General features: G+C 43.2%; 2 protein-coding genes across 3 annotated transcripts; both read right to left on the bottom strand.

The window, feature by feature from the left end:
• Positions 1 to 2,495: 2,495 nt before the first annotated feature.
• LOC138743950 (pancreatic secretory granule membrane major glycoprotein GP2-like) lies at positions 2,496 to 13,059 on the bottom strand. The gene is made up of 9 exons (XM_069899510.1): positions 12,903 to 13,059; positions 12,250 to 12,310; positions 10,140 to 10,241; positions 8,821 to 9,026; positions 8,162 to 8,316; positions 5,447 to 5,686; positions 4,295 to 4,454; positions 4,060 to 4,186; positions 2,496 to 2,649 (listed from the first exon to the last, which is right to left on the bottom strand). Exons 1-9 carry the CDS (start codon positions 12,981 to 12,983, stop codon positions 2,540 to 2,542), a joined length of 1,242 nt encoding a protein of 413 aa, XP_069755611.1. The 5' UTR covers positions 12,984 to 13,059; the 3' UTR covers positions 2,496 to 2,539.
• Positions 13,060 to 20,448: 7,389 nt separating this feature from the next.
• On the bottom strand, positions 20,449 to 25,484 carry LOC138744677 (putative nuclease HARBI1). Of its 2 annotated transcripts, none has more exons than XR_011345696.1 (2): positions 24,960 to 25,050; positions 20,449 to 20,811 (listed from the first exon to the last, which is right to left on the bottom strand). XR_011345696.1 is itself a non-coding variant. In XM_069901213.1 (2 exons), the coding sequence occupies exon 1, from the start codon at positions 25,079 to 25,081 to the stop codon at positions 23,924 to 23,926; it is 1,158 nt and encodes a 385-aa protein (XP_069757314.1). In that variant the 5' UTR covers positions 25,082 to 25,484; the 3' UTR covers positions 20,449 to 20,811; positions 23,344 to 23,923. The 2 variants fall into 2 exon arrangements, 1 of the variants encoding a protein (XP_069757314.1); XM_069901213.1 differs by having other exon boundaries at positions 23,344 to 25,484.
• Positions 25,485 to 72,089: the final 46,605 nt, after the last annotated feature.

Consider the following 72,089-nt stretch of genomic DNA (forward strand, 5'->3'; position numbering starts at 1 on the left):
AGTCTTTGGGAAGAAGAACTGCAAAATGTAAAATAATATCCAATTTGTATGCAGGAAAATGCCTTAAAGATTGTACCCTGTGTCTGTCTTAGTGAGGTGACCTCATCTACCCTCCACTACAGACTGCTCATTCCTGCTAGCATTATTAAAATTGTACTGTGTGACTTGGTTGTACTTTTTGCACCTCAACAGGAGCTTGACCTTAACATTGATGTAGTCCGCAATCTCTCACTGGGCAGATCACCACGTACGACCATGAGGACATCGGGTGGAGCAGTGCACCTTCGGGACCTTTGAGCCCAAACTCCTTCACTGACCCAGGGTAACATTGTGGTCCCTAATAAGAGGTTGACCTGGTTCCCTGCCAAGAGAAAAAGAACCATTCAAAGGACCTGGATGACTTGATCAACGGGGTGCTAGAAGTGCAGTTTTCACTCCACACAGACCTGGCAAGACCTGGTCATTTCAATGATGTCTTCCATGGAGTAGGGCAGATTGTGTGCCTTGACCAAATGAGCCACACAGGTAGCCCCTGGATTGCAGAGCTCATTATGCAGAGACCGCAGTTGGCTGGTGTGTGCAGAGGCACAGCTTCCTCTGGATAAGGCATCTGGAGGGTCATTAAGGGCTCATGGCCAATAGGCAATGCCATAATTGTAGGTGGAGAGCTCGATCCTCCACCTCGCAATCTTGTCATTCTTGATTTTGTCCCTCGACATTATTGAGCATGAATGCGCCCAAACACTAAAGGAGTGTAAATTTCCTACCAGCCAGTAATGTCTCCAGTGCCTCAAATCTTCTACAATGGCTTGAGCCTCCTTTTCCACAGATGGGTTCCAGAGCTCATGGCCCTACAATGTCCAAGAAAAAAAATGCAACTGGTCTGCCCGCCTAGTTGAGGGTAGCAGCCAGGGCTACGTCTGAAGCGTCACTTTTCACCTGGAAAATTACATTCTCATCAACTACAACTTTAGCAATGTTGTTTCAGTCGTAGGGAAAAAGTAGTGGCATATGGAGAGATCCACTGGGTGTAATGAGAAAAATCCCAGGCATCTCCTCAAAGCCTTCATGATCCTGGGAACAGGGAACTCTAACAGGGGGTTTATCATATCGGAGTTGGGGCCAATAACACCATTCTCTACAACGTAGCCAAGGATAACCAGGTGTTTAGTCCTGAACATGCACATAGATTTATAAGTGAGATTCAGGGCTTTCACTGCGTGGAGAAAACTCTGAAGGTTGGCATCATTATCCTCAAAGGTATGGCCATAGATGGTGATGTTATCAAGGTAGGGGAAGGTAGTCTTCAACCTGTACTCGTCCACCATTCTGTCTGTCTCTGGAAGATAGAAACCCCATCAGTAATACTGAAAAGGACCCTCCAGAATTGATAGACAATTGTTTGCCTCAAATGTCATATAGAGACGGACCTTGGAACAGATTGGCAGCTGGTGATAAGCAGCTTTCAGGTCAATGGTCGAATTGACCCGATACTACACAACATCATTCACCATGTCCAAGATTTGAGGAAGGGGGTACGTTCTTTAGCTGTAGTGAAGATCAGTTTCTGGGCCAATGAACTAAGGATTTAGTGACTAGCTCTTTATCCACCAAGAAGCACCTGATGCTTACTTCCATGTCAGACAATAGTCATGTAGTAAATACTACTAGATGGTGGAAGTTAGCCTGACAAATCATTTTGTTAGATTTCATCTTTTAGCAAAGACACCAATCAGAGCTGTTCTCCTCTCAGTCAAATAATTGAATGCTAAAAGTGAGGAATTCTAGGCACTAGAATTCCATTCAGTAAGTTTCCTACCCCTCGCACATGGTGAGGGATTCCCTGCAGTAACACTAAAGTCAATGCTACCCTGCAAATGCATTGCCAACAACATTTCCAGAGGCCCCAATTATTCCCACATTGCATGTGGACACCAGGCTCAATCTAGGAGTCTACACCAAGATCCAGAGCAACAAGTTGGCAGTGGATAAAAATCAATGATGTCCCTTAAAAATTAAACATCCCCAGAGTCAGTGGGATCCAAGACATAGATGGGCCAGTGCACGCAGAAGGGACAGCACAGTTGGCATAGCAGTTAGCACAGTGCTTTTACAGCGCCAGCAATTGGGCCTGAGGTTCAAATCCTGTGCTGTCCACAAGGAGTTTGCATGTTCTCCCCATGTCTGTGTGGACTTTCCCCAGGGGCTCTAGTTTCTGCCCACTGCTTGAAACATTCCAGGGTGTAGGTTAATTTGGCCAACACGGACTTGTGGGCTGAAATGGACTATTACTGTGCTTCTGGTCTAAATTTATTAATTTTAAATTTAAACATTTCTTTCCCAACTGCAGGAGGCAATTCTAAATGTACACCATCAATATCACATCTTCAATTATTGATGTGTCAAAACTGGGAAATGTTACCAACTTAACTCAAATCCCAACAGAAGTGAAAAAAAATGCAATTAAGGACCCAAATACCAACAGAATACGCTTTCTCCAATACATTGATGCCTTTATTTGGTTGGTTCTTACATTTTGCTAGCCAAACAAGATTGACTTCTTCAGTACTTTAGCTGCAGTGATTGCAAGCAGAAGGAATACCACTGAAGATATCAGCATTACACCAGGAATGGTAGCAAACACATGATCTGCAAAAGATTGAAAGGAATTAAGCTGCAGTTGCAATGAGCTTGAACAGTTGGCACATGGAAATTCATCCACTTCCCAGAAAGCCATTTGCTTTCAAATCGCAGGTTAGTCAAATTGAGCCTATTAGCACTCCAAATTTCAGTTTCCTTAGTAAAGTCATTGTAAATAAACCTACAGATGAAGCAACCAAACATCCAATAGGAAGAAAAATATCAGTTCCTAAATACACGGTCATTATTAAATGCAACCAACTTCAATGAAGGCCTTATTGGACAACAGTCATGGGCCTTTCTGTTGAAAATCACTAGCAATTTAAATAGAAAAGTGGACAAGCGATAATGTTGTTGAATAGCGGTTGGCCCATTATGCTCCAAGCTTCTTCTAGGCTTTAGTTAAATCTCAAAATCTAAAGCTTAGATTTGGCATGTTAGAACCATAGAAAACAGCACAGAACACAGGCCATTTGACTATTCTAGTCTGTGCTGACCATTATTCCGCTAGTCCCATTGACCTGCTCCCAAGCCATAACTCTCCAGACCTCTCATCCATGTATCTATTAAATTTATCCTTAAGATTGAGCCTGCATTCACTACGTCGGATGGCAGCTCATTCCACACTCCCACTGCTGAGTGAAGAACTTTCCCCTAATGCTCCCCTTTCAGCTTAAAATTATGGAACTCTCTTATCTCCCTCGATCCAAGTAGAAAAGGCCTACTCACATCCACTGTCTATACCTCTCAATCTTATAAACCACTATCAAATCTCCCCTCATTCTTCTTAGCTCCAAGGAAGACCTGGCAACATCCTAAGGAAATCTTCTCTGCACTCTCAACCTTATTGATATCCTTCCTATAGTTAGATAGCCAGAACTGCTCAATACTCCAAATTTGGCCTCACCAATATCTTAAAACTTCAACATAACATCCCAACTCCTGTACTCAATATTTTGATTTATAAAGGCCAAGATCCCAAAACCTCATTTTTTTGAAGAATTTATTTAAGAAACTCTTCTTTACAACCCTGTCCACGTGCAACACCACCTTCAGAGAACAATGTATCTGTATTCCCAAATCTTTGCTCCTCTGCACTCAGTGCCCTACCATTTACTGGTCATGTCCTACCTTGGCTTGCCCTTCCAAAACGCAACACCTCACATTTGTCTGCATTAAACTCCATCTGCTGGCCCATTCTCCCAATTGGCCCAGATCCCTCTGGAAGCTTTTGAAAATCCTGCTCACTGTCCACAATGCTCATCTTTGTGTCATCTGCAAACTTGCTGATCCAATTTACCACATCATCCAGATCATTAATTATAGACGACAAACTACATGGTCCAAACACAGATCCCCGAGGAAAGCCACTAATCAGAGGCCTCCAATGTTCAGATAAAAAAATTGGAATAAACTTACTAGGTTTTGGAACTTCAGGCACATGCATCTTAGGGTAGATCCATCGAATTGGTCCATAGGTCAGTAACCCTTCATAATTTGTGTTGATTTCCCTTTTGGTTTTCGGAGATGATTTGCCAAGACACTCCTAAAGAATTTTACATTGGGAAGCAAAATGTAAAGATTTTAAATATTTGAATAGGAAGGTTAAAGAGCAAGTGCCCGAATTCTATACTGTTGTTAGAGCTAAACTTACAAGCATACAAGGCTCTGGATTCCCAGGAATGCAAATTTCAGTTCTGCAATGCAAGAACACTACAGGATGCTTGGTAAATCGAAACATTTGTACACTGAAGTTGGCAGACGTTTCATTTCCAATTTGATTGTGAATTTTCACAGTCTCGTCAGTAGGACATCTAACAAGCAAATTGCATTTGTACATGAAAAAGCTGATTTTAAAAATTGCAGCAAGTGCCCAAGTTAAATTGAAGTCATAACACATTCTGCACAAAATTACCGATGAACAGATTTATCTACTTAGTGCAACACTTTTACAGTGCCAGCTGTCAGGACTGGACTTAGGAGCCCTGGACCATCTGCAAGGAGTTTGTACATTCTCCCAGAGTCTGTGGGAATTTTCTCCAGGGGCTCCGGTTTCCTCCCACCATTCAATACGTGCCAGGGATGTGGGTAGATGGGGTGTAAATTTGGCAGCACCAACTCATGGGCCGAAGAAAGTACACATTTTTAAATTTAGAATTAAAAAAAGATGATCACCACATTCTAGACTTTTCAAATTCAATTTTATTTGACCATCTTCTACACAAGAGTGTAGAAGATGGTGGGGGGGGGGGGGGAAGAGCATCAATAGAGGTGGGGGAAACCAGAATTAGAGGACAAGGGTGGAAGGTGAAATGTTTAAGGGGGAGCTTCATTCAGAGTGTAAAGGGTGTGTGGAATGAGCTGTCACCAGAGATGATGGATGAGTGTTTGATTGGAAGGGGGGATGGTCTGGATGCAGGTCAATGGGAAGAGGCAGAATTAGAAAATAGCCATATTGGGGTTTGAGCCACTTTACAGGAATGTTAAATTGATTCATGGAGTGTAAACAATCCACTAGCTTTTTTTTTTAAAAAAAATACCTCTCCAGGCCACAAATCTGTGCTGCATATTACACCCAATTAAGCAATGACCCCCCTTTTTTTTTTGAAAGGGAGGAGGAAACATGAATACCAGAGGAAAACCCATGCAAACACGGGGAGAGTGCACAAACAGCGCTGTATTCGAAATCTGGTCACTGTAACAGTGTTGCGCTGTGTCACTCATCAGATGAAAGACTTAGAAATTTTTAATCAATGTTAGTGAGGTACAGGGTTAATGGTGGTAAAGAGGCAGAAATAAATCTTACCCCTTCTTTAAGAGGTAATACTGAGGCAAGTCATCTGGGTTTTTTGTCGGTGTAGCCCAACAATCGTTTATAGTCAAGACAAAAAAGTTCTTCACACCGGGTTCAATCTTCAAACTGATGTATAATCTCTCCAACCAAGACACAACTGGCAACTCCACATAAGCAGTCTGGTAATTAAGAGTTTTATAGAGAGCCATTGACACAACGACAACTCCTTCCTGCACATGTAGCACTGCAATTCTGAAGCAAACAGATTATTTTGGCCTCAGATTTTGGAAAAACTCAAATCACAAGCACATTCATCATTCAACTACAAACCTGTGCAAGACGTGTTGAATGAAAAGGTCATTTGAGAATGTAACAATACACGTTGGGAAATCAAAACAGGCAAATAACTCTTTTACTTTGGCTTATGGAAACTATTTCCCCAATTTTGAATATCACACTTATTTCAAATTAAGGCAAGGTAAAGTTTCCATTATTGACACATAATACTATTACATTTAGAATGCAACATACTTGAAATTCTTTTATCTACCTCAAGGAAGATAGTTGCCACTTTGTCCAGCACCCTGCCCAGAAATGAGGCCCTAGTGAGGATCGAACTAGTGGCCCCTGGTTTACAAGGCCAGTGCTCCAACCGCTGAGCTGTCAAAAATGTGTGCAAGTATTGTAGGACTGAAGTTAGTTTTTTTTAAAAAGCATATGCAATGTTATTTAACTGTAATGGACAGGCACCATCCACCACCAGGTGGCGCTACTGCGCTCCCGATCGGAGAACACAACCTGCCAATCAAGGTCAAAGATTCACCCCAAGTCATAAAAGTGACCCTTGCGATTGACCCACCTAAATCACCAGGTGCTGCAGTCCAGGTAGCCAGCCCAGACCTTCACCCAAATTGGCCCAGGCGAATCACCTCGTCTGACCCCTGCATTTGGCTTCGAACCATTGGCCACAGCAGTCAACGGGACCTGGTCTGCCCTGAGTGATTGCCGCCCCCCCATACTGCCTGCAGAACTATAAAGGACCATGTGCCCCTTTGTTCTGTCTCTTTGGACTCCTCGTGGCACACAAGTAGCACCTTTCACACTGGGTTGGGGTGAGTCTTGAGGTCAGGTAGCAAGAGCCATGTCCATACTGGTCAAGGGGTGGGGGGGCATGTAGTATTACCTTGATCCTGACTGTTGAATGTGCATGTTCATGCAATTTTCCCCAGACTCTGTCAGTTCCTCCCTTGTTATCAGAAGTGTACATTTGCCCCCTTGCGTATCGTGTATGTGCAGAGGTTTGCCTAACATACTGACCCGGTTGTCCTGTTTGCATCCCTGAAATAAACGTGTGCTTTGTACCTCAACTTTGGTCTGGTTCTTAACCTGTGGGACCCACAAGAACCCAAACAACATTAACCAAAGCTCGACTATTTTTAATTTTATTTAGAGATACAGCACAATAACAGGCCTTCTGATCCAAAAGTCCATAACCACCCATGTGATCAATTAACCTAATCCCCAAGTCTTGGGATGAGAGACAGAAGCACTGAGGAAACTTGCAGACACTGAGAATGTACAAACTCCTTAGACAGCAGATTTAACCCAAGGTCACTTGTGCTGCGGTAATTGCTGTGTAAACATACCACCCTGTTTTAAGAGAATATTTTAAGAGAATATTTTCTACACTGAAGTAGACCCAAACTCCTTTCTAAAAGGAATCAGCACAAGACCTACAAAGATGGTTTTCCTTTTGTTCAAACTGTTGGCATATTCTTTAGATCAGGAGATTGTACAGAGAGATCATCCTTGTGTTGTCAGTGACTCTCTGGCATTTGTACTCCAGTTAGATTTCTTTTTGAGTTTTGTCAACCAGTTTACCCATCTCAGCTGCACCATTTCATCGGATGCAAGGATCGACAACGAGATAGACAACAGACTCGCCAAGGCAAATAGCGCCTTTGGAAGACTACACAAAAGAGTCTAGAAAAACAACCAACTGAAAAACCTCACAAAGATTAGCGTATACAGAGCCGTTGTCATACCCACACTCCTGTTCAGCTCCGAATCATGGGTCCTCTACCGGCATCACCTACGGCTCCTAGAACGCTTCCACCAGCGTTGTCTCCGCTCCATCCTCAACATTCATTGGAGCGACTTCATCTCCAACATCGAAGTACTCGAGATGGCAGAGGCCGACAGCATCGAATCCACGCTGCTGAAGATCCAACTGCGCTGGGTAGGTCACGTCTCCAGAATGGAGGACCATCGCCTTCCCAAGATTGTGTTATATGGCGAGCTCTCCACTGGCCACCGTGACAGAGGTGCAGCAAAGAAGAGGTACAAGGACTGCCTAAAGAAATCTCTTGGTGCCTGCCCCATTGACCACCACCAGTGGGCTGATATCGCCTCAAACCGTGCATCTTGGCGACTCACAGTTCGGCGGGCAGCAACCTCCTTTGAAGAAGACCGCAGAGCCCACCTCACTGACAAAAGACAAAGAAGGAAAAACCCAACACCCAGCCAATCAATTTTCCCTTGCAACCGCTGCAACCTTGTCTGGCTATCCCGCATCGGACTTGTCAGCCACAAACGAGCCTGCAGCTGACGTGGACATTACCCCTCCGTAAATCTTCGTCCGCGAAGCCAAGCCAAAGAAGAGATTTATTTTTAATTAACACTACTAAGTGCAAAAATTCAATCTGTCCTGGGAAAAACTGAACTTACGCAGTCTTTGGCTGTATTGGAAATGCAAGTTGGACTATCCTTTCACGCTGGTACGCACAAGTGAAGTCAATTGACTCTGAAGGAAGCCGGGTGATGATGCCCGTTGTATGTTGAGTCTCCACTCCATTCATATACAAAATGTGTGTAGCATTACTCTAAAATGAAAGTCATTAGAAGTAGATCAGTATGTGAGAATAGGTTGGTTGTCTGGACTTATGAAGCTACTTCTAAGTGAGCTGTTTATTAATGTGCACAAAAGGCTCACTTTCCTCGAAAGCTTCTGCAAGCCACATGGGTGTACAATACGGAATTCCTGCATCATTGAACTGATCCAATCCTGTCAACATTTCAGTAGGCATAAATCAGCTTGAAGTGCAGGCAACTTGTGTAGAAAGAGAATTCACCCTGCAGGCAACCACCTATTGACATCGTTGGTTACATTATGGCAAGAATTGTCACTCGATTTAATATTCTGAGGCACCGTCCCTTCCCAAACCAATTTCCTAGAAAGGCTCCAAGGCCAAAGGCCATTGCAAGAATATCTGGCTACTGTACCCAAAAACACTTTTTGCCTGCTCATTTCTGCAGCTGATTGGCAGCCCACAAGGCAAATTTGAAAATGCACTTGCAACCATATGTGGAACAAAATGAAATCTTACCAGAACAACGGTACCACAATGTGAATAATTACTATGGTGAATAGTGATGGTGTAGTATTCTTCTCCATTTATAACTTCGCTTGCAGCTTTGCACCCATCCTCACCCAATTGTACAGAGTCCATGCTCACATTTTTCCAGTCAAAGTAATCCTTGATAATTAATACTTTGATATAGGTGTGCTCACACTCGACCTCCATTTTTATATCTGCAGGGAAGAAAAATCTAATTTAATGACCTTCCCTCCTAGGCTCTCAATTTTATTTAGGATTGCAGCAGCAATGCAAAGTTTGATTCATCGATAAAGCACAGGCCAACATTTGGCCGTCCCTAAATACCCCTCCCCAATTTAGAAGGGCCATTAAGCAATCCAAGTTAACTGACTGGCAAAGAGATACTTTCTTACAATTAAATGGGCCATTTTATAATTCGCACTGCAGGTGCAAACAAACCAGCTCGAACTACAAAGGCTGTTCTACAGGCTTTAATTAGCTTAAAGTGCGCACAAGCTTCAGTATCCCTTCTGGCTCCATGGGCTCTACTGTCTACACAAGGGCCGGCATGAGCCTTTATGTGGGGCGAGTGATTGGCGGGGAGTAGGTGGAGCCAGCCATGACAGTCCAGTGGTTGCATCACCACACACTGACAATGGATTTACTTTAAATTCAGATTCTCAACTTCTAGGAGAGTTTTAAAAACTTTTTTGGATAAATATTCTAGGCTTTTGAACATAGCTCTATAATTTAATCATCATGTTACTATTTTATTACAAGCACAAAACAAATTACTTAAGGGTTAAAAATGTTGGGGTTCTACCAATGAGGGATGAGGGATCCTTTAAGAATGCTCTTTGGGCTTGTCAGCACCAAGCCATCAGCCTTCTCTTCCCTCACATCCCAGACCAAAGGCAGCAGCGTGTCAAAATGGAAGGCATCTTAAAGGCAGCCCTAAGGAAATTGGAAAGAGCCACAAAACTACCATTGGGCAAAAATATCATGGAAGGATAATCCATTTTAAATGCTTAGGGGTTGCATTCAGAACAAAAGATTTTTTTTTTAAATCAAGGAAATCCTGGAAATGTAGACAACCAAGATATTGTTTCAAAGACACCTGTGCTAAATGAGAAAATCACTATTAAGAAACCATTACAGAATGGAAAACAATGGATTTGAGGACCATTTAGAGACAATGCAAAGCAGTATTTTCATTTTGAGTTTAATTATACATTTGGATGATCCAAATTCAAACACAGTATAAAGGTGCCAGGTGGTTAATAGTTTACAGGGTGCACTTTGAAGCCAAACTACTACATATAGTTTACCTTCACAAGTCTCTCCTCTGAGCCCATGGAGACAATTGCATTGATCAATCCCATCGACAACGACACAGGTCCCCTCATTCTTACAAGGATTGGGAAGACAGTCTATTGGAAACAATTAGTACAAAAAAATTAGGATACCAACAGCCACAATTCACTTATACTGTAGTTGGGTCTAATGAAGTACTATTAAAATAACAGTCAAATTGTTCTGACAAAAGGCTTCCGATCCCAAGTAACTCTTCCACAAATGCTGCCTGACCTGTGCAGCCTCTATTTCAGATTTTGAGCATTGAAATTTTAATTTACGCTCCAAATATTTTGCCAAACAGTAGCCATTTATTTTTGTCCAACTCCATTATCAAGCAATGAAGTAGCAATACCCACTTGAGGTTTGTTTGGTATCAAGCAAATGCAGGCTGCATTAGACTTGGAAAAATTCCTCCACAATAGATACCATCATGTACAAAATACACTGCAGTTATTCATCCATTATTCCAACATTCAAAACCCAGGACATCCACTGCTAACCGGCACAAACAACCCACAGGAACCGCACCGCCACCACAGGTACATCAAGTCACATCACCCTGGCTTGAAAGTGCATCATTAGTTATTCAATGTCTTTGACAGCCAAAGCTCTATCTGCCCAGCAGCCCTGTCAGGGAGGGCACTTTCACAAGACTGCTAGTGTCTTTCCCCTCTCCCAAACCTACAAGTGCACCATTAAATGCACATTTGCTGGACGCATCATGCAATGAGAATTGTTCAGAACAATCCCCAATGCCACATTTTCCACTTCACTAAATGAATTCAACACAAATCTTCCAAGCTTTCATTTCTAAAACATATTAGCTTTAGTTTAAAGTATTGCATACACAATATAAAAGATGCCTCTTCAATGTCAGTGACTCTGACTATCTTCACCTTCTTCTCCTCAAGACAGCCAACATACTGAAGGATCCATCACACCCCAGACACTTCTGCCCTAGTTAGGGAGAAGGCACAAAAGTGCACTCCAACAGGCTGAAAGACAGTTTTTCTCGCTGTAGCCAGACACCTGAAAACGAGTTGTCAATGCACTGTCCTGATTTAGGACCAATAGGCTTGTCATTACAATCCTTTACTACAAGTTATGCTCTTTGAACAACGTACGTCACAGAAAACCTGTTAATCCGCTCACATAAGATTTAGTCCACGCTGAGGTGCGGTGGAAAGTGTACTGACCAACCGCATCACAGTCTGGCATGGGGACGCCCCTGAGCACAAAGCCCTCCAAAGGTTAGTGGATAGAGCCCAGGACATCACAGGGAAAAACCCTCCCCACCATCAAGAACATTGCTATCAGAGAGCAGCAGCAATCATCGCCAAGGCTCCACGCGGTTCTCACTGCTGTCACAAGATTCACACCACCAGTTTCAGGAACGGCTGCTACCCCTCCACCATCAGACTCAACAAGCCCAGAGACTCATTTAAGGGCTCTTACTAGTGCACTTTGTTGATTATATTCTCTCTGTATTGCAGTTCACACTCATTATCTGTTTACATAATCACAAATGGTAGTTCTGCCTCCCCACAGGGGAATAAAAAAATCTCAGGCGATGTCATGCATGTGCTCCAACAATAAATCGGATTTTTTTTGGTAAATAAACTTCACCACTTTCTCACAAGTGAAAGAAATTTTGTCCAAAATAAATCCATTTCACCCCTGCATTGAGTGGTCGTCCTCGGGTAGCTTACTTTAAATGAACATACCCAATTTAATGTTTTTTTTAAAACATCACTGGTCTAATGGTTTTACAATTGTATAAAAGTGGCCTTATTTCAAGTGGGTATGGCCGGAGTGGGACAAAAATGAAGTGGCTAGAGTTTGGCGAAAATATTTGGAGAGCGAATCAACATTTTTTTAAAATGCACAATTGCTACATATTCTTGTTCCGTTTCAGAGAGTAATTGGAAGAGAAGAGTAGTTGGTCAACTTGCTGCAATACAAGTTGAGAACGGGCAAGCCTTAAACCAGAGGGTTTTGGGGGAGTGAGAAAACAGAAGTACCAACACTTCACAGAATATCGCAACGACAGGCAAATCGGGTCTCGTTTATTCCACCACTTACCAGCGCAGGACACGGGCACGAACCCCCCGCACCACAACAGCACCGATAACTGGAACAGCACCTGTAAGGACACACGAGACATTGTGAGTGGTTCCAGCGCCCCGTTCTGCCGAGCCACCCATCCACCGTCACTCCTCCCAAACGACCCCCCACTCACCGTCACTCCTCCCAAACGACCCCCCACTCACCGTCACTCCTCCCAAACGACCCCGCACTCACCGTCACTCCTCCCAAACGACCCCGCACTCACCGTCACTCCTCCCAAACGACCCCGCACTCACCGTCACTCCTCCCAAACGACCCCGCACTCACCGTCACTCCTCCCAAACGACCCCGCACTCACCGTCACTCCTCCCAAACGACCCCGCACTCACCGTCACTCCTCCCAAACGACCCCACACTCACCGTCACTCCTCCCAAACGACCCCGCACTCACCGTCACTCCTCCCAAACGACCCCGCACTCACCACCTCTCCTCCCAAACGACCCCGCACTCACCACCTCTCCTCCCAAACGACCCCGCACTCACCACCTCTCCTCCCAAACGACCCCGCACTCACCGTCACTCCTCCCAAACGACCCCGCACTCACCACCTCTCCTCCCAAACGACCCCGCACTCACCACCTCTCCTCCCAAACGACCCCGCACTCACCATCACTCCTCCCAAACGACCCCGCACTCCCAGCCAATGGGCTTTTAAACTCTTGTGGCCAGGTCGCAAACGAGTGTTCATTCCAGCTGCGGCGCCCTTCCCTTCAAGTTTTAATGAGAACCGGTGACTTGGGGCAAAGTGAAAGTTGGGTGAAGTCGGTCGAGGTGAACGTTTGAAAGAGCATGAATGAAATTCTTGCTGGGTCGTGATTCCTTATCGATTCTGGCATGAAGTCATGGCGCGTTTGAGATGCACCAGCCGTTTGTCACGGGGCCAGCGAGAACCACTGGGTCTGCCATTCGGAGATTGTTTTTGTGTGTGTGATTGAACCCTTTTCACACCCAATAAGTAAACGACCTCCGTGTTTTCCCCTCTCGTGTAAAATTCCGAATGTAATATTTATCCCAAACTTTTAAAAAACAAACTTGTTCTGGAAAGACTGCATGGGAGGGCGTGGAGGGAATAAATTACCAGGTGTACTGGATATGTACTGGTATGTCCGCTTTAGCTTTGTCTACGCGGTAATTCCGAGAAGAACCCACAATCAGCAGAGATAATGACCACATATTGTGTCTTGGTGGCGATGGTTTGTGCATAAATAGTGGACAATATACACTACTGAACTCGCGCTCTCTCTCTCTCTCTCTCTGTCTGAAGAACATAGTTGGAGTTTTAATAAGAGTTGAATGCAGTTTTAATAAGAGTTCAACATCTCACCCGGGATAGGTCACTGTCTGTTCTCGTTCAAAACGCCCTCGCTCCTGACTGGGTTTTGACCTGATTGGTGAGACCACTGTGGGATCTCCCATCTGTGCAGGAGGTGTTCGGCAGGTCGCTCTCAGTCATGTACTCCTTCCACCAATTATGCCAGGTTCCTGTGAGTTCTTGGTTCTCAATTCCAACCCGGCCCCTACTGGGTGGAGGTAATGATTCCCATGAATTAAGTGTTGAAGATGCACTTTTTCAAGGAGGCAGTGAGAACATTCCTAAACCTAGTGGGGGATTAACCATTAGGCCGAGTAGGCTGAAGCCCAGGGGTCCTGAAGGAAAGGAGGCCCGTCAGACAACAAGAGATACAACCATAGAAATGTTACTTCAATTCTATCAAAGGGAATTAAGCCACAATGTTAAAATTATTTTAAAAATGCAACAACTTCAATGCTCCTGTTGATTGGCTTTCACCTATTCACTGAAATCAAAAAAACAGGCCCGCTCAGAGTAGTGACAGTGGGTCAATGTGGGATCAATGGCCTTCCCATATCCCCCTGCAGCTGGACCCACTCTGCCTGTGCCAGGGAAACGCGCATGCCTGTTGTCGCCTGCCTTCTCTCCATAACTATGTACCCAATTGTTGTTCTAACATTAATTCCAACTATTGTAAGCATAATGCAGGGAATTTTATTTTCTATTCAAATATAGTTGCACAGGGTGGGACGTGGGAGTACTGGAAAACTAATATTAATAAAATTGTTTGATCTGATTTGGCCTTCATGTATCATGCTTCTTGAAATAAATATAAGATAAAAATCCACTCTTTATACACGAGCCAAGGACTCGAACATGTCCTGGCTCCTCTCTGCACATTCAAATGAAAGTGCCATGCAAATGTTTTCTCTGAAATGGGCAGTGGATTATCGATGTGGTGTTTGCTCCCTGTTGATCTCCTCAGAAGTTAAATTAACTTCATTAACTTCATGGCTGAAAAACAAAGCAATCCTTGACAGTCGCAAAGCACCCACTGATCGAATTCGAATGTCGGGACCAAAAACATCTAAACTGGTAGTATTCATAAAATTAGTCTATATCCAGTGGACTTTTAATAAAACATGTCATTTTCACCTAATTATTTGTGCATTTTAATTTGAAGTTCATAAATGAAGTAAGAATGGGTCGGAGAGGGCCAAGTTTTTTGCTTTCATAATTGTTGAGTGAACATTTAATCTAACCATAGGTGATAACCTCCATGGAGATCTGCATTATTGTATTGAAATAAAAACACCTTTTGTTCAAGATGTAATTGCCAATTCTGACAAAAAAAAAATTCTTGTCATCATATGAAGGTAGCAAAATCACCTGCTAAAATTAACGTTGAGCTGGATTATCAGATTGAACAGAGGCTGCACGTTATACAAGCCCAAGGTAAATGTCTCGATTCCAATCAGCGTGTGAACAGAAGTCGCTGCTTACCAGCGTGATCGGTTACTTCTTGGCCCCGTGATACAGGTTATAATATTGTGGAGCTACAAAGAAAAATGAAATAATATCACAAAACAAGCACGTAATGTTTCTAAATTTTAATCTGGTTTTGCAAAACGCTTTGTGGTTGAATAATGATGAAGTAATTTGAACTTCAAACATCACTTTCATTGATGGAGACATTAAACTTGAGACAGGAATCGAAAACATAATGTGTAGTTGCTTCGGTGACACTAGTGCTGTGGGTGGGTGGGCATGGCCCACGAATGCCTCACTAAAGCTCAGCCGAGGGGCCTGGGTGGTAATTAATCCGTCACTGCCTGAACCATTTCTTCTCTTTTCCAAGTAATCTTTTGATGTGATGTTGTTTGGAGGAAAATGCTTATTTCAGGATCTGGCAATGAGCATATGGACAATGTGTTTGGTCATTGGATGCCACAATCCAGTTTGAGGGTTTATGTTACCTCAAAAGGTCACTAACATTGGTTTGTATATCCTGCCAATGGTTTTTGGTGCCTAGGTGGTCTGATCTCAGAAACTAAGCAGGCTCAGGAGGTCAGTCCATGGAAGGGAGACCACCTGAGAACACCAGGCGCTGTGAGTTTCTATGAGGGGCGCTGGACAAAGTAGCCACTTTCAATTGGCCAGAATACCTGACTGTAAAGCCGCCTATTTGGGTGGCCCCCTGAAAGTGGAGAACCTGGCCCCGAGGAGCACTTAACTAACCCTCCTTGGGAAGGTATATTCTCCGGCTTGGAACATCCCCCGTTGCACCTGAACACAGCATCATGAATGCAGCCCAAGACACAATCCTTCTAAGATATTTAATATAAGATTGAAATCCTATTAAATATTGTTTCTCTTGCCATCAGGTAGGTAACAATTTAACCACAGCCCCTTACGTTTAGTTAGTGACTTTAACATTGCAAAGCATTTATTCGTTTTTTATTTAAAAAAAACTACTTTGGGGCATTAGAACTCAGTAAAAAAAATAGTACATTGCTTCCAAAACTCAGATTCTTGACAGCTGAAGGCAGGGCTGCCAAACAATTAAATACTGACATAAATAAGTGGTCAAAATTAAAGGTCTGAAAATTGTTATTCCCAGGATAAACTGGGAAACAGACTGAGATTACCAGAAGGAATCAGCTTTGAATATGTGATTACAGACACAATGATAATTAAAAGATTTATAACGAACATGTACATTAAGCTCCAAGATAAGGAAAATGATGAAATAAGCTATAAACCCAAACAAAAGTGGGAAAAGGATTAATCATAAATCATTAATCATAAAGATAAAAAATGAAACATGGGAAAAGTTATGTTCTGGAACTATAAAGAATATAATAAACACAAGGTTACGCATGATACAGTATAATTGGTTACACAGGTTATATATCATGCCCCAAAAGTTTTTTTAAAAAATGGGATCCACCATTATCAGACAGATGTTTTCGCTGTAAGAAGAAATGGGAACAACAGTACATGCAATTTGGGCATGTGAGAAAGTGGAAAAGTTTTGGGAAGATCTAAACCAGGTATTAAATAAAATCACAAAAAGCAACATACCAAAAAATCCAGAGATCTTTCTTCTAAGTAATATAAGAAGTAAGAAATTAGACCTCAAATTGGATAAAGTGCAAAATAGATTTATTATGATAGCCTTAGCTGTAACAAAAAAATGTCAACTTGGAAAATGGAAGAGACCCTGAGAATACAGCAATGATACATGGAAATGAATAAATGTATTCCATTGGAAAAAATAACATATAATTAAAAAAAATAAAGTTACATTATTTGAACAAATTTGGGAACTGTACATGGAACATAACAGAGTGGGCTTGCCTCGGACCTCCACCCCTAAATTGATAAGAAGACAAAACGACTTGATCCAGTGTGATGACATTTTTCTTGTTTATTTTTCATTGTGTGATGACATTGTTTCATGGTTTAATTGTATTGTATATGTTGAATATTTATTGGTTTTGGAGGGGGGTGGGAAGGGGGGAGGGAAGGTAGGGGGGGAAAAAAGGGAGAAAATGCCAGTGTATATTTAATGAGAAACCTTTGTATATATTTTGGTTGATATGGTTCACAGTGTGAAAAATAAAAAAAATTATTTAAAAAAATTAAAAGTCTGAAGATATCTCAAAAGAGATGCAGGACTTGGAGAGGGGAAGGGAATGCTGCAGTGACTACGGCCGCAGTCCACAGGAGCTGGCGTTCACTCGTATGTGGCTCTCCTTCAGCCGGCATGTACAGGTGACAGAAAGGCATCTTCTCCGCAGCCACCTGAATGTCCCAGCTGCACTCCACCAGCCGTGTCTGCCAGCGCATTATCTGCGTTCGAGCACCTGAAAGCAGCTAGTGACAACTCTATCTGCCTTACGGTAGACAAAATTAGAGAATTTCATGTCTGCAGTATTACATGACAATAATTGAACCTTTACCCTTATATTGCCTTCCCCATCTGATGAAGCCAAGACCAGATTTAGAAAAAGCTGGAAAAATTATTCAAGAGATTCTGGGGAGATGTTTTCAGGGGTTTAGGTAGGAAGGTTCTTGTTCAAAAAAAATCTTTAATTCATTCTCAAAAATGCACAGAAGGGTGATGCCTGTCAGATCATAAGGTTTGCACTAAGTTTGAGCTCTTGCTCTTGTTCTGAAGTGACTCCCAAGATACCAGAAATAGTTCACGTGTTCCATTTTCAATAGAGTGTCCCAATTCCAAACTTTGACTGACCATTTCTCTCCATGTCTGCTCGCTGGCCTGCTGAGTCCCTCCAGTCCCCTCAATTCCAGTATCTGCAGCTTTTGTGATTCTCTAGTAACTTGATGTGTAAGAAGACATTGATATGCAGCAGGAACTGGTTGGTAGAGGACCATTCTTTTGGATAATGTGTACTATAAGATTCAATCACTGGACCCATTCACAGAAACATATGACAACTTGGTTCTCAGCCTTTAAACATGCACATATCAGCTCAAAGCCTGAGATTGTCATCAGAATGCACAAATACAACCCGATGAAATAGCGTTCTCCAGTCCTTGGAGCATAACACACAGACAAACAACTGGACATATGCAGGACAAGTATTTCATCTATACAAATAAATAAATAAATAGATAGATAGATCGATCTTGTGTCATGAATATGAGAGTCATGATGGTTAGTGTGAGCAGCTCCTTTGTTCCTTTGGTAATGGGCAGCTTAGAGGTGCTGGCCCCAATTCTCCTCTATCTCTTTTCTGACAGCAGCCGTATGATGAAGCTGTGTTCAGGGTGGTTGTGGAATAGGAACTCCTTTCCTCTATAGGTTTGCTGTCTCTTCAGCAGGAAGCTTATTGATGGTGAGGTGCGTTATTTCAGTGAGGAAGATTGAGAAGTGTGTTGGTGCCACAACTTTGCTTCAGTTAATTTTGTGATGAGGTCCAGAGTCAAGCAGCAAAGAAACAGGCTCTTCAGCCCATCACAGCCACACTGGACCATTGAGTCCATACTAACTAACCAAGCAACCATATACACTACTCCTTCATGATCCCATTTCATTTGTTCCATGTTTTCATCAATTCCTATCCAGATTTTATCATCCATCCACATAACATGGGGAATTTACAGTGGCTAATTAACCTGCCACCCAATATGTCCATGCTGACAGCATTTGAGGATTGAGCTCTTTTGATTTGGGGTGTTTTGGCAGTGGAGAACTAATGGGCAATGCATGCTAATATTCCATAAACAGGAGATATCTACAAATGCTTTCAAGATGGGCAAATAGCAGGCGGTAAAAGCACGCTGCAATACTCATACATCATTGTTTTTGAGAGGAGTTTTGAAGGTGTTGTCTGAAATGGGTATTCTAATTGTATACACTGCAGAGTGAATGTTGGAGGTGTTGGATGAGACATCAGTCAGGTTCTTTGTTAATGGTGCAGATGTTTGAGTTATGTTAAATCACACCCATCCAGGCAAGTATAGTCCTTGTTACAGTTGATTTGCTCTCTCCAGAGCTGTGTGTACTTGCAAGATATTGAATTTTCCCCCCCAGCAAATATATCCATATTCAGAGGAATATGTATAAGTCGGGTGATCAGTTTCCTAACGACTTGTGTCTTGGTTTCCCATTGTGGGCTGTTTTAATTAGTGGTCCTTGTTTACACAGCTGCACCTTGTGATTCCAGAATGATTGCTGTCTGCAGGTACTTTTGGAGTAGACATCTTTTCCTTTCAGGTCTTTAAAAGCTTTGAAGCTGTGGTTCTCAATCCTTTTTTTCCACTCACATACCACCTTGAGTAATCACTTACTAACCAGAGAGCACCTATGGCAGAGGTGCTTTGTGGTCAGTGATTACTTAAGGAGGCATGTGAGTGGAAAGGAAAAGGTTGAGAAACCACTGCTTTAGAATATTATGGGTAATCCCTCTCTTTAGCTGGGGGTGCAGTGGGTACACAAGAGAGAACCAACTTGACACATTTTATTTTGCCACCTGCAGGACTTCCCTGCCCATCGCCCTTCAGAGTAATGAGGACCACGTGCAGTCCATTGCATTCATGATGCTGCTTGGTATCAAACTTTGGAGTCAATAAGTAAGCCACATCTAATCAATATCTTGCAAGTACACACAGGTACGTTGAAGCTCAATGCTTGAGTTCATTGAAAACATGATCAGTTTTGGGATTTTGACAAGAGGTTAAGGAAGGAGCATTGTGCTGAAGTAGATTAACCACGATCATATTGAATAGTAAAGTGGCCTCAGGAGTTGAATGGCCTCCTTCGGCTCTTGTTTCATGTTTTTAAGCCTACCTGATGAAATGTTTTTGAAATCCAGGAAGCCATGTTGCTTTCAGATTAGCCCCCTCTTGTTAGGATATAGTCAGTTGTTAGTAGTTTTTTTATTACATTGGGATGAAGGAGTACAGGGAACATGGAAAACCTTGCTGGGTACACAATTAATGATGGCAATGGCAAACAATTACGCATTAGGGTTAATGAGTGGAGGACAAGGAAAATGGCATTTCAAAGAAGAGTTAATGCAAGAGAAAGTTGCAGGGATTGGGGGGGGGGGGGAAAGAGATGCACAGAACTCATGCATTTGCTTCCCTTGGACCTGATTGACCAGTTGGCCTCCTCCTTTGTAGTTATACTAATAAATACATCTCCACCTGTGCTTCATTTTGGAATTCCTTCTATAAACTTTTGGTTCAAAGAAAATGGACACAAGCAGCAATTCTGTGCTGCAGCAAGCAATGATACAGAAGTTCTCCTGGAGATGAGAACATTCTCTAAAGGCCGCGTGCATTTAGGGGTGAAAATATACAGGAATGGACAGGAAGTACACGCACACAATTATAACAAGCATAAAGTTCAACAGCAAAACTGTTGAACAAATAATCTAGATTTATCTATTATTGTCACATGAACTGATACAGTGAAAAGGTTTCTTCTCCCTGTTTAAAAGCAAGCAGTTGCCACACTCTAGTCCTATCCAGTACAAAATAAAGTCCCTTCAGAGACGTCGAGTGGTCGAGGATCCATCACCACCTCCGCTGTTCCTGTATCCATCATGATAGCCACTCTTCCCACATGCTGTCCTGCACGGGGTAAACACCACAGTTCAAGCCCCTGTATCCAGTGATCCATCACACTTCCTTCACTCTTGGTCCTGAATCCCGGATGCCATCAGTACCTGTGGCCTGGAGCAAGGCCTTTCTATGGGAAGAAATAGAAGGTAAAAGAACTGCGGAATGGGGAATAGTGGGGCTCACAAACAGATAAAATCAAGATACTGTCAATGATGTAAACAATATGTGTTGGAAAGACTCAGCAGGTCAGGCAGCATCCGTAGAGAGAACAATGTCATTTCAGCTTTGTGTACGCTCATCGGAATTCCAGGCCTGCTGAGCATTTCCAATACATTCTGTCTTGGTTTCAGATTTTTTTTAAATGACCTAGTTCAAATCTAGTCAGTGATGTTAATGGATAAACGTCAGGGTATTCAGGGGGCAGGATAGACTGTATAAGACAGAATGCAGAGAAGTCAAAATTGAGAATGGGCAGGGATTTATGGAGAAAGCCACAGAAAACAGGCACGTCTCCAGTAGCAAGTGAACCTGCCTTGCAGCTGATTTGTAACTTAGTGAATTATTGTCTTTCCCTGAAGAAGCGTTTCACACCACCAGTGGAGGTGATGCACAACCGTTGTGTGGTAAGATGCAAAAAAATCTGTTAATTTCAATAGGCTATCTACAGATTTGCACCTAATCACTAAGAGGGAATAGTCCTCTTTGCAGCGGAACAGGAAACAGCATCAGAATCCAAGCCAAAAAAAAATCACACAGATTCAAAAGAGATAGTCAATTGCCCCAACCTTTTGAAGATGTACTGAGTTCAAAGGTAAGAGCCTCCATAAGGGAGAATGAAAATAAAATCAAAGAATGAAAATTCTTAACAACAGAAAATAATTCAAAGCAAGTTGATCAGATTTTGGAAAGAAATGATTTGATGAAAACTTAAAACCATCTTTTCAGCTTTACACAACCACCTAGAACAGGGGTGTCCAAACTATGGCCCCCTGGCTAACTGCGGCCTGTTGCCCATTGCTCAGGGTGAATTATAAAAATAAAACGGAATATGACATGTTAGAGCATAGTCCCTGACAATAAATTTCACTGCATGTAAATGACACTTCTTAATTTCAACACTAGATGTCACTGCCATTTTGAACATCTGACCGCATTGATGGAAAACGTTTACTTCAATTTTTAAAAAGTTTATCTCAGTTGATTAAGCATGGTAGAACCGAAAAGATGGAAAATAGCAAGAGAATGCTGAAAATTTCAGACAATGAATACTTTTTCACAAAAGTCAAGGGTTTGATTTGCAAAAAATCTGTTAATTTTAATAGACTATCTACAGATTTACACCTAATCACTAAGGTGGACTCTTGGGCCACGAACTATATTCACTGAGAGTTGTGTAGGAATTATGGAGAATGTCTTGTCTCTTTCGCGATCTTTCCTCCTGTTCTTATTTTGCACCCAACTTTTTATTTTGCACTGTTTTTTGAATGAGACTTTTATGGTATTCATTTATATTAAAGAGCAGCAGATACGGAAATGCCTGTTGAAGTATGTATGCACATCAATAAACAAACTACTGTAGTGTCAACATTTAAACAGTTCTGTTGGGTCATAGTTATTTTGAGAGAAAATGAATTTTCAATGGCGCAGGGGTTTTCTGGTCTAAAAACACTGCTTTTCTTGCAGGGTAACTGGCTGAAAACAGATTGTTTGGCCCTTGTCCCCTTATAATTTTCCATCAGCCACCCCTGACCTAGAAGGCAGCACTGGCATTGAACATAGTACAGGTTTGGTGTGTAACCAAAATGCCAAGGTATGCAAAAATAATGAAGAAAATGATGTGTAGTTAATTTCCACCATTGACATTCCCAGATTATCTGAAACAGTTTTTTAATGGGTGAAGTATAATACTATTGAAATGCAAGTTCACACAACAACTTGTGCACAGTGCAATTCATTCTGTAAAGAAAAAAAAAGCACAAGTGGGCAGATAATCAGATTTGATAGTATTAGCTAGGGACTGAATTTTAACTTCCCAACTCTACTTTGTGTCAAAGAATGTCCACCGGGGCAACAGACACAATTTTGCTGCCCAACTGTAAGACCAACCTCCTGCAGTGCAGCCCTGCTTTAAAACTCCACAGCAATTTTGCCTTTGATGTGAATTTGAACCTTGAAGACTGACAGATAGGTGAGAGTACCACCCACTGGGCCCATTTGAACAATGAACTGGAGAATACTTAGAAATTTCCATTCACACACCATACAGTCCATATAAGAGAATTACATTTAGCACAAATATAATTGATGTTAAGTTAAAATTTGTGAGTGTTCAGGAAAGTATTCTGCTGTTGTACCCATCGAATTTAGCTTACAGTGAGTAATAGATTGGATCACTACTGGAGTCATCTGTGCTGACTGGTCAGTCACATAAAACTCCTCCTGAATAATGACAGCTCCCTTAACATTTCAGTTTATGACTTAATAAAAAAATTTCTTTAATTAATATAAACAATAAATCTACATTTACTAATGCTGTTGAAAGAGCAATTTGCAAACTGCCTAATTACCTAAAACAATGCAAATAAGAATGTTTTGCACCAAAAAGTTACAGTTCACCCACAAGGTAAATTTCTCACAAGGTTCCAGGAAAATCACTCACATGTTGCGAGTTCCAAATCATCACATTCTAAATGCACAGTCGGCAAGATCGGATCCGGCAAACACCCAAAACCTGCCTGCCTGTCAGGGCAGCAGCATCTCCACAGATGGAGGGATTGCCCGGAACTCCCTCCCGAAAAGCATGCAGCAGAACTCCCAGTGCGCCAGAGGCCATGGGCCAAAACCCACCACAGGGAACGTCTGCCTCTCTTTGCCTGCCAGCCTGATTCTAGGGTGGCGCAAACTGTAACTGATGATTGCAATAGGAATTGACTCTATGCTGCAAAGATGAACTAAGGTTCAATTAACAAGCATGATGTTCATTTGCTTCAAATGAAAAACATGATTTTATTCCTGCACACCTTGCACTAATAATGCTGTTACTCATGAATGTTGAAGTCATTCAAGAAGGGAAGCATTCAACTGGTGCGAACATTTGTCCTCAGACGATAAATAATGTCACAGTGCTATTTGGGCATTTGGGGGGCGGGGTGCGGCTGCTCAGCAGTCAAGTACTAAGGTCGGTAGTGGTTTGAGGGACACGTGCTTTTTGGCACTGAAAGGGTTCTTGCAATTCATCATCAGTGACTGAACTCTTCCTGCACAATCTGCCTTTGAATAGCCCTTGCTGCAACCAGGGATGAATCCTCTATCTGGTCATCCTCTTCGAGTGCCGGGGTCTGCAGTTCCCTTTCCTCTGGCAGCAGTGGTTCCTCGTCGACAATGTTGAACAGGTGGCCTTCCTGTAGTGCAAAGTTGTGCAACACGCAACACGCTATGACGATTCTAGCCACCCTCTGGGGCGTGTACTGTAGAGCACCACTGGACCGGTCCAGGCACCGGAACCTGCTCTTTAACAGTCTGATAGCCCTCTCCACCACAGCCCTGGTCGCCACCTGCGCCTTGTTGTACGCCTCCTCGGCTTGTGTTCTCGGTTGGCTCATTGGAGGCATGAGCCACGTCTGGAGTACATACGCCTGGTCGCCAAGAAGCCACCCCTGCACGTGGTTGTCCTCGTGGAAGAGATCAGGAAGTGTTGAGTGCTGTACAATCACAGCATCGTGACAGCTTCCTGCGTGCTTGGCATTGACATACAGGATTTTCTGGTGGGCATCACAAACAATCTGAACATTCAGGGAGTGAAAGCCCTTTCTGTTCACGAATATGAGGGGCTGCTCTGCAGGTGCCTTCAGTGCCACGTGTGTGCCCCCTATAACGCCCTGCACTTTGGGGAACCCAGCGATGCAGCAGAAGTCCCTGGCCCTTTCCCTCTGCTGCCTAGGGGCGATACCAAAGTTGATGAAGCTCGCGGCTTTGTTGAAGAGCACATCCGTGACCTGCTGAATGGCCGCCCTCACTGCCCCTTGGCTGATGTTGCACATGTTCCCTGTGGCGCCCTGGAAGGACCCAGTGCCAAAAAAGTTCAGGGCGGTGGTCACTTTCATCTCAACAGACAACGCCGTCCTGGCAGTAGAGTGCGGCTGAAGGTCTTCCCGGAGCAGGTCGCACAGGTTTGCAATGGCACCCTTCGATAACCGCACCCTTCGAATGCACAGGTCCTCCGAGAGATCCTCAAAGGACCGGCGCTGCCTGTAGATACGCTGCGGGGGGTAGTACCTGGTGGGATGCTGCCTTTTGCCATGTTGCCTGATTCTCTTGGCCTCCATGCGCTGCTGTTCCTCCTCCTCTTCATCTTCCACAATGATGGTGTAGAATGGTATGGCCATGGGGAATGCCATACTGACTCAAGGGTTGGTCTGACTGGGGTGGTTAGATGATGCAACTGGGGCTGATCCTGCACCACTGCTGGGAATCGAGGTGCAGGTGCCAGTGAGCAAACTCTGCAAGGATGGGCTGGTGCCCTCTCTGTGAAATCCCTCCCCCCCAAACCCAGCAAAGTTTAGGGACGCTTCAAAGCGGCCACTTCCGCTCGGGTCACGTGATCGACGGACCCGGAGGCGAACGTCCCTCCCAGCCCGCGGCGCGCATCGGCGGCGTAAAGAGTCGGAAATTTCCCCAGCCGTGGCGGCCAGCAGCCTCCTCGCCTTATGGCCCGGACCCGGGCGCCGCCGGCCCCCGACCAGCTGCCGGAGGGATCAGTGCGCCCGGCCTCCGCCGCCACTTTCCGCCCTCTCACATCCCCCCCCCCCCGCCCCCCAACCCGTACAAATTTTCGGCGTAACGGCGGAAACCGCTGCGGCGAATGCAGCCCGCCCCCTGTCGGCCGCTCGCTGAACGGTAGTCGCCTCGCCGGAAGCTGCTGCCGCGCGTGCGCGCTCGGTGCCAGCGGCTGCCTTTCCGTAGCTGATCATCCTTTGCAACTTCTTGAAGGGACATTTCCTTATAGACGAGATCAGAGGACGTGGCTGCTCTAATCTCCCTAATTATTACCCTGCTTATTTTCAAAGATAATGATTGGGAGGCGTTTTTCTTTTGCATGTTTAATGTTACAGGGGGACAGGTTGTGAGGTTGCACCGTTACTCTCGTTGAAGTCCAGCTCTAAATCTTTCCCTGGAGGGCGATTTACTGTGAATCGGTTCCGGCGCCGAGGAGACGTGTCGACCGGGTCGTTGCTGTGTGCGCCGCTGTTTTAGCTTCAGTCTTCAGACGTCGCGCCCCCGAGCCTTCACAGGCCGAGGTATCGTTTCCTACTGGCTCCAGGGAAGTTACATCAGCGCTTGTCGCGCCTTGGGATACCTGAACGTGAGATTATAATCAGATTTATCGTCAGAGTACATATATGACATCACATACAACCCTGAGATTCTTTTTCCTGTGGGTGCGGCAGAATTACCACGAATTGGTAGTGCAAAAAACAACTGTACTCAACATACACATAAACCAATACAGGCTTGGGGGCGGGAAGGGCAAGACTGTACCCAGTGTGCACATGGAAACAAATAACAAGTGTAAGCAAACCAATTGTGCCATACGGAGAGAATAAAAGATCAGTAAAGTGCAGAAGTAAGAGTCCTTAAATGAGTCCTTGATTGAGTTTGTCACTGAGGAGTCTGATCATGGAGGGGTAGCAGCTGTTCCTAAACCTGGTGGTGCAAGTCTTGTGGCACCTAGACCTCTTTCCTGATGGCAGCAGTGAGAAAAATGTGTATTCTGGGTGGTGTGGATCCGTGATATTTGCTGCTGCTCTCCGACGGTAGCGTTCCCTGTCGACGTACTCAATAGTGTTGAGGGTTTTGCCTGTAACATCCTGGGCTGTGTCCATTAACTTTTGGAGGGCTTTATGCTCAGGGGTATTGGCGCCCCCATACCAGACTTTGGTGCAGCCGGTCAGCACACTTTCCACTACACAACTGTAGAAATTTGCCATACCAAAACTCCATAAACTCCTGAGGAATTAGAGGCACTGACGTGCTTTCTTCATGATACCATTAGTGTGTTGTCCAGGAAAGGTTCTCTGAGATAGTAACTCCCAAGAACCTAAATTTGCTCACCCTCTCCACCACTGATCCTCCAATGATCTCCAATGATATACATCTGGCTTTCCTTTCCTGAAGTGAACAATCAGCTTCCTAGATTTGGTGACATTGAGTGCAAGGTTGTTGTTGATGCACCTATCCGGCAGATTGTTCCATAAAAGCATTGGGTCTTTTTCACATCTTTCCCCTCTCACTTTAAACCTAGAACCTGCTAAACCTAAACCTACTGTTTAGTTTTAGACTCCCCTACTCTGCGGGAAAAATGACAGACCATTCATCTTATCTACACCCTTCATTATTTTATACCCCTCTGCCTCTTGCAACCCAGGGTAGAAAAATGTCCTAGTCTTTGCAGCCAAGCCTTCCAAACCTGGTAACATCCTAAGAATATTTGCTGCATCCTTTCCCTCTTTCCTACAGCTGGGTCATCAGAACTGTGCATAATCCTCCAAATATAAGCTCATGGCATCTTGTACAGTGGTAACATGACAGTCCATCTCTTGTATACAGTGCCCTGACCAATGAAGGCAAACTGGCCATTTCCCTTCTTCATCTCCCTATCTTACCTTTGTTGCTGCTTTCAGGGAACCCAGTACCTGTATCCCTCGATTTCTGTTCTTCTACATTTTCCAGATTCTGCCGTTAAGTGTGCAAGACCCTGTCTGCTTTGATTTGTTAAAATGCAACACAGCATTTGTCCAAGTTAAATTCCATACACATTTCCTTGCCCCATTTCCCTGGTTGATCCAGATTGTCGTGAAATCTCGGATAACATTCTTTTCTGTTCACTTTACCATCAATTTTGGTGTAATTTGCAGTCTTACGAACTTATTAACTACTTGGTCATCCCAGTCGTTAAAGATAAACAATAAACTACAGTGGACCCAGCACTGATCCCTTTGGCATGCCACTGGCTGCAGGCTTCTAATCTGACTCCTTCCACCATGCCAGTGTTTTGTCTAACTCACGCTAGATCTGCGTGACCTAACAGTGAAGCGCTCTACCATGCAAAACCTTGTCAAAGGCTATGTTGTCAATCCGCTTGGTCACCTTTTTAAAAAAAAGCAATCAAATTAATGTGTCAGGATTTCCAAAGCCGTCAGATTGACAGTATCTGTACTTTTTTGTTTTAATTTACAATGGTGACTTGGTAAAAGTATAAACTGGAGGACATCGTTTTCATTCCCTAAGATGGCATATATCTTTTTTTTAAATTCACAAGGACAGCTTCTTCCCCTTTGCCATCAGATTTCTGAATGGATGATAAACCACAGACACTATTTTATTTATTGTAGTTTATAGAAATGTTTGCAATATGAAAGCTGCTGCAAAACAATGAATTTCGTGACATGGCCATGACAATCAATTCTGATTCCAAAGAAGAAAGATGCAACCTGTCGTTCCTGCATTTTTAAAATTTTATTTTTGATTTATGGTATGGGTGGTGTTTTGGATTTTGCTTAATGATGTTGAACTTCATTTACTTCAACATGCAGCAGAATGCCAGTCAGTGCCTTACTTCATTCAGCAAGGGATTTAGTGAGTAGATGTATTTCAATAAAATAATGGAAATTCATGTTCCAAATTAGCTTTTGATTTTTTTTTAAAAGGGGAGGATGAAAAGCGGGAGGTCATTGATTGTCCGGAAAAGAGTTTTGGATATGACTCTCATGGACTGAGATTGTCAGTCCTCTGGATGGGACTGATGAGTTGGGGACCAAGGAGACGAGATTGAGCGGAGATACCAGGAAGAGATTGTAGCACTGGGTAGTAAATATAAAGTACATTTCTTTGGAAGCTCTGAAGAGGGCAGCAAAGGGCAGGCAATATCAACAGCTGTCTGGATGCCAATATAGGATATAGGATGTTCCAGTCTGGCTTTGCCCACTGGTCCTTAGTTAAATGTTGCCCTCTATTTCATTTTCACTCATAGTTTTTTTGCCTTGTCTTAAATGTTAAAAAAAAACTGGATGATCTTCACTGCTAATTTCCATCCTTATGATACACAACGTCAAGCTGAACACAAAGATCATTTCAGATTTGCTGTATCACATAGGAAGTTGGAGAAACATGAAATTAACTTTTATTGAATTTAGCATGCTTTATCGCAAAATGGGACTGACACATTGCATTAGTTCGACTGACCTAAAAGTATTTTACCGCTGCTTTTCATTTGGACTCAGCATCTGATGCCTCTCGTGTCAGGGTGCAACTATAGTCGGCCAGCATTGATGGATTCCAGTTGCCCTGATACCACTTTTCCATTATGTCCTGGTGAAACCTTTCACCATGTTCGTCACCGACTGCACTAAGATCAGCGGGGAAGACTCCCAAGTGCGAAGGCAGAAAATGAATTTTCAATGACATGTTGCACAGCTTGCTTTGTGGGCAATATACCAGTAGACTTAAAATATGACAGGAAATCACAAAAAAAGGTTATATCTAAAAATAATACACGATAGGAAAATTTTAAGGTGATTTTTGTGATCAGTCCAAAATCCATAATATAATCCCAAATGTGTTCAGGAAGCAAATCTTCATTGTCCAGTGTTATCCTTGGACATCTATTACAAATTCACTGAGTCCCACAGCTAGCTGGATAATGTCTCTTGCCACCTCTCGTAAGGATGTTATCCTTTCTCCATCTCCAGCACATCTGTTCCTGGGATGAGGCCATCACTCCAAGATGATCCAAAATCAGGCAACGTGGCTCATCAATGATAAAGTCCTTACCCACGTGACATCCCTTCCATTTCTCCCACTTCTACCCCCAGGAAGAACAGGAACTTTGGTCCTCCCTCTCCACCCCATCAACCTCCACATCCGATGCATTCCTTCCAACACTTCCACAAACTTCAGCGGGATCGCACTTCCAGCCACATCTTCTGAACCCCGAATCCTATTCACTGGCCTTCCCTCTCCACCCACCCTGCCAACTCCTTCGGCACTTCCCTCAGTAATCACAGAGACTGAAACCTTTCCTCCATATTTTCCCAACCACACCACCTCCCCCCCCCCTCACCGCCTCCATCCAGGGCCACAAACAGACCTTCCAGGTGAGGCCCAGCTACCTGCACGTCATGTAACCTGATTTGGGTGAGGCCCAGCTACCTGCACATCATGTAACCTGATTTGGATGCACTTAGTGTGGTCTCTATGCAAACACAGATTGGGTGACTGCTTCTTCGAGCACCTGCACTCTGTCCATAAGTCCAAGCTAGAACTCATGGCTTCCAGTCATTTTATTTCCCATCACTATTCCCACAGACATGTCGGAGGTCCCATTGCCAAGGTGAGCCCAAAGGTAAATCAAGGAACCACATGTATATTTCCTGGATATCCTTAAACTCAATGGCACGAACTTGGAATTTTCTGAATTTGGAACCCCACCCTATTATTTCCATCTTTCCTTTACCTGCACCTATTCTCGCATTTTTCTCAAACTTCCCTCTCCCCAATCTCTTAGCCGTCTCTCCCACTTTCAGACTATCACTTCCTTCCCCCTCCCCCAAAACACCACCTTTATATTACTTGATGTTGCTCCTTGACAGGGGTCCCAACAATGTTGACTATTTCTCTCCATGGATGCTCCCTGCCGCTCTCCAGCTTCTCTGATTACTTGGAGCTCCACTTTCCACCTCCCCCTGTACATAAAGTTTCTTCTGAATTCCCTACTGGATACCTTGGTGACTGTTTTCTATTGATGACTTCTGGTTATGCTCTTCGCCACAAATGGAAACATTTTCAGAGTCTATAGGTGATCAACATCCTTCATTATCCTAATGATCAGAATCAGGCTTATTGTCACGTACACGTGTTGCGAAATTAGTTGCTCTGCGGCAGCTGTATCGGCAGAACAAGGTGGCAGCATCACTATCCATTGCAATTCTGTAAATCAAGATTTTTTTTAAAGGTCATGAGTGAAAAAAGAGAAAAAGTGAGGAGTGCCCATAAGTTCGTTGTCCGTTCAGAAATCTGATGGCGGGGGTGGGGGGGGGAAAGAAACTGTTTTAGTAATGTTGATCTGAATTAGACCACCCCTCAGCCTTCTTTTCTCAAGGTGAAAGAGACAAAGTCTCTGTGTCATGTCTTGACACATGCCTCTGAGCATGCCATAATAAAATAGGAGCAGGTGTAGGCTCCTCGGTCCCACAAGGATGCACCACCTTCAATGTGGGTCGTGACTGATGGCCTCGCCTCTTCTTCTGCACTGGCTCCCCAAGACCTCTGTGTATCCAGTCTCCATAACTTCTCAGGATAAGGAATTCCAGACATTCAGCACCCTGTGTGAGTACAAAACGTCCGGTATGAAAATCGCAAATTTTCCTCACACTTTTCCTTCACCTTGAAGAACTTTTCATAATGTGAACTTATCAGGGGATATCTGTTTAAGGCAGTGGTTTTCAAATTGCCCCCCCCCCCCCACCAAACTCATATTCCACTGTTTTAATCATCCCTAATCGACTCGTTATGAGGACGGTTTCCTAACTCCAAAGGAAATGGGCCAATGACAATTTTTCTCAAGCAAAATATTTCAGTAACAATTGGATTGAGAGCAGTGATTCTCAACCTTTATCCCCCACTCATATCCCACTTTAAGCAATCCCTTACTAATCACTGATGGCATAGATGGAATGTGAGTTTGGGGTGGGGGGGGGCAATTTGAAAACCACTGGTTTAAGGTGAGGAGAAGAAACAAGGAGAGATGTTAGAGGTACAGAGAGGGTTGGGTACTTGGAATGCACTGCCAGGTGCAGTGGTTGGGACGGTTACAACAGGGACATTTAAAAGACTCTAAGATTGAGACATAGATGTAAATAAAATAAGGGGTTAAGGACAGTGAGGGAGGGGAGAGTTAGATTGGTCATGGAGTAGGTTGATATAGGTCAGCACATCATTGTGGGCCAAAGGACCATCAATGTTAAAGTTGCACAAGACATTTTAGGTACTGGAATCTGGAGCAAAAAAACAAAGCACTGGAGGAACTCCACAGATAGTATAAAGAAAGGTCAATATGTGAATAACTTCTCTACCTTTTGATTCTATGTCAGCAGGAGTAATTTTGCCAAAATATTAAATGATCCATTCTACCCTGATCATACTCTCTTCTCTCCCCTTCTGTCAGGCAGAAGATACATTAGATTAAAAACACAAACTTCTGGTTCAAGAACAAATTCTTCCCTGCTCTTAAATGGATCTCTCGTGCGTAAAAGACTATGCCCTTTTCTCTAACTGCTTCACTTTGTATTTGCACACTGTACCCTACACTTTGACTCACTGTGACACTACACCACTGGTTTTTCAAACTGCCCCCTAAACTTGCATTCCACCTTAAGCACAGGTTTGTGAGTTTAGGGGAGCAGTTTGAAAACCACTGCTCTACATGCTACACTTGACTCACTGTGACACTAGAGCGCGTCGAAAGAACAAAGATGTTGATCCAAACCAAGGTTTTTATTAACTAAAAGACTGGAGCATTTCACATGCAGGTCGACTAGTCCAGAATGACCTGGTCTAGCTAGGAGCAATCCTTTAAGATCTGCCAATAGGTGTGGCTATGCTCTCAGCCAATCACAGTCATCCTACAATCTGTACATATACACATTGGTGATAGAATCTGTACTATCACAGACACAAAACTTTGAGTGAAATGTTAGTAGACACTGTGATTGTAGTAAAAACACAAAAATGTTGGAGGAAGAGCTCAAGTCCAAAAAGTTGGAGATATATCTTTACCTCCTATAGATGATGCATGACCTGCTGAGTTCCTCCAGCAACTTTGTGTTTTAAACCCAACGTTTTGACTCACTGTGACGCGACACCCTGCACTTCAGTTGAACTTTTGAACTTACGCACTTTATGGGTTGACTTGCCTGGATAGAATGCAAAATAAAGCTATATACAGTGACAATGAACAATTTAATTATGCTTGGTTTGTTATTATAAGGTTTTGTGGAATTACTTGCCTCTCCCACTGACAGAGTGATAATCCTTCCAACCAAAATGTACAATCTAGCACTAACTCCAAGAGATGGACAATAAGTTATTTCACTGCAAATCTCTCAGTGGGCTAATCAAGTTTTCCTTGCTGATCATTCTTTTTCTGTACTTCACCAACTCTGATCAATTTTGATTTCTTCATTGTCATTTCCTACTGTCCAGTAAGATGTTCAGTTGAGGAAACCCTGTTTGGGTTGAATGTGTCCATTAGATATTCATTTCTGAATGCAATGGAGAAGTAGTTTGAAAACATTTTTCATGCCACATGCCACCCAATCTAAGTCTAGCAAAAAATGGAGTCATTTGATTTGTTTATGAAGTAGCCAGCCTTCTGGTAATGAAAACATTTGGATAAGACCTTGTCATAGGTAGCAGTGGATAAATAAGAATGTAACCTGGGATTAAACACCAAACAACTTGGCTTGATACAAACAGCACAGGGATTTCAAAGGCGAAAGGGAAGGAGCTGCTAAGTATTTTAAGCCACAAAGACAATTAAAAATATGTACTTAATAGGATCAAGGGATTGTTTTTAAAAGTAACAGTGGAGGAGAATTGGGAACAGTATTTCAGGCTGAAGACAGGGCAGGATGAGAAAGGCTTGAGGTGGCATTTGTCAAATAAGTCCTAGTCATACTAAGTCAAAGGCACAGTGGAGTTAGGGAACAATGGAGGAGCAAGAGTGGTAATTTGTGTTCTAAATTTGAATTACATCTATAGTGGAACTTTGCTCTTGCAATCAACACCTTTCTCAATCCCTGTGGGACATTTGTTTTAGTTAGTATGTGGAACACAAAACCCCAGAGACCGAACTGGTGACATTCTGTCATTTCCCATGGGCTTAGTGTAGGATTGGTGTAGTCCACCAGCTTGCAAAAGAGCTGCATAATTCAGCAGGGCTGGTCAGGGAAGGAACATTGCTTCCTCACATGCTTGTGCCACAAGCTCAGTTGCCACGTCTGATGCTCGGTCTGCTGCAGTCTTCGTTGCTCTCTGTATCACTGATGCAATTGCTCCATACGCGATACATGTTCATCTGTGAAAAAATTGTAGGTGAAAACGTTAAAACTACAAATTTACACTTTACTCTCCTTCCACCCTTTTAAGCATTAACCGTTTCCGTTTTGTGACTGAGAAATGGACAATCAAGTTCAAGTACAAGTGGGTGAATTGGCGTTCTTCAGTCCTCGGTGTAAAAACGTGCAAACCCAATAGAAAGACACAGCACACATATTTACGAGTGATTTATACACAGTACATGTATAAAAATAATTAAATATTGTTAAATAATAGTAGATTCTCGGAGGGATTATATGAGCAGCTCATCAGTCGCTCAGCATCCTCGCTGCCCGTGGGAAGAAGCTGTTCCTCAGCCTTGTGGGCACTGCCTCTGATATCCCTCTTTCTCTTTCCCGATGGGAGTAGCTGAAAGATGCAGTGTGCAGGGTAGGAGGGGTCCTCAGTGATTTTGCACACCCTCTTTGGACAATGATCCCGATAGATCCCATCAATGGAGGGGAGTGGAGGTGGTGAGGGGGAGTCCCCAGTGATTGTCTCTTCTGCTCTTATGGTTCTGTAGATTGACCTCCGATCCATTTCTTTGCAGCAACTGTACCACACTGTGATGTAACCAACCAGGACACTCTTGATAGAACTCCTGTGAAAATCAACAGGTTGGTGGATGCTTGCCTTGCCTTGGCCACCTCAATCTTTTCAGGAAGTGCAGTCACTTTTGCACCTCCTGACAAGTGTGTGTCCATGATAGGTCACTATTGTGGACACCAAGGAACTTGATGCTCTCTTCTCTCTCCACTACACAGTTGTTGGTGTAGTGGAGGATGGTCATCCCTAGACAACCTGAAGTCCATGATCGTCTCCTTTGTCTTATCCATGTTGAGATTCAGGTGGTTACTCTCACACCATATCACGAGATATTCCACCTCTTCTCTGTAGTGTGACTCATCGTTGTTGCCGATGAGGCCATCTACTGTCATATCATCTGCAAACGATGACTCTGTTGGAACTGGATCTGGCGATAGAGTCGTGGGTCAGTAGCATGAACAGGAGCAGACTGAGCACACAGCCCTGATGTGTGCTATTCTGCCACTGACCCAGACAGACTGTGGTCTTTCTTTTACAAAGACCAGAATCCATTCCAGAGAGGGTGTTGAGTCCCACTGAGGACAGCTTCTCCATCAGCCTCCGGAGAATAATTGTATTTAACACCAAGCTAAAGTCAATGATCAGCCGCCTGGCATATGAGGCGTTGTTCACCAGGTGGGTCAGGATGGAGTAGCAGGACAAGGATATAGCATCATCAGTGAATTGAAATGGGTCCAGTGTCTCTGGGAGGTGCACTTTGATCCCAGCCAAAGGCCCCTCCTCTCGACAACTGCCGAGAAATTTAAAAAAAATATAATTTTTACTTGAGGGCTAATTTTGAATGGAAAAACTGTTATTGGTTTGATCCATTCTGTAAGTGATGAGCACAGCTGAATAGACAGAGGTGGATGAAATGCAGGCGAGAAGGGATATCGGAGCCTCCGCTGCCAGGACCTTACCATGCGGCCCCAACCAGATGGTGACGTCCCTCTCTGTGCAAGTTTTGTGGGATTTAGCAAGACCGCAGTGTCCTTGCACACACACACATTGGAGTCCAGGGGCAGTAGGGACAATCATTCCCTCAGCTTGCGGTCTGGCCTCGCCATCATTCCTGATTCACTAATGCCTGTGTGCCAAGTGGAAAGTTGGAGAGCAGACAGAATTCTGACTTAAATTTTAAAACTTGTTGGGAGAGGAATGTTCTCCCAACAAAAGGAAGTTGATCCTTTTTTTCACAGTGATGCTGGAGTGGCACTCCAGTGAGCTCCAGTGCTCCGGTGAGCTCCAGTGGTCCGGTAAGCTCCAGCAGCTCTGCACCCCGGTCACATCTGATGACTTGTGGCTTCACAGAGTCACTCAAGATCATTCAGGGCATCTGCAAGACTCAGCTGAAGTTCAGAAATCCATGAAGATGTTCCTGTATATCAGCGAGTTCACCAGCAGCTTTTGATTTTGCTGTTGCTGTTCCTCAACATTACGACAGGTCACCAGATGCTGAGAAATCACTGCTTTCATCGGCAGAACTAACTTCATCTTCATGCAAAATATTGTTTCCTCTCGCATCTTCTAGTTCCATCAAAAGCTCCCTATTCTGCTGTGAAAGATCTGACACTCGCATTTTGTATCTCTGAGTCTCCCTGTTGAGTAATGAAGCATGCTTATTGGCTTCATCAGTGCATTTTTATAACGGCAAATTTCCTTCATGGCATCTTTGATGAAGGTCAGTGTCTTTACGCCAAACTCATATTTCTCTTTATTTAATTTCAGATTGACCTTCCGTGTCATGTCAAGCACTTAGCCATGTATCACGTTCATTCTTCTCCAGGTATACTTTCAAAGGTCATGTGGATGGTTTTATGGCAGATGTCTGGTGTGGAAAAAATTCTACAGAGTAGCCAAAGAAAGCGGTATCTTCCTTGTGGAGTATTGAAAGGGCACCATCTCGAACTCGCCTCATCGAGCTTCATCTGCCAAAACCCTGATAATACTCAGCGCCTGTAAACCGGGACAAGATTTCGTCCCATGTCGGCAGTTTAAAATGCTCTCTCTTGATGGCTTTATTGAGATCTCTTAGGTCCAGACATATACGTAATGCTCCATTTTCCTTTTGCACGATGACCCAATCTGTAGGTTCTTCACGTTTCTGGATGACTTTCATCCATTCCAAGCGTGCCGGTTACTGTTTTAAGTTGGTCTCTAAGTGGAAACAGAACATTCCTGTATGCATGGATAACAGGAGCCATTGTCTCATCTACATGGATCTTGTGTGCACCAGGTAAACATCCAACCCCCTCAAAGATGTGTGTGCACTCTTCCAGGAGTGTTGTATGTTCATCTTCGATCTGTGAAGCCACTAAGAAAACTCGAGCTTTTCACATGCACGCAGACCTAATATTGGCTGACCTCTTCTTTTTACAATCAGTAGCTATGACTTTAGATGCCATCCTTTGTGTTTGAAGGTCACCAGACAGCCCCCTTTTACTGGAACACTCTCTCAAGTGTAGCCTGACATTTTTAATTTCACAGGATCAATTTTGCACTTTATGGTGAGGGTCTTGTAATTACAAATTCACCTGGGCTCCGTCCGGTGTTGAGCTTAAATGGAATTACTGTCTCATTCGGACACAGGAGCGATCCATTTCGTTTTGCCAACAGCAGTCTGTAGTGAATCCCCGAAGAATTCCTCCATTTCTTCATCCACTGCGCACCTTTCTCTTGGTATCCCCTGCTTTGCAGCACTTTGCCAAATAGTTTTTCTTCCCACATTTACATCAGGACTTTTCATAGGCAGGACCCATCTTTGGAATATGTCTACCTCCGCGTCTGCTGCATTTGCTGTTTGAGCTTTCCACTTTGCTTTGTTGTTGGTTTGGGAAACTCATGTTGCTCTGCTTCTCTGTTTTCATCGCTGTTGTGTCTAATCTTTGCAGCTCCTTAGCTGTTGTGTCTGTCCTGTGCAGCTCCTTAGCTTGTGCTCGTGTAGTCTCTGCTGCCCCGCACATTCACAGCTTTTTCCAGAGTCAAATCTTTTTCACGCAACAGTCTTTCTCCAAGTCCATTATCTGGGATTCTGCAAACGATTCTGTCTTTAATGAGTGAATTTTTCAAATCGCCAAATTCACAGGACTTACTCGATGTGTGAAGCTCAGCTAAGTATTGGTCAAAGCTCATACCTTGTTTCTGGTCACAGGAGAAAAAATTGAATCTCTCAAAAGTGACATTTTTATTGGAACGAAATACTCATCACCATGGTAAAGAAGTTATTTGAGAAGATAGGTGTGAAAATCCAAAAGTTGCACAATATAAGACCTTGACCATTTAGAAGTGAAATCAAAAACTTTTCACATGGGAATCATGGAAATCTTGAATTTGTTTCTGTGTTACTATGTGTGTAAATAAGAACTACATTTCCCAGCATGCAGTGTGACAGTTGGGCAGAAACTGGAAGTGACAGATGACGAGGGTGGTCGGTCATTTGGAAGTCGGTTGAAGAAACTCAAATAAAGTCGGTTAAGTGTTAAACCCATGTAAACTTGTTCTTCTAGAAATAAAAAGTATAGCACAGACCATAATCACCAAGATACAAACAAACTTTCGGACTGCCCCCTTTTTCCTCTCCGCCCCCTTGGATCTTTCCATCGCCCCCAGGGGACATCAGCGCCCACTTTGGGAAAGACTGTCCTAGAACATCCTGGCAGCTTTTGACACTTTGCCATTGGTTGGCCTGTTTTAGCATAATGAAAGCATTTAAAATCTATTTTTAAAAAGATAAAAGCACTGAAATTAATTAGAATCAATAAAATAAAGTACTGTATATACACATGTGATAGCCAATAACGAGTAAAAGTCAACACCCCCCTATTTTTGACCCTGGCCACCCACCCATCCAAGCTCTCAACACTCCATCTGCCCACCCATCCGAGCTCCCAACGCTCCAGGCACCCACCCGTCCAAGCTTCCGATACCCCGGCTGCCATCCTTCACTCAGGCCTCGGCCGCCCACCCATCCAAACTCCTGATGCTCCAACCACCCGCCCATCCAAGCTCCCAACACCCCAGCCACACACCCATCCAAGCTCCTGATGCCCCGGCCACACACCCATCCAAGGTCCTGATGCCCTGGACTCTTGGTTCTGCCTCGACTGGCTGCCCATCTAAGCTCCCGATGCACTCACTGCGGACTTACCACCAGGTCCCACCTGCCTTCCGAGCTCCCGAAGAACACACAAAAGTAGTATGCGTGCTCTCGTCAAGCCCCTAAATTTTACCCTAAAAATTGGTCCACAAAAATCGATTACATTTTCTACCCAGCTCTAGAAAGGTGCAAGGATATCACCAAAATTTGCAATAACACAAATGTGCTGGAAAACAACATCTCTAGGAAGCCAGAACCTGTGGGATTGTGTGAAAAGGAGAGCTGGATAAGTTGGGATGTTTTCCCAGGAGCATAGGGCTGAGAGGTGATCTCCTTATAAAATGATGAGGGGGATAGATAAAATAAATATTGATTGTGATTTTCCCATGGAATGGGGAATCTAAAACTAGATGACATATGTTCAAAGAGAGTGGGAAAGCTTTAAAAAGAACTTGAGGGGCAATTCTTTTGCAAAGTGGGTTGTAGGTATGTGGGATGAGCTGCCAGAGGTGGGTACAGTTACAATGTTTAAAAGACTTTTTGACAGGTACTAGGATAGGAAAGGTTCAATGGCATTTGGTCCAAACACAGGCAAATGGGCTAGCTCAGAGTGGCAACAGTCAGCATGAATGAACTGGGTGGATGGGCGTGTTTCTATGATGTATAACTCTACAGCTCTATTGGCAGCAGCGCCTGCTGAGGTTGAAAGTTGCTGTCAATTCTACGTACTCCCCATTTAAGCAACTCTGGTCTTAAAAACCAGGTACAGAACTTGATCGATATTTGTAGACGCACTGATCTTAAAATCCATTCAGTGGGTAGAAATTGTTGCTGAGAATTAATTTCCCAATGCAAGATTTGTGATCACATTTGCTTGTTGTATGGTGATTACATATCTCCCCCAGCATGTTGAGGTCAAAAGTGGAAGTCATCAAGAAAATTATTTCTATCCAAGTGTGTGCCCACCTTCAATCAATTTGCAAAGCTGTGGGATAATGCTGATACCCATTTCTGGAAAACCCTAAGGTAATCCTAATGAGAGATACTTAACGATGCTTCACTATGCATTAGGTTGAGTAATTAAATGAAGAATTTAAATTGACTATTTGTCTTGTTTCACAGTCTCCAAAATAGTTCTGCTACCAATGGATTTAGTAGATGTGTCTTTTCTGGTTGCAGTTGCAACATTAGTTTTGTGCTTCTGATGTGAAATGCAAATGTCTCACTCATGGACTTGAAAGCAAGTCTAAAACCTCATAAGTCATCAGTTTAACTAATAACACCTTTGCACTGAGTTTGAAACCTTGGTCCAGATTTGTCACCAGCTGTAATGGAAACAGAGTAGCATTTTTTTTTAGATGTTGAATGTCAGAATGTTCCAAAAAAAATTAATATTTATAGTCTGGGAAACAATTTTATTTGAAACTTGCTCAACATTTAATAGCCAATCGTTGAGTAGATGAATGTCTGTCTGTTCAACAACATTTAATAGCCAATCGTTGAGTAGATGAATGTCTGTCTGTTCAAAAACAATTGGAGAAAAACAAAAAAATGAATGAAAGATTGGAGAGAAGTTCCAAACACCAGACTGAGGTGACCAAATAAAGGTTAGTGATCAAATATAATGAATCCATTCGGAGCAACGCACAACTAGAATGGGTGGCTGAACACTTCAACATAGTGTGGCTTTTGAAATCTCAGAGGTCTGAGTTCTGAAATCTGTACTGGTTAAAAAGTGATGTTGGCCCCGACCAGCAAGTTTATGAATGAACCAGCATCAAATCTAAGAAATGTTTACAAGTATTACACTGGCTTTGGTAACAAACTCTCCTCCACTGTGATGACAAATCTCTCATGTAACGAACTGCATGTAACGAGCAGCAGTAGACAATGAACAAGACAGAGTTTAACTTTAAAACACTCATTTTATTTCTTACTCAAACTATAGTCTTAACTCTTAAACTATAGTTGTAACTATCCTTAACAGTAAATCTCTCCCCAGCTATATGCGCGTGCGTGCGTGCGTGCGTGCGTGCGTGCGTGCGTGCGTGCGTGCGTGCGTGCGTGCGTGCGTGCGTGCGTGCGTGCGTGCGTGCGTGCGTGCGTGCGTGCGTGCGTGCGTGCGTGCGTGCGTGCGTGTGTGTGTGATATATAACCAAACCATTACAGTCCAGGCCAAAATCTAGAAAGTTACTTCAAAGTTCTGTCTTTTAAATCCAGTGTTGAAGTGTAGGCCTTTGAAATTTGATGCCCAAAATTAATGATGAACTGATGGGACGACTGGAGTTGTCGCTGCTACAGACTCATGAATTCTCCTTGCGTTGCCTTTGAAGAAATGTCCATCCTCATGAGCTCTGTGGTCATAACATTCCTGATCCTTGGGAGGCAAGACTCGAACCGGGCGGCCTCCACGAAGCTTCCAAGACCCTAGCACTGGTCCCTCCAAGAAGTGACCTTCGCTGTTAGTCACAATCAAAAATGAAGCACTTTGCTTCACAAAAGACCCTCCTGGCACAGGTCAATCCACTGAAAAGGCCCAGTCATTCACAGAGCCTGCTTTGCTCTGAATTCCACAAAAATGGCTGGCAGAATGGTTCTCCCCTTTGCAAAATCACAATGTCTTTGCAAATGTGTCAAATCTGGAACAGACTGTGACAAGCCTTCCCTCGGTTTTTCCAATGTATCGAATTGTCACTGGGCTGTGACTTGTGATGGTGCTTGTGTGAAATGTTAAATGTTAACTGTGACCATTCAATTCCTCCTTTCTATAGTATCCCCTACTGTGAGAATCCCATTTTACTAAAACGGGAGTTCGTAATACTCAAAAGTAGATTGATGAATAGTTTTAAATGCAGGTGAAGAAAATGAAAATGACTATCAAACATGTATTGGGAAATAAAACCCTTGATAGTGACAAGGAACAGACTAACACCAAACAAATGCATCATGTTAACAATATTGACATAACCTCAGCCCTTATCGGAGTATTCTCATGACATCACAGATGCACGAACTTGGTGATCGTTCAATCATTATCATTTCTCTTTCCCCTCTGCAAGTTGGTCTTTTCCACCTCCATTATATTTCCTTTCCCCTCCTCTGACTCTGAGCACTGAGCCGACCAGCCGAAAGATGGGCTCAGGTAATGACGAAAAGAGCAGAGGCAGACGTATGGCTAGGGTGGCGAAGGGATTAACATTATTGATCCTTTCAATCGCTCAGTTTTAAAAAAACATTAAATCCATAAAGCGGCTGGTGAATTAGCAGGAAGTGCGAGTGCTTTTGATTCTACCAGATGGTGCTGTTGACTAACTTTGATTGACGTTATGTTTAACTTTCCACATTTTGTTAATGGTTTCATTTCTCGTCATATGATGTATTTAAGTGAAGTAATTCAGTTTAAGGATAATTAAGCTCATGAGTTTTGGTCAGTTCTAGAAAATAATCACACATTTGAAATGATTTACATAAGAAGAGTTAATAAATCTTAACATCCCCTTAGCGTAGTCTAAAACATTGAAAGTGCATCATATCTTCTTTTAATCTCTTCCTCTCCGGTTCCCATTACTTGAAACTTAAGTCATGATCCTCCATGGCCCACACAAGCTCGGAGTGACTGCCTCTTCTGTCAAGTCCCTTTTAGCTTTGTGACAGGATCAGACCTGATGATGGTTAGAAACCACATTAACAATAACACGCTATTAATTTTTGCTTTGGTTGTTAACAACAGTTCAAGCTCTCGTTGCTCTGATGCCAATTCTTCATTTCCTCACATGAAGCCAGTTTTGAAAACTTTTACGTTCTGCCGAAACCTTCGGGGGGTGGGGGGGGGGGGGTGGGGGGGGTGGGGGAGGAAGTGGAATCCGTGAGTCAATCACGTTGACTATTCTTGAAGTTGCAAAAGGATGTTTAGCAGTTTGAAGTCTGATACACATCCAGGACAAACTGGGATGCAGAAGGTCACATCTGTCACCTTACCTGAACCCTGGCTTATAAATGGAAATGGATCCTTTCTCTTTGACTCTGGGGTACCTGGTCAGTATTGATGACACAACCTTCCTGATGTTTTGTTTGTTCTCTCTTTATATTTTTTTGCACTGAGGTCTACGTTAAATCTTTTTTTTAAATATCCCCAAACTTGAATTAGTAATTTTTACTTGTATTTAAACCTGCAGGTAACAATGTGTCCATGATGCAAGATATAACCGAGAACAACTGTAACAACATAAAACACCTAAATCTTTATGATGGTCATTTATATGCACAGACCAGTGACTTCAAATCAAGTATTTGCCTTCCCCTTGTATAATATTTAAAGAAGGATTGGAATAGTTTGTAACCTGATGATTTGAATTTCTCAATATGTGAACAAAAGTTCATCTTTCACATTTCTTGACATGTAGCAAGTACCAGTAATCATTTTCCACAGAGCTGATGACTGTCGGAAATAAGCATTTATTTTCTTTATTTCCTTTTTTGTTTTGAAATATTGTTTTAGCACCAGACTCTAACATTCCCTGACAAAACAAATTGTCACATTCTCACAGGACCTGAACTAATGTGAGGTTTTTTATGTCCTGAGAATACGAAGGCAAAAATTACCATAACGAAGAGCGGACAAATGCTGTAAATCTAAAATAAAAATCAAAGTTGCCTGAAATACAAAGTACCTTTTATTGGGGGTGTTACAAGCCCAAAGGACCCCAAAACACAGCAGCAATAGACTTTCACCAAGACAAGTAGTTATTTAAACAAAAGTTCTTTTTAATTAATTTAAACATGAAAATAGAATCAAACTTTAACTTATCTCTATACTTAACTAACCCAAATTAACCCCCTTCTAATTCTAAGTGCACGTGTATGATGTGTGTGTAAATTTAAGAAAAGTTCTTGGTTCACAGTTCAATCTCAATTCTCCTTCTTCCAAGTTCTCTGGTTGCAGGCAATTCTTATACTGTGCACAGAATTTAACATGCATAAAGTTCACCAGGCTTTGGTGCTCGAAAAGTTAATGTTTACCGCTCAGGAAGGTTCTTGTAGGGTTTACAGAGAGAGATTTTTGTCGTTCCAGGATTTCCACAACTGAGGTACCACCATTAGTTGTCAGAAGTACAAATTCTCACACATGAGTCTCTTTAAAGTCGGTGACACGACAAGCTTTATTAACAAGTCTGCAGAGTTGGACTCAACTGGCTTTCTCGCCAAGTCAAGCCCTGATACATACAGTGCATTGATTTTTATACCTTTTTTGCTTGTCCTTCCCCTCCTCTTTAACACTGTTTTAATTGGTTAGTTTGTGCAAAATCATTCTAAGTACACTTGCATTTGTAATGATCATGTTAGTCACGTACACTACGAACTCTGCACACACTAAATTCTGTTTTTCACTCTTTTATCAATCTTTGGCTCCTACATGTCTCTTTGTGACCATGAAAGATCTCTGTTTGTTATAACATTGTCCAGCTGAACTTTTATGGTAAGCTCCCTGTCTATTCTGGCTTCCCCTTTTATGATTAATCATCACATTTTAACTTAAGCCCTTTTTAACCTAAATTCTCTATCTATAACATTAGTCACCTCAATATCTCACTGATGAAACTTGCCCAATCAGGGTTCTCCAGATGATAACCTCTTTCTTCAAGCTACCATTGAGTTCCTTTCTATTCCTCTTATTCTAAGAGAAACATCAGACAGATAGCACTTCCAGCCATCCACCTCTCTCGAGCTTTTCATCAGTTTCAATCAGCTCTTCCTGGCTTGCACTGTTCAGCTGCTTTCAGTGTCACACACTCTAGCTGAGAGAGCTTGTTGAACTTTTCTCTCTCTCTCTCTTTCTAAATGCCAACTGCTAGGAAGCCCATGTGACTCTTAGCAAACCACAGGAGTTCTCTCTTGGTCCAAGTTGTTGTCTTAGATAAACAAAACCCAGGTATGACCTTTCTGTGACCACACTATTCTTCTTTGGCTTGGCTTCGCGGATGAAGATTTATGGAGGGGGTAAATGTCCACGTCAGCTGCAGGCTCGTTTGTGGCTGACAAGTCCGATGCGGGACAGGCAGACACGGTTGCAGCGGTTGCAGGGGAAAATTGGTTGGTTGGGGTTGGGTGTTGGGTTTTTCCTCCTTTGCCTTTTGTCAGTGAGGTGGGCTCTGCGGTCTTCTTCAAAGGAGGTTGCTGCCCGCCGAACTGTGAGGCGCCAAGATGCACGGTTTGAGGCAATATCAGCCCACTGGTGGTGGTCAATGTGGCAGGCACCAAGAGATTTCTTTAGGCAGTCCTTGTACCTTTTCTTTGGTGCACCTCTGTAACGGTGGCCAGTGGAGAGCTCGCCATATAACACGATCTTGGGAAGGCGATGGTCCTCCATTCTGGAGACGTGACCCACCCAGCGCAGCTGGATCTTCAGCAGCGTGGACTCGATGCTGTCGACCTCTGCCATCTCGAGTACTTCGACGTTAGGGATGAAAGCGCTCCAATGAATGTTGAGGATGGAGCGGAGACAATGCTGGTGCCAGTTTGTCAACTCCAAACAATGGTCTATTCATTTCAATTAGCACCTACTTGTGAAATGTGCATAGCATTCTCCATAGTTTTTGCAATTCCTCAGTCTTTCAAATAAGATCTGTTGTAAAATGTTTGAATATATGTAACCTCCTGTAATCTTACCAAATTCCTCCCAATATTTATCCATTACAGGGGAAAAGGCAGGATTACATTTTTTTTAAATTTTATTTAAAATTTTTAAAAACAATGTAAGATCAATAGCAACAACAAAAAGAGGTTTTTATACAATATAGTACCCCCCTCCCTTCCTCCCCCCCTCAGCCAGCTCCCTCAAGAGGAGCCAAAAAAGAAAACATAAAACATATACAATATTTTAAGATATTTCCAAACTCATATATTCTAAATAAGATGAGCACATTTTAACAAAAAAAGAGTAATTATCATGTAAATTATATGTAATTTTTTCCATATAAATACAAGATCTCAATTGATTATGCCAACGAGTTATATTAATCTCTACATTGTCTTTCCAAGTAATTGCTACACATTTTCGTGCCACAGATAACACCAAACGTACAAATGCTATTTGAAACTTATCCAACCCCAAACCAGTCAAAGAAACCATATAACCCAACAAAAATAAATCTCTGGATCTAATGGTAATTTAATTTTAAATAATTTCTCCAAAACCAACCTAACTTTTTCCCAAAATGGTTGTACCCTATCACAGGACCAAACTACATGCAAAAAAGTTCCAGTACTTAACCCACATCTGAAACAAAAATCTGAATTACTAAATCTGTATTTTTTTCAATTTCTCAGGAGTCAAGTAAAACTGATGCAAAAAATTATAATTAACTAAACCATATCTTACATTAGTCAATTTAGTTACCCCTTCATGACACGTAACCTCCCAATCCTCTTGAGGTATAACATAAGTTAAATTGCTTTCCCATTTATTTCTAGATTTATCCATAGTTTCCTGTAACAAACGATACATATCTTAAATAAAACCTCTCTTTGGTAAATCAAATATTCAAATTTTGTTAACTTAGGTAAACTCATCTCTTTACCATAATTATCACTTATCAAAGCTCTAAATTGGTAATACACAAATAAAGAATTTACTGGTATACCAAATTTCTCCCTCAATTGATTAAAAGAAAGAAACTGTCCCTCTTCAAAACAATCTGAATCACTTTTATACCCTGAGAATACCATATCTTTAAATACCTATTAAACATTTAAAAAGGAATAAGCTGATTTTGATATAACGGAGTTCGGATTGATAATTTACCCTTTGTTCCTATAACATCATTTCTTTTAACCCATATGTTCAACAAATGTTTTAATACTGGAATATAATATCCCTGCAATAAATTCAAATTCCACTTATGTATAAACTGGTGAACATCAAATTCTGAAATACAGGCTAATTCCATCTTGGCCCATCTGGGAGGCTGATTAATATCCATCATTCTACTAATAAACTTCAACTGTGCAGCTTCATAATAATTTTGAAAATGAGGCAACTGAAGTCCACCTAGTGCATATTTCCATGTCAATTTCTGTAAAGCTACTTGAGCTAATTTTCCCTTCCATAAAAATTTCCTCACCACATTATTCAAATCCTGAAAAAAACCCTTTGAAAGTGAATATGGAATTGGCTGAAATAAGTATTGAATACGAGGAAAAATATTAATTTTAATACAATTTACTCGACCTATTAATGATAATGAAAGATCCTTCCATTTAATCAAATCCATTTTAATCTTTTTCAATAAAGGTACACAATTTAACTTATATAAAGATTGATAATTTGCATTCACTGTTACCCCTAAATATTTAATTTTATCAGACCATCTTAATTTTATAATATTTTTAAACTCTTCATAATCCCCTTCCAAAATTGGCAATATTTCACTCTTATCCCAATTCACCTTATACCCAGATAACTCCCCAAATTAAACTAAACATTCTTGTAAATATTTCAAAGAATGCTCTGGATGTGTCAAATAAATCAATACATCATCAGCAAATAAATTAATCTTATATTCATCATCTGCAATTCTTATCCCTTTAACCTTGTCATTCTGTTGAATTGCCTGAACTAATGTTTCAATGACCAATGCAAACAAGGCTGGTGACAATGGACAGCCTTGACAAGTTAATCATGATAATTTAAATGGCAAAGAAGTTTGGCCATTCGTCACCACCTTAGCAATCAGATTTTTATACAATGCCTTAACCCAACCAGTAAAATAAGGGCCAAAATTAAACTTCTCCAGCACCTTAAATAAAAAATTCCATTCAACCCTATCAAATGCTTTTTCCACATCAAGCACGATGCATTGATCAACGTTATCAATCTAAGAATATTATTAGACGCACATCTATTATTAATAAAACCTGTTTGATCTGTATGTACCAACTGAGGTAAATATTTAGCAAGACTATTTGCCAATACTTTAGCCACTATTTTACAATCCACATTTAATAACAAAATTGGTCGGTACAAAGCTACATTCAATGGATCTCTATCTTTCTTTGGAATCACTGTAATTATCGCACTTGTACAAGATTCCTGTAATGACTGATCTTCAGTTATTTGTTGCAACACGTCTATAAATATAGAAGATAAATCTTCATAAAACACTATAAAATTCCACTGAAAATCCATCATCACCTGGTGACTTTCCATTTGGTATATCTTGTATAGCTTCTTTAATCTCAAAATCTGTACATGGAGCTTCCAATTCCTTTACCTCTTCCTCCCAGTTGTTTATGATATATATCAATGACTTAAATGTGGGAATAGATAGCAGTATCTCAAAATTTGCAGATGATACGAAGTTGGGTTGCAGGGTTAGCTGTGTGGAGAATGCTAGGAGAGTGCAGGGTGATTTGGACAAGTTAGGCGAGTGGGCCAGGACGTGGCAGATGCAGCATAATGTGGATAAATGCGAGGTTATCCACTTTGGAGATAAGAACAGGAAAGAGGATTATTATTTAAATGGTATCTGTTTAGAAAAAGGGAGATGCAGCGAGACTTGCGTGTTGCTGTGCATCAGTCGTTGAAAATGGGGATGCAGGTGGAGTGGGCGGTGAGGAGGGCGAATGGTATGTTGGCATTCATAGCGAGAAGATTTGAGTCCAGGAGTAGGGAGATCCTGCTGCAGCTGTACAGGCCTTGGTCAGACCACACCTGGAGTACTGCGTGCAGTTTTGGTCATCTTATCTGAGGAAAGATATCCTTGCCTTGGAGGGGGTGCAGAGAAGGTTCACTAGGCTGATACCAGGGATGGAGGGACTCGCAAATGAAGAAAGGTTGGATAGACTTGGCTTGTATTCTCTGGAATTTAGAAGATTGAGGGGGGATCTTAAAAAAAACATATAAAATTCTTAAAGATTTAGACAGACTAGATGCAGAAAGGTTGTTTCCAATGCTGGGAAAAAGTAGAACCAGGGGCCATAGTTTAAGGATATGGGGGAAGTTTTTTAGGACTGAGATGAGGGAAAAAATTCTTCTCTCAGAGGGTGGTGGATCTGTGGAATTCTTTGCCACAGGAGGTAGTTGATGCCGGTTCCTTGTCAATATTTAAGAGTAGGTTAGATTTGGCCCTTCTGGCTAAGGGGATCAGGAGCGGTATGGGGAGAAGGCAGGAATCAGGTACTGATCAGCCATGATCATAATGAATGGCGGTGTAGCCTTGAAGGGCCAAATGGCCTACTCCTGCACCTATTTTCTATGTTTATATGAGTTGGAATAATTTACGGAGATTGCTGGTAGGGTTTTGATGATGAATTGTAAAATTTTTGCAGAACCAAGGTCATTGTTGAATATTTATGCACCTCATGTGGATGATGATCGATTTAAATCTGAGGCTTTCTTAACCTTAAATCAGGCCAATGAAAATATTTTGATTGGAGGGGATTTTAATTGTGTTTTGGATCCATTATTGGATAGATCTCTGAAAAGTATAAGGAAATCAAAGATGGTGATAGAAATGGGATCTTTGATGAAAGATTTGATTTTAGTTGAAATTTGGAAGAGAATAAATTTGACAAAAAAGGACATTTTTTATTCATCTAGACATGAATCATTTTCTAGAATAGATTTGTTCTTGATTTTGGCACATTTGCAGGCTAGAGTAGTGCAGGCTGAATACAAGAGTAGGGTTATGTCCGATCATTCTATGTGATTTATTTCTTGTGTAGGTTCTGAAATGTTGTAATCAACTTACCGGTGGAGATTTAATGTAATGTTATTGAAGAAACCAGAGTTTATTACTTTTTTTAAGGAACAGATTGCTTTATTTTTGGCTGAAAATGCTAAGTCAGTTAGTAGTAATTTTGTAATGTGGGATGCTTTAAAAGCATATTTGCGTGGTCAAATTATTAGTTATTCTACAAAAGTAAAAAAAAAAACAGTGTCTGGCAGAAAGTTTGGTGTTGGAGAAACAAATTACTGAGTTGGAAAAGGAATTTCAGGATTACATTTTTGATGCATTTTGAATGCAGACTGGGCTAATCCACAATATAACCTTCGCCCAAAACCTTATGGCATTTTCTTTTTTAGTTTTATATAATTGTGTCTTGGGAAGTGGAATATATGTAAATAGTCCCCATCTTTCACATTACTGTAAAATCATTTTTGCAACTTTTGGACAGTTTGGACGTGATACAGGAGTATCAGGCTAAGGAACAGCTTTTTCCTACGGGTAGTGAGAATGCTGAACGAGCACAAGGATTCCCAACAGGTTGATCTTAGAACTCACAACCCCATCTTCAAAATGGGGTTTTCAAGCAAGCTTCCAAAAGTCACTGCAGAAAACCACCAGTCTCTCTCTCTGTCACACTTAGAGCTTGCAAAATCACATGACCTTCCTAAAAACAGCAATCTGCCTTCTGACCGATTGTGGCACTGGACCCCAATCTTCTGAGTTCTTTCATCTGTTGCTTTCCAAAACAATAATCCATCACTCCACAGCATGTCCAATTAACACCTACTTGTGAAGTCCTTGTAGGCATTCTTCAAAGCTTTTGCAAAGGCACTCGGAGCCTGGACTGTCTGGCTTGAGCAGAGCTCTGGCATTTTAAATGAGATCTGTGTTGTGAAGTGTTTGTATCTTTTTGTGACCTAACTAAAAAAAAACCCCACAATTTATCTTCCAAAATCGTATCTATACATAATATAAAATATAACATAATCTGTCACAATAATACTTATCCTGCACATCTGTTGTTGTCTGTGTGTGTTATGTCTGCATGTTTTGCACCGAGGTCCAGAGAATGCTGTTTCATCAGGTTGTACTTGTGCAATCAGGTGACAATAAACTTGACTAAACTAAACAACCTGACCCCCGTTTCCTTGGGTTTCAATCTCTGGGGTTCAGCTCAGTGACTGGCCACTGAAAGATAGAGAAATCCAAGCAGTGGGATTCCTCCTAATCTCACCCGTTATGTCTCACCTAGTTAGAGTATAAAGAGGCACGTGTAAAGGGTCTTTTCAGCCCACTCAGTCAGCACCAGCCATTAGCCACCAATTTGCATAATGGCCCTTCTATTCTCCCCACCTCTCATCAACACACCCAGATCCTCCCATTCTCACTCAAGGGAGAATTACGGGGACCAATTAGTCTCTCCAACCTGCACCTATTAGAAGAATTCCGAGCAAATCCAGGGAAAATGTGCAAATTCCACACAGGCAGCAGCTGAGGTATTTGAGGGAGCTGCTCTACAGCTGTGTCATTGTCCCAACCCACTTCAGGGTTTTATAGCCAAGGGAGCCAATCACCTCTCCATGTTCAGTGTGTTGACCCCTATGAGAATCTATGTGGCAACTCTCATTCTTCTAAATAGTGATTCAATCCACTAATATTTAATGAGTTGTCATTACCCAAGTACAATGTTCTTAGTGATGTAATGCAACCTGATAGATGTTTACAGGAAGGTATGTACAGTTGGATGAGTAACTATTTAACTATGCCAGACTCTATAGTGAAATTCAAGCAGGCACGATGACATTAGGATGCTCCAAGGTATCTGATGTTTGAAGATATAGTCAAGTACATTTGTATTTTGGTGCTAGTACTTTTCCTGAATTAAGTCTGAAGGCAAAAGACAACACGCAGCAGAGAGGAGGAAGACAGGCTCAAGTACTGTATTGGAGCAGCGAGCAGGGAGGTGATAATGTGGAGGGGATGGAGAGATGGTGGTTGTGTCAGGACAGATGGTGGAGGGGAGAAAAGGTGGGGGATGAAGTGGTGACCTACAGCAGGATTAATGGAAGGTTCACTCTCCTAACCACCCCTTCTCTCTGTTTCTCAGTCTTGCCTCTCCCTCCCTCTCTCTTCTCTCCAGTTCTCCATTCAACCCCACTCCCAATCCCACCCCAACTGCAAGATCAATGGAGAGAGGAGAGAAATTAGGAAAGGACAGAAGGCAGATTTAGGAAAAAAATAATATTTGATTATTAAATACATGATGGGACATGTTAAACAATAACACATTTTCCTGCAGCTTACAGATCGTTGATCTCTGCATTGTGTTGCAATGTTTATTTTTCAAGCTACTCTTGAAGTTAAGGGTGGAACCAAACCTGAAGGGCATGGGAACTCTTGTCAACAAGTTCAGGTTGGACATGAGAAATCTGGCCGGATCCCATCAATCAACCTCTTGAATTTAATCACAGAATACACAATCCATATACACAGAGGAAAACGAAATTCTTTAAAAAAACCCTCCCCAAATATATGGCAGTTTATTAGCAAACTCCCAACGGGTGAATCATTGAGTACATTACACTCAGTCACAGCAGGTCAAAGTCAGATGCCATTCACTGACCTGCCACTCTTGCGTGACATCACCTGGAATGAACACTGATGTCAGGCTTTTGTTCATTGCCTCAGTGTTCTATACCAACATCTCTTTCTTTGGCTTGGCTTCGCAGACGAAGATTTATGGAGGGGTAAATGTCCACGTCAGCTACAGGCTCGTTTGTGGCTGACAAGTCCGATGCGGGACAGGCAGACACGGTTGCAACGGTTGCAGGGGAAAATTGGTTGGTTGGGGTTGGGTGTTGGGTTTTTCCTCCTTTGTCTTTTGTCAGTGAGGTGGGCTCTGCGATCTTCTTCAAAGGAGGTTGCTGCCTACCGAACTGTGAGGCGCCAAGATGCACGGTTTGATGCGATATCAGCCTACTGGCGGTGGTCAATGTGGCAGGCACCAAGAGATTTCTTTAGGCAGTCCTTGTACCTCTTCTTTGGTGCACCTCTGTAACGGTTGCCAGTGGAGAGCTCGCCATATAACACGATCTTGGGAAGGCGATGGTCCTCCATTCTGGAGACGTGACCTACCCAGCGCAGTTGGATCTTCAGCAGCATGGATTCGATGCGGTCGGCCTCTGCCATCTCGAGTACTTTGATGTTAGGGATGAAGTCGCTCCAATGAATGTTGATGGAGCGGAGACAACGCTGGTGGAAGTGTTCTAGGAGCTGTAGGTGATGCCGGTAGAGGACCCATGATTCGGAGCCGAACAGGAGTGTGGGTATGACAACGGCTCCGTATACGCTAATCTTTGTGAGGTTTTTCAGTTGGTTGTTTTTCCAGACTCTTTTGTGTAGTCTTCCAAAGGCGCTATTTGCCTTGGCGAGTCTGTTGTCTATCTCGTTGTCGATCCTTGCATCCGATGAAATGGTGCAGCCAAGATAGGTAAACTGGTTGACCGTTTTGAGTTTTGTGTGCCCGATGGAGATGTGGGGGGGTTGGTAGTCATGGTGGGGAGCTGGCTGATGGAGGACCTCAGTTTTCTTCAGGCTGACTTCCAGGCTAAACATTTTGGCAGTTTGCGCAAAACAGGACGTCAAGCGCTGAAGAGCTGGCTCTGAATGGGCAACTAAAGCGGCATCGTCTGCAAAGAGTAGTTCACGGACAAGTTGCTCTTGTGTCTTGGTGTGAGCTTGCAGGCACCTCAGATTGAAGGGTCTGCCATCCGTGCGGTACCGGATGTAAACAGCGTCTTCATTGTTGAGGTCTTTCATGGCTTGGTTCAGCATCATGCTGAAGAAGATTGAAAAGAGGGTTGGTGCGAGAACGCAGCCTTGCTTCAAGCCATTGTTAATGGAGAAGGGTTCAACATACCAGCAAAGCATATCACCAAGCTAAGGGATCTGGGACTCCGTCCATCCCACTGCAACTGGATCATTGACTTCCTCATCGGCAGATCCACTGAGATCCTGGTCAAGATACCAACCTCGATTCTGTCTCTCATTTCATTCTTATTTGGTGTAAAAAAAATCATGTCACTCCACTTAATTCTAATCCGAATTCAGACTGTATTTTTTTAATATATCTTATATTTATCTTGTTACTGAAGAGCAGAGTACTGATCTATCTTTTGGTTTTTTTTAATAATCTTTCAATATTCTTCTGATATAACTGCTGTATTTTTTCACATTTTGATGACCTCTTGAGTAGAATGTGATGGAGAATTAAAGGAACAGGTGACTGGAAAGATTGAGCAGAGATGTTCTCAGAAGGCTTCTTGAGGTGCATTCTCCACCAACAATGCGTCTGCAGAAGCAGAAGCGGCCCTTTGAATTGCCGTTCAGGTGGCAGCACTAAAAGCGCAATGCTGGCCACCTGTAGGGACAGCTGCACCGGATCTGCCTCTGAGTGCACTCTGGCTCCTGTCCCTTCGGGCTGTCAAGTTTGGGATGGCTGGCTGTCAGAGCTGGGACAGCCAACGCAGGCTATCAGTTCAGGGACGTCCCATGCGGGACACTGACACCATTGCTCCGCTCTCCCAAGAGCCCAACATGAGCCCCCACACCTGCTCCCCCAACAGCCTGACACGAGCCCCCACACCTGCTCCCCCAACAGCCTGACACGAGCCCTCACACCTGCTCCCCCAACAGCCCAACACGAGCCCCCACACCGTGGGACAGCCGGCGTGGGCCACCAGTGCAGAGACGTCCCGCGTGGGACTTTCCCACACCAACACCTCGCACCAGCCGCCCCACAGTGCAGGGGCTCACATCAGGCCGCTGGGAGAGCTGGGCAGCAGTATGGAGATGACACGAGCCCCCACACCCATCCCCCCACAGCCCGACACGAGCCCCCAGACCGCAGGGCGGCCGGCGCGGGCTGCCAGTGCAGAGATGCCCCATGCAGGATGACCCCACACTAACAGCCCACACCGGCTGTCCCACAGTGTGAGGACCAATGTCGGGCCACCGGGAGAGCGGGCGCGGGGACCCACACCAGGCCATTGGGAGAGCAGGCATGGGGACCCATGCCGGATTGCTGGGAGAGCTGGGCATTGGGACGTCCCCACACCAACAGCCTGCGCCGACTGCCCCACAGTGTGGGTCCCATGTCGGGCCGTTAGGAGAGTAGGGCAGTGGTATCAGTGTGGGGATGTTCAGCTCGCCAGCTGACTGTCATGCCCTTAGCAGCCGCTTTTAGGCAGCTGCATTCATGTGCAGGGGGGGACTTCAGAGCTCCGGTGATTATCCCTCCCGGAGGAGGGTCACAAAGTTCACCTCACATGCATCTCCTGCGCTCTCAAGCGGCTTTCCGACAGCCGCATATGGGCATAATATGCGGCTTTACATCGGGGGATTTTGGAAGTGCCGAGAGAAATCAACCACAATCAGACAGAGAGTCGTAATTAAAAGGCTTTAATCACCTTAAAGTGTCAGTGCAGCTTGCACGTTGCTGGCCTGCTTCCAAGGCAGGTACTGAGGGAGGGGTTTGGGCGTGACACACCTTATGGGGATATCTGGGAGGGAGAAGTCACGGGTTCAGAGGGCGGGCCAGCCCATACAGCACATATAGTGGCAGCACCACAATCACTCTATCGGCATTTGCTTTCCTGAATGTACAGTAGCCACTTTGGAAGCATCAGATGCAGTGTAATTAGGGAAGTTAATGGGCTGTTTCAGTGTGTTGCTCAAACTGCCCCTTCAAGCAATTACATGTAAACCATATTAAAATGTTGGGAAATAATTAAACAAAACATTAAGATACAATAAATAAGATTTTTTTTCTCAGTTCTAGTCATCTCTACCATGAAGCTGAGAAGTAAAATGCAAACTGCATTAAGCCTCACTTCCAGGTGTCAGGGCAGCTCCATTGAACTCAGTGATTAGTCCAGCGGCAGACCAGAGGGTTAGATACACTGGACTGCAACTTCTAGTTCTCTCTCACTGCTGTGTTTGACTGCACCTGTTTTATTCAGCACAGTAACTGGGACTTTAGCCCACCAGCTAAGGTGCACCTGCTAGCACAGTAGTCCCAAACAAACTCATCCAAAAAACATAAGCATCAGGACCCTGCTGGAACCTCGACTTTCTGACAGTTGGACCTCAAGCAATGAAGGTTGGTGACCACAACTCAACAATAATCCCAAGCAGAGGTGTCCTGCGAAGACTTAACCCCTTACTAAGCTGCAGATGCCTTGGACAAAAGTAGCCCTCACTCCATCTACAGTTTGTAGCTGGCCCCACTGACTAACAACCAATCTCAAAGAACAGAATATAGGAGTCGGAGTCCGGTGCCATGGTGTCAGGGTAACCACCTCTTCCCCAACATCACAAAATGAAGGAGCTGGTCATTCATTTCAGGTATTGGAGCAGACCACAGGTCCTTGTATATATCAATCATCCTGTGGTGGAGAGCTTCAAACTCTGAGGAGTAAATATCTCGAAAAACCTGTCCTGGTCCAACCACGATGGTGTTTCCAATGAAAAAAACACTTAATTTTTCAATTTAATTTCGAGGTACAGCGTGGTAACTAGCCCTTATGGCCCACAACCTTGCACTGCCAAAATACACCATTTGACCAGTTAACCCTCTAACTTCAAGTCTAGCAGCCTGCAGACTGTGTGGGTACCTAACCCGCAAGACACCAACAGCTTGCAGCCCATGGATGTCCTTCAGTTGCAGAGCCCCTCACTGATCCTCCGATTCTTCTCAATAGATGTGGTGGTTGGGGGGGGGGTGGGGGCTGATGATGTTCTCCCTGTTACTGGTGGTGTTCCCCAGTCCACTGCTCCCCTGAAGTCTGCCAAACACAGGCGTCACCATCTTGGTCCCAGACTCTGCAGTCATGGGATTTAAATAAAATACCATCGACTCCTTTGACAGGCCGTTTAAAGCCTGTGCGGAGCCATCAGCAGTAGGACTGCGGGTTAGGACCTGCAAGGAGCGCTATGTCTCTGCTCCCTGCTCTCCCTGGGTCCACGCTGTCACGCCTTTTATATAATTTAAGTATTCGTTATTATAATTACATTACCTGCTGTAAGAGTTGACTTGCACATATAGAATGCAAAATGAAACTTTTTACTGTAATACAATAGACACAACAATAAAACAATTCAAGATTCAAATACTAATCCCATTTTAATTGCCGTCAGCACCATGGCTATTAAAATACCTGGAGTACTACGTCCAGTTTTGGTCTCCTTCTCTGAAGAAGGACATCCTTGCCATAGAGGGGGTGCAGAGAAGATTCGCTAGACTGATACCAGGGATGGAAGGACTTGCACATGAAGAAAGGTTGGATAGACTTGGCTTGTATTTTCTGGAATTTAGAAGATTGAGGGGGAATCTTAAAGAAACATAAAATTCTTAAGGGTATAGACAGACTAGATGCAGGAAGGTTGCTAATTGTTAAGTCAATCCAATCCACTAATACTTCCAGATTCAGATTTCAGATTTATTATCAGAGTACATACATGATATCACATACAACCCTGAGAATCTTTCTCTTGTGGGCCAGGCAGAACTACCACTAATTGGTAGTGCAAAAAAAAACTGTACTCTATGTCCACACATAAACAAATAAAGAAATGTAAACGAATTGACTGCACAGTACAGCAAGAAAAAAAATCAAAAAAGTGCAAGAGTCCTTAAGTGAGTCCCCGGTTGAGTTTGTCATTGAGGAGTCTGATGGTGGAGGGGTAGCAGCTGTTCCTGAACCTGGCAGTGCGAGTCTTGTGTCACCTAGACCTCTTTCCTGATGGCAGCAGCGAGGACGGGTGCTACGTGGTGTGGGTCTGTGATGATTGCTGCTGCCCTCTGATGGCAGCATTCTCTGTAGGTGTTCTCAATGGTGGGGAGGGTTTTGACTGTGATGTTCTGGGATGTGTTCACTACATTTTGCAAGGCTTTATGCTCAGGGGTATTGGTGTTCCACCATACCAGACCATGATGCAACTGGGCAGTACACTTTCCACCACAGCTCTGTAGAAATTTGCCAGGGTTTCACCCAAGTTTTCAATTTCCATCCTGTAGGCTTACTCATTGCCCATTTTTATACAGTCCATCAGCGAATTTGTAAATCTTGTTGTCATGGCGAGCCACACAGTCATATGTGTATAGCAAGCAGAGCAGGGGGCTAAGAACACAGCCCTGTTGTGCTCCAGTACTGAAAGAGTGTGGAGATGTTCTTACCAGTCCTCACTGATTGTGGTCTGGAAGTGAGGAAATCCAGGATCTAATTACACAGTGGGGCGTTGAGTCCCAGGTCTTGGAGTTTGCTCACCAGTTTTGAGGGGATGATGGTGTTAAATGCCAAACTATAGTCGATAAAGAGCATTCTGATAAATGTGCATGTTCAATGGTAGACAATTGAAGAGTGGAGTGGAATAAAGAGATCTAGGAGTCATGATACATATTACCCTCAAAGTTGAATCGCATGTGGGTCCCAACAAGAGTTGGGATGTTGTGTTGAAGTTGTATAAGGCACTGGTCAGGCCAAATTTGGAATACTGTGTGCAGTTTTGGTCACCGAATTACAGGAAGGACAAAAACAGAATGGAGAGAGTGAAGAGGAGGTTTATTAGAATATTGGTGGGATTTCAGGGTTTGAGTTACAGGGAAAGGTTGAGCAGACTGGGACTTTATTCCCTAGAGCATAGAAGATTGAGGGGTGATTTGATAGAGATATTTAAAATTGTAAGGGGGAAAGATAGAGTCAGTGTGGATAGGCTTTTTCCATTGAGAGTGAGGGAGATACAAACAAGAGGACATGGATTGAGAGTAAAAGTGGAAATATTTAGGGGAAACATGAGAGGGAATTTCTTCACACAGATGGATATGGGGGTGTGGAATGAACTTCCGGCAGAGCTGTTAGAAGTGAGTTTGATGTTAATATTCAAGGAAAAGTTGAAGAGGTATATGGACGGGAAAGGTGTGGAGGGTAATGGGCTGAATGTGGGTCAATGGGGGTAATTGGGAGATGTTCGGCATGGACTAGTAGGGCCGAACTGGTCTGTTCCTGTGCTGTAAATGGTCATATGGTTACATGATGAATGCATCCTTGCTGATCAGGTGTTCCAGGACTTTGCGGAAGGGAAAATTAAACAAATTTATGCCAGCGCTGAGACAGGAGCTAATTAACTTCAACACCAGCCTCTCAAAACACTTCATCACTGTGGATGTGAGTGCCACTGGTCGATAGTCGCTTAGGCAGGTTACCACACTCTTCTTGGGCACTGATACCATTGACCCATTGTGTCTTCTCAATTTGGCAATCAGTCAGTGGACTGCATTATGATTCATTTGGGCTGTCAGGTTGAAGCTAACTTGTTGCCTGAATAGTACAAGTATTGAACAACTGAGTTTTGTACTTATGTGTGGAACAAATTATAAATTGTTTTTCATACAACATACGCATGCTAAGAATGTACTGAATGAAAGAAATTGCACAGTAGCCCTGGTGCATCTCTTCAAATGAGAGTTCAAACAATCTCAAAAAGGTAAGCAGGATTTTTTTTTTTGCAAATTGAAAATAAGATTGGGATTTGAAAAAATATAATAGACAAGTGGCTGGATTGTTAATCCTCTGTGTGCTATGATTACCAGGTTGACATGTTCTTTCAAGTATTACAAGTACATGTTGGTAACTTGGCACTCTGCACATGAACCTGGTGACTCCAAACTGCCTCTGGAGCCTCAAATCTTTACCCATTCTTCTCAGCTTACTGCATTACTCCTCCAATACATTCATTTGCAACACACTGAACAATACGTTAACATTTTTTTCTTGATTAATTTTTCATGTAGTTTTATTACTAAATGGTTTCTGTTATGCATTGACCAATGATATTGATTGATATTTATCTTGTGTTTGTCTCCTTAATTGATTCTGTAAGGGTTTCCTTGGTTCGCTGCGAGGTCATTAAGCTTTTGCGAAGGGACCTGTACTGTCAAGGGATGTTCTTCTCTTAAACCCACAAGAGTCCACCCAAGAATAAATTTAAGTTCGGTGTTGCCATGTGGTTCCTTTTCGCAAGAATCCCGTCATGTATATGGTGTGGACCCTTTTCAGATTTGCCACATCACTTTGTTGAGTACCTTGGCTCTGTCCACTGCAATAGCGCAGATCTCCCATTGACCACCTACTTCAATTCTCCATCCCATTCTCTTGCTGATATGTTCTTCTAGACTGAGACCACTCACAAATTGGAGGAGCAACATCTCATCTTCCGACTGGGCCTCATCCGACCTGACGGCATTAATATCGACTTCTCTGGGTTTTGTTAAACCACCTCCCCCCTTTATTTTGTCTCTCACCTCCCCCCCACCCCTAGTCCCAATCGCCTTCCCCCAGCTCTGTTTCTCTCTTTCAAAAATACTTCTATTCCTCAGCCATTATTACTATTTTTAGTAACTTCCCTCCCCTCCCTGGACTCACATCTCCTCTTGCTGCCTAGGGAAGGTAGCCAACATACAGAAGGACCCATCACACCCCAAACACACTCTTGCCTCCCTCTTCCCATCAAGAAGAAGCCTCGAATGTGAAATCACACACCAGTGGGCAGTTTCTTCCTTGCAACTATTGGGCTCCTGAATAGATTTCACAACCGTGTTCTCACGCTGCCCTTGCTCTGTACTACTACCTGGTTTCATTCATTGTAATTCTATGCTCTTGCCCTTCTACTTTATACGGCTGTATGAACATGAGAGTTGACCTGATAGACTGCTCGTGGAAGAACTCTTCCACCTCTGCCAGATATAACATGACAAATAAACTTGAACTTAACCTTATTATAGCCTCTGCCTTTGAGTTAATATTACCCTGTATTCTTAATTTATCATGTTGGAAGGGGAAAGTTATAGTTTTTGCTTTACTTGGGTTTTTTGTGTATTGGCACCAGCCACAGATCTGTCTAAGGGAGTTAAGTATACAGGTGCTCCCCAACTTACAACCGTAATTTGGACCAAAGGATCGGTCATATCTCCGAATGGATATATCGCGTACTTACCTTATTAGTTGGCATCCCATATTCCGTAGGCTGGGTGCGGCCACCTTGATTCCTGTGCACATGTGCAAGTCTTCAGTTCGCGTATTGGAGTTTGGTTGCGTGAGATTTAAGCATTCTAACAGAATTGAATTCGCACCCTTGACGCTCACACAGGCGCCAACTGAACTCCAGTTCACGAACCCACTGTGCATACGGCAACTGAAAACTCGCAGATGCATGGTGGGTTCACGTATTGGAGTTTGGTTGGCATATGCGCAAGGTTCAAGGGCGCAAATTCAATATCGTAAGGGCACCTAACTCTCACGCATGCACCAACCAAACTCTAATACGTGAACCATGCATGCTCCAACTGAAGACTCGCGCTTACACACAGGAATCAAGATGGCTGCACCCAGCCTACGGACCGCAGGTTGCTGACTAACAAGGTACATAAACACATTTTGGCTCTTACATACCCTGTATCCCTGTTATAGTTTGTCAAATTCAACAGAAACCACGTAAATTTTATATTTTTTCCACAAATTTTTGGCATGAGGTAGTTATAATAAATCCTACAGCTCAGTCTGAAGAGCAATAATCTCCCTAGCTTCACCTTGCATTGCTTCAATTAACAGTTGAAAATGAATGTGGTTGTCTGTAAAGCATTCTAGGAAGTTCTGGCAACATAATAGTGGACCCCTCTTTCCTTGTGAAGGGATTAGTAAGGAAGATCTTCCTCCTGGAAAATTCTGAATGTTTCTTCACTTATTAGAACCATAGAATGCTACAGCACAGAAAACAGGCCATTCAACCCCTCTAGGCTGTGCTGACCATCATCTCCCTAGTCTCACTGACCTGCTCCACGTACCTATCCAATTTACTCTTAAAACACTCGATCAAGATCACATTCACCTCATTAGATGGCAGCTTATTCCACACTCCCACTGAGTGAAGAACTTCCCCCTATTGTTCCCCCTAAATCTTTCCCCCTTCATCTTAAAACTATGACTTCTTGTAATTATCTCCCCCAATCACAGTGGAAAAAGCCTATTTGCATCCACTCCGTCTATACCTCTCATAATCTTGTATACCTCGATCAAATCTCCTCTCATTCTTAACCTGTGTCTGAGTCCTTGTAACTCAACCCCTGAAGACCCAGCAAACATCCTAGTAAATCTTCTCTGCACTCTTTCAATCTTATTGAAATATATTAGGCCTCACCAATGCCTTAAGTAGCTTCAACATAACATCCCAACTCCTATATTTAATACTTTGATTTATAAAGGCTAAGATGCAATAGCTTTCTTTACAACCCTGTCCACAAGCGACACCATCTTCAGGGAACAATGCATCTGCACTCCTTGATCCTCTGCTCCTCCCCACTCCTCAGTGCTTTATCATTTTCTGTATATCTCCTAACAAAATGCATCACCTCACTCTTGTCTGCATTAAACTCCAACTGCCACTTTCTGGCCCATTCTCCTAGCTGGTCCAGATCCCTCTGCAAGCTTTGATAACCTTCCTCATTGACAACAGCGCCTCCTATCTTTGTATCATCAGCAAACCTGCTGATCCAATTCACAACATTATCATCCAGATCCTTGATGTTTACAACAAACAACAATGGCCCCGCACTGACCCCTGAGGTACATTACTGGTCACAGGCCTCCAATCTGAGAAGCAACCATCCATCACCACCCTCTGCCTTCCCCCACACAGCCAATTTCAAATCCAGTTTACCACCTTTCCTTGAATACCTAGTGTCATAACTTTCTGAACCAACCTCCCATGTGAGACCTTGTCAAAGGTTTTACTGAAGTCCATGTTGACAACATCCACTTCCTGGTCACCTCCTCAAAAACCTCTTCAAGAAGATCATGAGCAAAATCAGGGTTTAATTACCCTTCCCCATGGGGAGGTTTGTGGACTATTTCAGTTACTGCCAAGGCAAAATTGGGAAAGGATAGCAGACACCCTTTACGAAAGGACGTCAGTGAGATCTTACAAATATCCTGTAGTTTCACGATCATCAACATGGATTAAAAGCTGCCCCCTCAGATATATCTAATTAATTAAATTTAATGCTCCAAATGTCTGTGGACAACCAGAGTAACAGATGTAAATAGATGAATGAGAGCAGAAGTTAATTTGACAGTAGACCAGTGAGAAATTATGCCAAAAGCCAGTTTATTAGTGCTGGTAATTGTTCATGACTAGAATGTGACAAATGGTCAAAGTGTTCCTCAGCATTCACCATGTCATTGAAAACAGTGGTCTCTTTAACACAAAGTTTTTTTTTTAATAAACAAACTGGAATTGTAACTTCGAGGACAGGCTTTGATTATATTTTTTAATGCGCACTTTACAATTCCACATAATTCTTATTTGCATAAAAATGTGGAGAATTGCTTCAGATGCCCTTAAATTATTGACAATCCTTTGACCAGCACTCGATCAATACACAATATTAGTATTACTGAAAGGAAGCAAGCATGGCGGGCGGGGGGGGGGGGGGGGTGGGATGAGGAGAATAGCACAAAAATCATTTGAGTCTGGAATGGTATTTACAGTTAACGTGTCTGAATGGGTAATATTTTGTGCTGCTTATTGGCTGGAGTTATTCTCCAACTTTTAGACTGATGTTGAATAGTTTCAGGTGAATACCGCATGGTGACCGGGTGACTACAGGAACAGCCAAGTCAACTTGAGTCCCGGAAATTTGCAAAAGGTGCATTTTGACAGACTCCAGTCTCCAAACTCCAGGTTAACATGTTGCTTTCGCTGCCTGATGGTCAGGACATGAAGTCACTCTGTGGTCAGGGTCGGAAGAGTGAGTCCAGGGAAGGAGATATTTTAATCCACAACCTACAAGTTCACAGCACATCAATACATAAACACGTCTTAAAGCTCGTCACACCAAGTCCAGTTCTAAACTGCAACTGCTGCCTTTTCCAAGAAAGCTAACTACTAGTCTCCATCCAGCTGCTGGCTGAAGGCAGCCAGCATGAAAGCAACTCCCAGCATCTTTTCCCTTTTCCGGAGTCCGACTGGAGAGTCTGCCCTCCTCCCCAATCAGCCAACTTTTTTAATGCTGCGATGCTTTCGGAAGCACGTGACACAGCGCTTGCCCTTATTCTGGATAGGGGAGCTGGAAGCTGCTGGGAAATCCTGGTTGGATGGTCTGGAAGAGAGAGTTTTCAGAGAAAGGATATTAGTTCAAGGCTGATTTCTTCTTTGCATTTAATGAATAAAACATTCCCATGTGATTTGCAAAAGGCCTCTTGGCCCCATCCTCTTGTTAAGGAGCTACGCTCTGCAATAATGTCCACAAAAGTGCATTGCTGGCTCTTGCTGTAAACTCAATGGACAGCGGCACATCGCTGACTGGATCCAATTACACGCCGCTTCCCTTTGTTCCAAGAGAGAACACGTTTCCTATCCCATTCCCTGTCTTGTGGGTTGCAGTGGACGATCCTGAGTGAAGTTTAGAGTGGACCATTCAAACATATTGCATTAGTTTCCTTGACAATCCATCAAAAGCAGCAAATTTACACAAACCAATTGGGTAAGACCACTGAGATAATCCCCTCGTACACCAGGAATGTCAGTTCCTGCAGCTTGTCCAGGTGCCAAGAAATCAGTAGAATCCCAACAGCTCACTCAGGAAGTGTTCTCAAATTACAACCTTCACTCCTTGCTTTATCCCAACCTTTACCTCATTTGTTGCTAAACTCTGACAAATTAGATCCATTAGCCAGGTAGAAATTATTGGACAAGCTTGGACTGATGTTGCTAGGTGACATTTGATCACCTAGCCCTATTCATTCAGGGAGCTAGACTCTCCTGTGTAGCCTGGTAGTATACATCCCTAAGAGTGGACTCATCTACACTCAGTGGTAGTAAAATTTGCTCTTTAAAATTTCCCAGTTGGTCAATTTAATAGCTTCATTCCCCAGAGCCATTTTAATTGAAATCATCTTACATTTTGCACCATTTATTTTTTTCCTTTCAACTTTAGCCCAGTGATTTCTCAGCCTTTTCCCCCCCACTCACATACCACCTTAAGTAATCCCTCACTAACCACAGAGCACCAATGGCACCACTGCTTTAGCTGATCTCTTTTAAGGGACTGGATAGCTTACCCCAAAATAATGGATCATTAATCATTTGGGAACATTGGCACTGTGCTTTGCCAGACTATTTATCAGGACAGGAGAGTGATGACTTCTGAAACTGGTTTCAGGATCTGCACCTGTTCTCGTCAGCAGGAGTGGAAATTCCACTGCATACTTAAATTCTAGCATTCGGAGATGAACCCAGTTGGAAGGGCTGACATGGCCTGTTTCCATGCTGTAAACGGTTATATGGTTATATGGAATGTCCAGCATCAACAACATACCAGCACAAGCCAGGAAACAAATCTGGGACTTAGCAGTGCATTGAATGGAGTTAATGAACGACCAAAGAGCCAAAGGTTTCACCCTCAACCAATACCTTTTATGACAGGAATAAAATATTTTCAGTGAATACCTATTTTATTACTCGATAGAGGGTTGAAATTGCATTGCTGATTGTTTTTTTGAACACTGTTGGAAGATAATAGTACCAACATTAAAATAGCACTGACTCCAAAGCCCATACATAAATATCCTGGATAAGATCCATTGTAAATAGGGGGAGGTGATTTTGATCTAGCCTCATGTTCATTTAACTACTGCCTGGTTCTGATGTGAGATGGGCTGCACTGGGACCACATTACTCTTTCAATCGATGGTTCTCCAACCTGCAAATGGGTCCCTAGTACTATCTGGCAGCCTTAGTGTTCTCCTCCCTCCCTGTATCAGAAGCGTGTGCACACTTTGAATTTAGCGGTTCGCACACTATTACAGCGCCATAGACTCGGGTTTGAATCTGGCATTGACTGTAAGGAGTTTGTATGTCTCCCATGTCTGCGTGGGTTCCTCCTGTGCTCCGGTTTCCTCCCATGCTTCAAAAAATACAGTGATTCTAAGTTAACTGGGGTATTTGCTGTAGATCTACATTTTAAAAATGTTAAATTCTCACCAAAAAAAAAAACTGCTGGGGGAACTCAGCGAGTCAGGCAGCATCTCTGGAAGCAAAAGGAATGGTCAATATTTCTGGTCGATACCCTTCTTCAGGAAGGAGAGAGTGGAGGAAAAACAGCCAGTATAGTGGTGAAGGGGAGGGGTGAGACAGGGGCTGGAGCATGATGGGTACAAACAGGTGGTGAAGGATGGTGGACAGATGGAGCTGGAGAGGCAGGGATTGGTAGGTGATAGTGGAACCAGGTGGCAGAGGATGATGGACAGATGGAACCGGGAGGGGGAGGGGCTGGTAGGTGATAGGAGGAACCAGGTGGTGGAGGGTGATGAACAGATGGAGCGGGGGGGGGGGTGCGGAGCTGGTAGGTAATAGGAGGAACCAAGCGATGGAGGATGATGGACAGATGGAGCTGGGAGGGAGAGGGAAGAGTGTTAAGATGGAACCTGATAGATGGTAAGTGGAGACAGACAAGGTGGAAAAGAAAAGTTTGCTGCTGGAGTCCAACCTGTTTCTAAACTTATCCCTCTATTGCCTAACCTGGTTCCCCTTATCATGTACCAGCCACTGTCTCACCCCCTCCCCTCACCTCTTTACACGGCTATCTTCACCCTCCAAGTCATGCAGGGCTCGAACCAAAACATCAACCACCTTCACCTCGGCAGATGCTCCTTGGCCTGCTGAGTTCCCCCAGATGATTGGGTGTTTCTCTACGCCCTAGATTCTGGCACCCAACCCTTGCATCTCTTGAAATTCTCCCCCTGCCTTTAAACCTTCCATCAGGCCTAACCCGTTGCCTTCCCTGCTCCATAATGGTCTTTGGCCTCCAGAACACCTCCAACTTCCTTTACAAATGTGGAGCTCCACAGCCAGTCAAACCCCTCCTGGATTGTGCTTCCTAAACCCTTCTACCTCTCTCTTAGTCGCTATTGAGACATTCCATAAATGCGTCTCCTTGACCAATCCTTCAGCCACCTATCTCCTTGAATAACTTGTGTACCAAATTGCCACCGAAAACACCCTCATGCTGGACCTTCTTAAATTTAAAGTTAGGCATACAGCATGATAAAAGGCCCTTTCGGCTCACAAGCCCGTGCCACCCAATTCACCTACAGTGGTAGGAAACCAGAGCACCCAGAGGAACCCCACGCAGGCACGGGGAGAACAGACAGCGCAGGAATCGAACCCCGGACCCAATTGCTGGTCCTTTAACAGCGTGGCACTAACCATTACGCTAACATTTGCTGCCCACCTTGTGAGCTGTTCCATGGTAATGATGCTATGTAAATTCAATATGCTGTTATTTTCCTACCATCTTGAGTTATGATTGGCATTTGAATGTGTTGGCATCCACTAGTGGTGGTATGGGAAACTGATATCATTGCCTGCTGTTCACCAGACGTGGGCTGGGATGTCTTTGCTTGTAAGTTGGGCAGCACTTACTGAGGAGCTCTGGAGATCTTCACCTCTTGCTTATCACGAGCCCGCAACTGTCGAAGGCAACGAACCACCTGACTGATGTGGCGCATTGTAATATCTGGACCTTTGTAGGCCAGCTGTTGACGGGGTCCTGTGATGTATGGAGGGTAGGAGAAGATGGAGATGCTGTTGCTCCTCCCTAATCCCAGTAGCTGGAGAGCTCGGTGGTTGTCGTAGCAGGAGGCATACTGCAGAGGAAGCACATTGACAGGATGTCATTTGCAGCGAAGTCCCTGGGAGCGTTTTCAAATGACTAATGTATCGGACTGCTCCATGGTCCAGCAGGCCATGCCAGCCCCTCACCACGCTAGTGGCCTGCGTTCAGTCCTGGCCTAGGGGGCTGTCTGTACAGATCTTCCACGTTCTTCCTACCCAGTTTCCTCCCTCAATTCAAAGATGTGGGGGCTGGTAGGTTAGTCAGCCAATGTAAATTACCCCTGACATGGAGGTGAATGGTCGAATCTAGGGGCAGGTTGAAGACAGTGGGGGGGCAAATAAGAATGGGATTCATGAAGGATTAGTGTGAATAGACCTGATGGGTTGATTGGCCTCTTTCTGTGCTGTACCTCTCTATGAAACTAAGCCCAATACATTGATCAGCTATGAACTAAAATGTCGAAAAATGTTATAAAACCTGGTAGTTCTTGAAAGCAACAAGGACACTGGATTCTCAGCGTGTGAATATTTCAGCAATTAATGCTCTCACCCCAAAAGTTTAAACTGTTGCACTTCCCAGTCTAGGTGTGTAAGACTGGAACTGATGATGTGGATGTCTTGGGTGGGCTGAGGTAAAATACCCCCCACAGGTAAGGAAGCAAGCCTTCATCCTTCTACTGTCAAGTCTTCCCATTTCTGGCACAGTCTGTGGACTGGTAATGGTTAAACAAAACCCTCTTGACTTTGCAATTCCAGAGCTGAATTATGGACATATGCAAATATTTATCATATCTAGGATGACAGGAAAATGCAACCTTTGTCCTCTTCTGATGTAAGTTAGGTTGCCTCCAGTTACTTCCTGTCATGACAAGTGGATTAAACAACATTGGCAAGAGCATCCCATAGGCCTATTACTGTATGTCATCCCAGTTCTTTCAGATGCAATCCAGTTACATCATGGTGACAGGCCCTTCTGGCCCATGAGTATGTGCTGCTCAAACACAGGCTCTGGGAGGAGACCCACACAGGACAGAGGGAGAACGTACAAACTCCTCACAGACAGTGGTGGATTTGAATAATCCCATTAAAGGCACAAGTGGCACCACTAGAGGAGCAGTTCAAATCCAGCGGTGTCTGTGAGGAAATTCTCCCCTAGTCTGCCTGGATTTCCTCCGGGTGCTCCAGTTTCTTCCCACCCTCCAGAACATAGGTGTATTGGGCAGTGTGGACTCTTGGGTCAGAAGGGCCTGTCCCATGCTTAATGTCTAAATTTAAAAATAACATTTTTTACACAAGAAACTAAGCCATTTACTTTAACACACAGTTGAGATTATCGAGGGAGGGGGGGTGAGAACAGGATCAAATTTTTGTACATTGCTAGTGTATATACTTGCGTAATTGTCAAATTTTTTGGACCACTCTTTTGGGGTAAAAAAGGGGGTCGATTTTTACACCAGTCAAACTTTTGACCTCATAGGTACCTGCTACAGGAGCTCAGATAGTTGGAACCGGGTGGATCGTGTGCGATCGGGCTGAGGATCTACAGTCGGGAGCTCAGATGGGCGAGTGGTCAGGGCCAAAAATAGATGGGGGTTGACTTTTACACAGGTCATACAAAAAAAGCGCTTGATTTCTGGGCCAGAAAAATGGTGGGGGGGGGGGGTGGGGGGATGGAGTCAACAATTACATGAGTATATACAGTAAATATAATTAAGGAAAATTCCCTGAATCTAAGCTTCAGACTTTTGTTTTTCTCTAATCCAATTTTAATTTATATTTATTATTAGTGTAGATTATATAACTCAAGCAAAAAGAATTTTAGTGCATTTGTACTATTTACTTGTGTTTATGAGAATAAACATTGTCGATGAGTAGTTGCTGTGGGACTGTGATCAACAACCCGATTGATACTGATACTGGGAAGCGCGCCACTATGGGGTATCTTTTCCGTTGGCAATGACGTGGGATTGAGGATAACTTGATTCCACCCCTGTTTTGTGAATTCTGGGGTAGCTAGTAAAGCCTCGATTCATTCAGTCACAAAGGAAGGATACTCTTAATTTTCTATAATTATATATTCAGTGATTTACAAGATTTGGATCCAGTTTTTAACTCAGTGCACTCTCAAATTTCCATTACAAGATGTTTACAGATGGTGCAGGAAATTGGTGAGAGGACAGGTGGGTGGATAGTTTGTAAGGTGGTGCTTTCCTTCTAGTTACTTACACAGGGCTCCCCTGCCTTCCTGATGCATGGATAAACCTCAAGTTCTTAATACCACTGAGTGCTCCTTCTCCCCTCTGAGCAGTCCTGGGCCGAAGGTTGCCCAAACTCAACAGCAATGTTCTTTGAGCACATCCATGAATCTTTTCCTCTGACCCACCTGGTAATCTCCCCCCATGACCACATGGTGTAAAGTGTCTGGCTCGGGAGTTTGGCATTGTCTATCTAGAAGGCGTGACCAGTGGACTGAAGGTAATCAGGATTTCAGTGCCGGGGATGCTGGACTGGGAGAGGATGATGACGGTGTTTCGGTAAATTTGGGGGGATTTTGCAGAGGCATTGTTAGAGGTATCTTTCCAGTACCTGCTGCAGATGGTCAAGGTCACAGGAGCACATGAGGTATGCCCAGGTCAGGGAGGAGTAAATGAGGCAAGGTGTCCACAGATCCCCGAAAGTCTGCCTTGATTGTAAAACTCCCCTCTTGTCCGTTGCCACAAATGGGCAACTTCTTCAGGAGAAGAAGGAAGAAAGTTTGCTGGGAAAGTTGGAAAAATAGCAAGTACTTGAATCTCATGAGAAACAATTTCATGATTTGACTGAACTTTTGCACCATTGGTGTTTATGGCAGATTAATATTATTTAACTACATTAATTGTTTAATTTTATTGCCACCATAAATTGAACACACAGCTTTCTAAAACTTATGGAAGTCTTAATACATTTTTTTTAACAAAAACCATTCTACACTATCTACTTACTTGAATAAATGTGGCCATCTTTTAATCAACTAAATCCAGCGGTCAGCTCTCAGACAGGTACTAGCTGCACAAGTCCCTAGGCAAAGGCGAAACTGCTGAGGAGTTGATCGAAGAACCTTGCAAAGCTCTCCTTTTATCTGACTACCGTCGAACACACCAGAGCTGGTGGCCAATGGACTGGACGTGAGCTCAGCTTGCCTGTCATTGTGAGACTGCAGCTCCCATGATCTAATTCCTCTCATATTTCTCAGACTCAGGAATTCAAAAGCCTGAACAATGATATCATTTCTGAACTGAAGGAAGTGCACTAAATAAACAATTTAATTATTTAAACTCTACTATTGTAGATGGGGTAAATTTAGCTGTTCCAGCATTCAGTCTGCATGCTCAAGCAGATGAATAAACTGTGACATTTACTATTGGACCATTTTATAATTAGAAATGCTCTGTATTTGTGCCTTTGTGGAACCTTTGAAGCAGAATCTATTTTAGTAAAGCATGTGTAGTTTTTCTTGTGTCTATTATGGGGAGGAGGGGTTTATAATAGCTTCTGGAAAACCACCAGCTCTTGCTACAGGCTTGAAATCCTTTGTTTGTCCTGGCGGGTAGTTTCTAATGTGTTTCCAATGCAGAGTTCATGATTTCCAGCCCAGAGGTTTGAAGGAGATGACTATAGAAATAGTGAACACTCTGGTTAACATTTCTGAACATTGCAAAGGCTCTGGAATTGTTTCTGTAGATCAGAGATTAAAAAAAGGAGAAAGAAAGAAATCGGGGATTTACCAGCTTATTGGCTTAATGTCAGTAGTCAGAAAAATGCTGGTGTCTCAAAAGAAGGAAGTAGTAACAAGGAAAAGGACTGAACATATATTTATGATAGCTAAATCATGTTTGAAATTATTTACTGGGGTCTTAAAGGATGTGTCTAGTTGAATATGTAGGGGAGGACCAGTGGAAGTTGTATTTGGCCAGCGAGGGTAGAGCACAAGGGGCAACATACTGACAGAAGTTTAGGATTGGTTATTGGACAGAAGAGAATAAATAGAGGGTTAAGGGCGTGAGATAGGGATAGATTGTTGAGTTGGTTTCTACAAGTCGCCACAACATCATGGCCGAATGGCCTGCATTGTGCTGTAATGTTCTCTGTTCTGTGTTCTAAATGATCCTACTCAGATTGGCAGTCTGTGACAGGTGGGATATTACAGGGACCCCTGCTATTCACGATCTCGACCAATGATTTAGTTGGGGGGAATGAAACGTGGTGTTTCCGAGTTTACAGGGTAAGATGGGAGAAGGATATAAAGAGACATAATTTAAAGTCGGAGTTAGTAAATGTTAACACAGCAGATGGAATGTCATGTGGATAATGTGAAGCTGTCCATTTTGGTGCACAACACAAAAGGGTATTTAGGAGTAAAGCATGAAAGTCTGTAGACACCATGACTGAAATGAAAACACCATGCTGGGGAAACTCAGCAGGTCAAACAGTGCACTTTTTATAGCAAAGATAAAGATACATAACCAATGTTTTGGGATTGAGGCCTTCACTAAGATAAGCACAACATAATTTTTTATCTCTCTCTCTCTCTCTCTCTCTCTCTCTCTCTCTCTCTCTCTCTCTTTCTCTCATCTATTTTTGTACATGCCTGGGGGGGGGGGGGGGGTGTCTATGAGATATCAAGGATTCCATGAAGGGTTTGATGGTCTAACCTTTTCCTTTCTACTCACATCCCACTTGGTGCTCTGTGATTAGTAAGGGATTGCTTAAGGTGGTATGTGAGAGGGAATCACTGCTGTAGACCCAATTGTTACTGAAATCTTTTGCTTGAGAACAATTGTCTTTGGCCCATTTCCTTTGAAGTTATGAAACTGTGCACATAACGAGTCAATGAGAGATGATTAAAATAGTGGTTTTCAAACTTTTTCTTTCCACCCATATACCACCCTAAGCAATCCCTTACTGCTCACAGAGCACTGATGGCATAGGGAATACTTAAGTGGGATGTGAGTGGAAAGAAAAAGGTTGAGAATCACTAATCTAAAAAGTTTGGGGACCCCTGGTTTAACTGGTTTGATTGGTTCACAATGTTAACATACAACTCCAATCAAATGTAAGTGGTCCTTCCATGGAACTCTA

The sequence above is a fragment of the Narcine bancroftii genome, chromosome 10, assembly GCF_036971445.1.
Source record: "Narcine bancroftii isolate sNarBan1 chromosome 10, sNarBan1.hap1, whole genome shotgun sequence".
NCBI classification, from domain to species: Eukaryota; Metazoa; Chordata; class Chondrichthyes; order Torpediniformes; family Narcinidae; genus Narcine; species Narcine bancroftii.

Excerpts from the sequence above, each read along its gene's own strand:
- LOC138743950 (XM_069899510.1), bottom strand. The coding sequence starts at position 12,983 with ATGAACACTCGTTTGCGACCTGGCCACAAGAGTTTAAAAGCCCATTGG. Across the intron at positions 10,242-12,249 it reads CGTGCCCGTGTCCTGCGCTG|ACTGTCTTCCCAATCCTTGT; the intron begins GTAAGTGGTGGA and ends TGTTTCCAATAG. Across the intron at positions 9,027-10,139 it reads CAGAGGAGAGACTTGTGAAG|ATATAAAAATGGAGGTCGAG; the intron begins GTAAACTATATG and ends TCTTCCCTGCAG.
- LOC138744677 (XM_069901213.1), bottom strand. The coding sequence starts at position 25,081 with ATGGCATTCCCCATGGCCATACCATTCTACACCATCATTGTGGAAGAT.